Below are 72,089 nucleotides of genomic sequence, written 5' to 3' on the forward strand. Positions count from 1 at the left end.
AAATCATTCATTATTTTGTGTAACCCTAAAAGGTTCTTTGTAAAACCCTAACCAAAGGGTATGTCAATGTTCATGTGAAAAACCCTAGTCTACTTAGGGTTACTGATGAAATACTATTCTTTTAATGTTTGGATGGTAATGTCATGTTTGGACTTTTAGTATTGCAATGGAAACCCTAGTCCTTTAGGGTTGGATGATAATCTCTGTGTTGAAATCCTAGACCTTTAGAATTTTTGGAAAATTAGGGTTTGATGTGTTATGTATTGAAACCCTATATATTTAGATATATTTAGGGTAGGGATATAAGCAAGACCCTTATTTTAGCTAAGATGATGTCCTAGGAATGAAACCCTAGTTGTATGTTTCTCTGTTGATTGAAACCCTAGCCTAATTGGAATTATTATGTCTAACTTTAATGTTTTGATATTTGTGTCTTGGGTTCATGATATGCTTGTGCATGACTATGAAATCCTAGATGTGTATATGTGCTAACCTAATTGTTGATGCTCATTGTTCTAGGGTTTGTAACTAAAGCCTAGTAGAAGTCTGATATTCTTGGATATGATTATGATGATAAAATCTAGGGTTTGCATTGATAGAAGTCTAACATATGAATTCTAAAGTTGTTAGATGCATTGTAGAACTATATTTGTTTGAATTGCTTCTACGGTTTGCAATATGTCTTAGAAGAGTTTGTCATATTTCTGAAAGTAATATTGAGATCCTAGATATAATGACTAATATCTTTATTGAGTTACTGATGTGATCTAGAGTTTGTAACCAAAACCCGAGCAAGAAATTGAAATATAGAAGTATAGTTTATCGTTGATTATGAACCTAACTAAGTTTAGGTATTTGATGTCTAAAGTCTAACGCTTCCATTATTGTATGATTTTGATACAATTAACTTCATGCTTTTGTATATGTATTTGGTTATACTTGTTGTTTAAGTTGTGCAAGTACATAATCTTCAAATTGTTGAAGATATTCGTAAGTAAAGTTAATTTGATTGATAAGCATGATAAAGGAAGTTATATGAATAATGATGATCAAGATGACTTTGATGAAAGAGAATGCAGCCCTAAAAGATTCTTCGATGGTATGGAAAAGAAGTTAATCTCCCTAAAGTTAAGAAGGAGCCCAGATAGAAGAAATCTCCCCAAGTTGAGAGGAAGGGTATACTATAGTTATGATGAAGAAGAAATTGGAGAATGCATTTTGAGGTATTGCATTAATCTCCCTAAAGTTAAGAAGGAGCCAAGATAGAAGAAATCTCCCCAAGTTGAGAGGAAGGGTATACTATAGTTATGATGAAGAAGAAATTGGAGAATGCATTTTGAGGTATTGTCGAAAGAAAGAAAGCAAGATCCAGTTGTATAATATGTTGTTGCATGTGAAGTAGGAAAGGAAGTTGTATGGTTCGTTTTGGTAGCCTCTAAGTCCTACTGAGATAAATTGAGAAGCAACATCAAGATGTCTGAAGACCCCGAAGGTGTGTGTTTACTTATGAGTATTTGAAAGATTGTTACTGATTAGGGTTGGGTTTGTACAGGAAAATCTCTCGAAGTTTTGAAAGCATGCTTAAGGTTACTGATCTGTTTGATCAGGAGAGATTTGTTACCGATTTGAATAATCGATGTGTTGAGGTATTGTGTAATGTCTAGGAGGACATATGGTCGACATGTGTGTTGATGTCTGGCTCCCGAAGTAGGGAGGGTGGTGTTGGTCATAGAGCTTTGACCTTGCATTACACACCTAGTTCCCTGGGTTGATGGTTAGTAAGTAAGCCTGATGGTACCTAGAGAGGCTGAAAGCTTTAGTCCATCATAGTTCCACCTGGATAGATTGCCCTAGTCAGGAATATAGTTTGTGGCACTAAGAGTGCCTAAACTCTTCATGGGTCATGTGTTTTGAGATCTTCCATGTACTTGTATATGTATGAATACCTCCCTAGTTAAGAGGGAGTGTTGAAGAATGTAACTAGGTTCGGTCTTCATAATTGTATTTGAGTCATAATGAAATGTATTTATCAAAAGAAAGAAAAAGAAATAATTATTATTATTATTATGACTTGTTAAAGCATGGGTTTCATGCTTGGGTCATCATGTTAGGTCAAAGTCCCTGTCTTCTAGGATTTACACCAGGTCATTAGAGTCTTTGTCCATTTAAAGAGACCCTTCTTGAGCTTTTAAATCATGTAAAAAGAATTATTATTGAGTGAAATAAGTTATTTGTCACCTCCACAACAAGTCGGCCCTCACCTGATCAAGTCGGCCTATAAAAGGGTAATTAGAAATAATTTACATTTAAAATTTTCGTTTTCTTTTTTGTTTACAATAGGTCCAAAATAGGACTTTGACTCTTTTACTCAAAACCTAGAAGCATGAAAAATAATAATATTTTTCTTTTTCTTTTCTTTTGCCTTATTACATAAAAATACATAATCATACAAATTATGAAGACTGAAACAAGTTACATTCTCCAACACTCCCTCTTAACTAGGGAGGTATTCATAATTGTACACCTAACACAAGGATATTCTCAAACTGAAATATTCATAAGAAGAGGCGAATTGATAAGCCATATGTAAGCATCAACATTATGACCAGCACTGTCATTGAGGCCTAACTTGACAAGCTCAACTTCATTCGAGAGCATTATGTTGGGAGGCTTTACGTGAGATACCACACTACCTCTAAGACACATACCCCATTTGGATGTTGACCAAGCATGTATTTTTTAGGTCTATTATTATCTTGGATTTTTAACCCTCAATCCTCAAAGAATATCGATCCTCTTCGAGCACTCTTATCTTGTATACCTATCCTATCCTCAAAGGATTGTTTATCCTCAAGGAAACCACAAATGCTTCATCCAATCCTCCACCATTCTCTTTCCATGGCCTTCACTTAGACTTACAACTGTTAGTCCTGGTCAAGTGCATGAAGAAGAGAATACAAATGTGATGTCCATCATCACTCCCTCTAAACTAGAGAGGACATCACTATTCCCTCTTGATTAGGGAATAGATCTTTGTTTCTATTCAATGAGACTCCTTTACTCCCTCTTAAATCTAGAGGAGATTCCTGACTTCTTTTTCAATTTGAGAAGTCATAACCACAATCTCTCTAGCTTGTTCCCATAAGAGTATCAGCTATCAATTCTTCATGGAGATAGCTGCATGGTTCCTTCTTTCCTTGGTATCTCTTCCTTCAATCTAGTGATAGGGTTCGGGCCATCGACCTTGCATATCACTTTCCTTTCTTTATCATCAATGAAGGCATTATATTGAGCCTTATCAAACCTCAAGCCAATCATAGCTCCCTCTAAAAGTGATCTTCATTGTACGAACTTGAACTTCAAGTTATCTCTTCACACTACTACCTTTCAATCCCAAGATGATGATGCAAACATCTTGACTACATGATTGCCAAAACCATATATTCAATCCATATAGTTGAACTTGCCTCAATTGTCATCATGTATTCCTGCAATATCCTTCCAAGTAGAAAAACAATATGTTAACCAAATAACCAATAACAAAAATATTAACATCAGACTTACCTTATCATGATGGCCTTCTCATCAAAGCATCAGTTTACTTGAGTTCTTCAAGATCAACATCCTTTCGTATGATCCATCTCTACATGAATCTTTCTTCATGCATTAATTTTAATCAAAGTGCCCATGGATCGAACTTGATTACCAAGCTATAATATCTTCCTTGGAGTTGTCATTGTTAACTCCCTTTCTTTCTTTCGGAGACTATACTTGATGTTGATCAACATTGTTATATTTATGCCATGCAATCTTGTGAGAGAGTCTTGATCTCTTTCCATACCAAAGCATGTCACATTTCTTCTTTTGGACATCATGCATCCATAGGGAAAGCTTACCGAGCACATTTTATATTCAACTCTTTCTGCAAGATTCTTATAGATATGAACCTTTTCCTGAAGAGTTACTTACAATATGCATACCTTTGCTTTTCATACAATCATCTAGCCATCCCTTCTGAATGAGCTTGCTTCTTGTACCTGGAACTTTGACCATCTGCATTCCTTCATCCTTCAAGAGTATTGTTTCCATACTATATGGAATATATACCAGTCATAATGCTACTACCAAGAATCTTCCAAAATGATTATTCTTATAGGATCTTTATGATCCCTCTTTGCAAAATGACTCCTAACATGATGTTAGAAAATGCTTGGATGAACAATAATATGCAATATGGTTCCAATTTTCTCATTCTCTTTAAACTAGATGATCTTTCCCAAAGCAAATCAAATAAGTAGATTCTAATTTTTCTACTATCATGTGCTTCTATCTATGATGCCATGCTTCATAACAACAAAGACTCTTTTAGAAAATGTAATGATGCATGCTTACTCTTTTAATCATCAATGAACTTGTTAGCATCAATTCCTTCAGGGTCCTTACAGTTCCCTCCTTCCATCATGCTTATCATTTTCAAGTAATCAACAAGCACAAGTGTTGCTTTGATTTGTTCTTTCATCCTTCTTATCTTGCTTCCTTTATGTACCTGCAATTTTCACCAACAAATACAACCAAGCAAAATATACAAAGACAAAAGCATGATGTCAATTTTGTCAATCTAGGGTTTCCATGGTGTCCTAGAGGGTGGACTTCTAGGGTTTTAGTTACAAACTCTATTTCTTAATCTAACCCTTATTAGGGTTTCATAAACATCACCCCTAGGGTTTTGACCTAGGTTTCATTTTTACTTCAACCCTTGTGAGGGTTTTACCACAAACCCTAGATTCTTCCTGCAAACTCTAGATATCAATATCTAGGGCTTCTATGAGGGACCAGACAATTAGGGTTTTCATGCTTAGGGTTAGTCCAATCTAGGGTTCAAAAACCCTAAATACCAAGGGGCTTCAAAACTTCACAAATTTACAAGCCCTAGCAATTTCATAGTCATCAAGACCTATTATAAAGGAATTGCAAAACCATAGAGACCCTCTAGCAAAGCCTTACAAATGACCATACAATACATAGATACCATACATACCTTTATGCAGCCTTACCTTATCCTCTCTTGCAAAGGTTTGGCCTCCAATTGACTTCATTTAAAAGAGACTGCATCCCAAGGATAAAGTTTTGATCTCGTAATTGTAGTTGTACTTCTATATTTAAGTTATTTCCATTTGTGGTCACTATAGATGCCACTGTTTAATACAAGCTCAGAGAACCACTATACAGAGCTTGTTGTATTTATCATTGCCTTTTCTACAATGAGGTTAACGTCACTGACTTCAATTCATTGTCATCTTTGGTTATGTGAATCTTTATCATTCCTTCAAAGCCAAAGTAAATAAGTGCAAGATATATGGGCGTGCCATACAACGATCCAAAAAGGTAGTATAACAAGCCTTCTGGAATGTCAATATGAGCTATAGTTGATAAAGCCATTCTTTATTATTTTGACAAATTATTTTGGTAGGACGACTTCCTTGATATACCTATTTCGGCGCCATATTCAATGACAGCTTGACCGACGTGGACATAGTCAAGTCAAATGACTTTTCGATAGGAATCAATCCACACTTTGATGATAGCGCAATATATAAATATATTGGTTGATGTATTACTGAACCATGTGTAGCTTGAAAATGTTATGCCTGCTTCCATTCATATTGGTTGATGTATCACTGAACCATGTGTAGCTTGAAAATGTCATGCCTGCTTCCATTCATAATCAAAGGTTCAATTTCTCTCCATCAAATGTAGTCGGATCTTTGGGCATCGGGGCTTAAAACCAGGATCCCTATGATCGCATAGCAATGTTCCTTGTTAGATCATCCTGCTCGGAGGAACTAAGCTTTCCACGGAGATTTGTGGGATATATTAACCAAATTTCGTAACAACGAAACCATTCAAACCGTGCATTACTCGTCGTCTCCTAAATGAGACTTCCACAAAATTTTGGAACGTAACCTTTTATGCTACATGCAATCGCTTGCCTTCGTGCCACTATTGTAGATAGCAAAAACATTGATCGAACCCCTGTATTCTGGTTATTATTTATTGGAATGTGATGCCATATCTCACATAATGCGATCATTAGATCCACGAGCAGTGAAATGTGGTTACACATAGTGGTGCGGGCCACAATACAAATCACAGACATGTAGTTAGCGAGTCCCTTTATAGATTTGACCCACCGAAATCATTATAGGACTAGATTGATTTTTTTCAAGCGAACAGTATCACAAAGAGCGAGTTACATAAAAAGAAAACGATCCTCGGAAGTTCTACGTGAGCCATGGCAATTATAACAAATCATTATAGCATGTGTTCAATCCACAGATATAAATGAACCACTCAGAAATAGAAAACTTCCTCAAAAGCGAATTTCTCAGTAATGCATGCTTTTGTAATTAAGTGCGAACTACCGAGCTTATAGTTTTGACCTTCAATATCAACACAGATCTTTTGATTGAGGTTTCCGCATAATTCTTTTTAAGAATGCTAACAAGAATGTGATCTTCAGGTCTGCTTCTTCAAACGAAAGCTCTGATACCATGTTGAAAACCAAGAGATTTTTCGAATTCATTCCTTTGATGTCATGATGTAATGTAGTGCATGTAATGAAATCAAATCCTAAACTAATTGCAGAAAATGAAATGCTCGAAATGAAAACCGTAACCTATTACAAGAAAGAAAATATAAGGAAAGAAACCTATTCTAATTGCATAAAATAAAGATCATGAACTAAATGTCAACTATTATATTTCAAAGAGTTTAAATCCATTAACAGATTTCATTGGATATGGCAATCATCATTGTACTATCTATTTCATAAATCTGTCCATTAGCCCAAATCGTTGAAATGTTTTGCATGGGTAAAGAGGCAAGTCCTAAGTGGTCTTTAGTCTTCCATAATAATTGATTTAGAGCCTAGGGGTCTTGATTCAACCCTAAGGGACAATAACCAAGCTTCTTGAGCGAATATGGGCAAGTATATACATGTTGGAAGGCTGCTATAGGGTTTCCTGTAGTTTACTACAGGAAACAACAAATTTGCTATAGGGAGTTATAATTCACCAAATGACCAACCAAATCAAATCCAAATTGGATGGGACAAATTTTGTTATTGACTAGGATGTCTTAGGTCTCCATTCCAAGTGGAATCACTCAAAAAGACCTCTGTTAACCCAAGTTAAAAAATAATAGAAAATTACTAGTCTACAATCTAAAAATTCGAGAACTAGTGAGCTAGTAAATCTATCAACTGTCTAACTTAATCAAGTGCAAGTGCAATGGGGGAATTTTTGTTATTAACTAGAATGTTTTTGTAATATAATGGAAGTGGAATCAACTCGATTGAAGCTCGTTAACATGCTCTAAAAAATAGCAAAAATTCGTTGTTATTTGCCACAAGGGACTTCCAGAAATCTCAATTTGGGAATAAGCAAGCTAATCCAAGTAGTGCAATGATTACTATGACCTTCCAAAGTTGTTCCAATGATGAAATGATGTTTGTGATCCTGTAAAATAACTTATTTCAGCCATTTAACCAATCCTACAACAATAAATCATTAATCCTAAATGCAGGAAACATTAAAAAAAAAAAAAAAAGATGCATGTGAATAAGAAGTGAAAGGAAGAAAAGTAAATGATACAAAGACTCTGAGGCTCCTCGGATGGCCAAGCCCAAGGAAACTCAGAGTCCTATGAAGGAGACCAAGATCTAGAAGCTGAACATGTCACCAATATTCATTATTTTCATCAATACAATTACATCCCTACAAAAAATGACAATGGAGCTGCAAAAATATGAGTTCTCTCCACAATAAAACTAATAAAAATCAACCCCTAAAGGCAAATTCGACTTGGTACTTATACAAAATGATTAGGAATCATTCCCCATGAAAAGAGGAAGTTTTCCCCACCAAAATCCCTTGATTAGTGGATCTGGCTCCCAATACTAGGAATCCGCATTAAATGACAGGGAACACATTCCTAGATTTTCTCAATCACTGGAGCTCCACGTTTGTGCCATAATTCCATAATATCTTGTTGATTTATTATTTAATTTTTGATCCTCCTGTAGTAGGGAGTAGGTCCCTATATTATCTCCTCTTCCAAATCTTCATAATCTGTCCAATATTTTCACAATATTCCACAAAAATAAATAATATTAGGCACAAATATGCAATTATCTATAAACCTTCCTAATGAACATATTAAAGTTAAAAATACATTATCTAATGCAAAAATAGAGGTTTAATGTGTTGAAGGATGGTCAGATGGGCCTTAATTTATGTCTAATTTAAAGGCCCATCATACCTCATCCTCTGAGCAACTTAGTGACCTCATTGTGCCTCATTCATGGCCCTGGTGGCCTCTCTCTTATGCAGTCCTCAGTCCTTCCTCTTAAGAATCTTGGTTGTAAGTTTTGCAAGGATAAGCACAAAAATGTTTTTGTTCTTTTCATGATTGTTTAACAGTCTTTCAAGCAAAAAAACATAACTTTCCTCTTTGCAAGTGAACTCTATTGGCTTGTAGATCCATTTCATTCATATCCTCTCCCTTGAAACCTTCATTCCATTTTCACCCATTTTTCCAAAACTGTTTATGCATAGAAAAATCACAGTGTTTATTGAGATGGGTTCTTAAATATTTTTCAGTTTGGCTAGGTCTTCTACATCCTTTTCCAACCTCCTGCTACCTTTTTCCACCATTTGGACACCTTTGAAACCTTCAAACCACCTTTAGATGAGAACTAGGACATTTTGTAGTAAATTTGTGTTTAAGCTACAGGAAACCCTGTAGCAGTTCCTATAGTACTACAGGAAACCCTGTAGCAGTTCCTGTAATACTATAGGAAACCATATTTAAACCTGTTTTGAGCAGAAATGATAATTTAGGCCTAGGGTAGGCCCTCAACTTAACTTCCATGCCTTTCTCCCATTTCTATAAAATCTTTTAGGTCTTGGACAAAAGCTAGAAAGAGATTAGAGACCTCTTGGAAAGCCTCTCTTCATCACCGCAGTTTGAGTTCTATTTTAATAGTGAATGCCTTCTTGCCTTTTGTTGCCTTCTTCTCTTTTGTGGCCTAGATGATTGTCTAATGGCCTTGGAGTTCTTTGTTTTGATTAGGTCTCTCTTAGGCACTGTCATTTTGGATTTTAGCACAATTTGTTCATTTCGTCCTTCTTGTAGCAGTGTCATGTCTTCATGTAGCAACCTTTCCTTCTCTTTCAGGGTCTTCTAACTATATGGGAGTGATGAGAAATGATGTAGAGGGTTTGGAGGATGATACTAGGGCTCAGAGGAAGTAGTGTAGGCTTGTGAAAATGGAGAGGATGTGTTGCATGTTTTAACTTTTTTTCAAGAAATTTTCAGGGTGAAATAGAGTGTAGGGTTTGTTCTTGAAAAATATTAATTTTACTTATGAAATGGTATGGATGAATGATGGATAGATAGTGGATATGAAGTGGATGGAGGGCTTGGAGTGCTTTATTGACTTGGCCTTTGCACAAATTTCCTTTTTTAACTGTTGTCCCCATTCCTCAAAATCATCACCCTTCATAATTTGGCTTTTCCACATTGCATGAGTGAAGGAGTGAGTTGCAATTAACTAGTTGAAGGTGGCCAAGACTATTGATCCATCCTTAACTTATAAAACCTCATCTCTCATGCATTGACAACAAATTTCTAACTATAATATGCTCAAGAGAAGAGGTCAAGAATATTGCATACCTATACCTACCTGATGGTTGTTGGAGAGACATGCATGTTGCTGTTGAGTTGATGATCGATCCATGGTCCTATGGAGGTGATAATTTCCTTTGTTTGCTTCTGCACAGGTCTTCATAGCTTGGTGATTCTAAACCTTTGTCTTCCAATTACCATGAGCAAGTTATCTTAGTCAAATCCGGCCTTCTTGGAGTGTTGGGCTTGGCCATGGGTGATGTTCACCTTCCCTATACCTTATTCCACCATTAGGCACATTTCCCACACTTTATTTCACCTTTTGTACCTTCCTATAGCTTTCAGCCTGTTCCCCGTAGTAAGCTAGGACTTTTGTAATAATACAAGAAACCCTAAAGCAACCTTGTTTTGTCCATATCTCCCAAACGGTAGAATGAATTGATCTGAAATTTTCTGAGCACATTTCCATCATCCTTATGCACCTCCCCGAAAAAAAATAAAAAATAAATAAATAAAAATAAAATAAAATAAATAAATAAATAATAAAAAAATAAAAATAAAAATAAAAAAATTGGTCAATGTATGCACAAATCTCGAGTAAAAATAAAAATGGTTGAAGTTGATGGAAGTCGATTTCTTGGAAATCATGCACTGGAATTTGCTGAAATTTCTTGGGCATGTTACCATCATCCAGATGCATCTCCCCATGAAACAGCTTTGCAAATGGATGCACGAATATCGAGAAAATTCAAAAATGGTTGTAGGTGATGGAGGTCGATTTCTCGAAAATTGTGCACTAGAATTTGCTGAAATTGCTTGAGCATGTTACTATCATCCATATGCATCTCCACCTGAAACAACTTGGCAAATGGATGCATGGTTTTCAAGATATGACAAAAATAATTTTATGCTATGTATTTATGTTTCCTATAGTAAAACAGAGCATTCCTGTAGTATTTTAGGACAACAAGGAAAATGAATGGGAAAAGCTTGGGAATGATGGGTGGATGGTGGAAATAGATGAGGGTGATGGATTGGCATGGCCTTGGCCCTTCTGGAGCATCTGAGCAAAGGAGGAGAAAGTCCAAGTTTGACTTCCTTTGACTAGAATTTTGACCATTTTTTTCGTTTCTTTAGTGCCAACTTGTTTTTGTTGCTTGCAGATGTTGGAGAGCACCTACATTCATTAGAGAGATACATGGAGCAAAGAATTTTTATTTTTTTCTTTTTTTACTAGGCCTACTTGCCGCCTCAATGAGGTTTTCAACTAATAGGGCTGCCTAGGCGCCTCAAAAGAGGTTTTCACCAAAGATCTTTTTTTTTCCTCTTTTTTTTCTCAACCCATTGACCGCCTCATGGAGGTTTTCAATGAATGAGCCAATCTCCTCAAAGGAGGTTTTCACTTGAGATTTTTTTTCTCTTATTTTTCATTTTTTATTTCTTTTCCTGTCCTACTCTACTTGAAAAAACAAAATCATTTTCAAGTGTAGGAATACTTCCAATGAAGCTAAGTGCACATCGAGATGACAGATAAACTGATGTGTAGGCTTGAAATGTATTCTTTGACATGTACCTGGATGTAGGAGACCAAATGCTTTGACTTTGATGATATCAATCACAGTCGAAGAAAAGAGTATTACTGCAACTTAGTGACTGTCTGGAACCATATTTCAAAATAGTTGTGATGCCCCTGGTCCACTTGCTGATTTGAATCATCTTGGATGCCTTCTTCCATGAAATTCAAATCCTCTTCTTTTTGTTGATTATTCTCTTGAACACATAGAGGATCTAATGGTAAACATGAGGGCACTTTCCCAATCTCAAATTCTGATGTCTGCTCTTCGTCAAGTGCAGCCCATGATTCTTTGGTCTTCTCATTTGAATCTTCTTCTTCTGGATGTGGTCGTTCAATGATATCAAGTGAATCTCTTTTTTGCAATACCCTTCCTGAGCTAAGATGTATACCATTTAAATCAAGAGGAGATGTTTGGAAATGTTGTACCTCAGCATTGTAAATGGGTTGAGCTACTTCATTGTGTGGATTTGGAAATGGTGATACAGGTAGTTGAGTAGGAGTAGATATTTGAATGGATGTGGTTGGGGTTGTGGTTGTGGTGGAGGTGAATGATAGGGATAACATGGAGTTGGGTATGGAGGATATTGAGAAAAATATTCAGGATATTGTGGATGACTCCCATAATTTCCTTGCCAACCTTGTTGCCAAGATTGGAGATGGCCAATGTTGTCAACGAAAGGGTGTGTTCCAATTACTTTAAGATGGGTCGGCATAAGCTTGAAATTGGGAATTAAGCTCTTGCATCATATCAGGTTGAATAGGCTACCATGATCCTCTTGGAACTACATAACATAGTTGCTTTGGGAATTGACTTGCTCCATTGTCCTCTTGGTAAACTTCCTTCAACCTTGGTAATGAGGGGGAGTATTTAATTGCATGTGATTCTGCATGAACAACACAAATATCAACATCTTCTTTTTCTTCATCTTGCATTCTTAACATTTCTACTTGTTTGAACTTTGGTTAGATTGCTAAGAATTTATGTTTTAAAGTGTTAAAGTTGACAACTAGGGTCAAACTCCATGTTGGTCATCTTATTTATGGCAATTGATATTTTTCTTGGACTCCTCTCATCGAGGGGTGTAGGATTGATCTAAAGATCATCCGTTTCCGATAAGTATTCATGGAGATATGAATTTATTTGTGTTATGGGACAATTCGTCAACGTCGGCCAACAACCAAATTGCCCCCACTTGTGCTCCACGTTTTAGTATAAATACAAGTGCCTTGCAAGTCATTTGGACACACAACTCTCTTGAGATTTCTTCTTCTCCACTTGTTTTGGGTTTTAGTGGAAAGAAGAATCTCTAAGGGAAAAACGCAGTCCTAGAGGATGATGCCCTAAACGCAGTCCTAGAGGATGATGCCCTAACTGCAGAGGGTGGTCTAGCCGCAGTCCAAGAGAGGAGATCTGGCCGCAGTAAAGAGGTTCCTTCACAGCCTAAACCTGCTCCTATACGCTGCCCTAACCTACCCTAATACGCTGCCTAAAGGATGCCCTAATCCGCTGTCATGAGGAGGCCTTAAATGTGCCCTAGCCGCAGATCTAAGGAAGGGTTACAGCTGATGCAAAATGTGCCCTAGCCGCAGGTATCATCACAGCTAGCTGTTAGGCCGAGCTTGAGGGCTAAACACATGATGATTGTGACATGTTTTAAGGACTGAATGTTGTTGTGCTAGGCCACAAGCCATAGCACCACAGCTAGGGAGGGGTTCTATTAAGGTATGTCGCAGTCCTTCAAAGGTTGTTTGGAAGTCTGTTGGAGAATCGAAGGCTACAGCCATATGCCCTAATCTGACAGCCACTAACAGTGATAGGCAAACAAAGTTTGAGCAGCAAGTTTGATGTTGCTATGTGAGGATAGGTAGGACTGTCTTAACATGAAGGTTGCCCACCTAGTATTAGAATGACTTCCAGTGCAGCATATAGAGAATCCTCTTAACAGTGAACTATGCAGCAAATGATAAGATATGACAGTGTTGGAGCAACATGATGTGGAACGCTGCTACAGCATGATAGGCATCATAAAGAAGTGTAGTGCAACATGTTGTGTGCTTGGTAACAAAGTGCAGCACTATGATAGGTGGCAGCATGATGAAGGCAACATGGTGCAGTATGGAGCAGCAATAGTACAGCGTGGTGATGATGGGCATATAGCAGCAGCAAGAATGTATTGCAGCAGTAGGATGATGAGGTATTGCAACATGCATTTGGATGCAGCATAGTGCAATGAAGAGCTCAGCATAGTGCAGCGTGAGGAGATGCAGTACAGTGATGGGTACAGTCATGATTAGTGAAGCATGATGAGATACAACATAGTGATGATGGGTGCAGCATGGTGCAGCACAATGATAGGTGCAACATGATGATGGAGTCACCTTGGAGAATCAGTTGAAGCAGCATGTCTTCAACTGAGTTCAGTTACCTCAAGTATCATCTTCTTAGAGATGATCTATGTTCTTATTTAGATAAGTCAAAGTGTTGATTTCTGTTGTATATGTACTATCTCTCTCTCTCTCTCTGTGCTGAACTATTGAAGAACATATAAGAAGAATTGATCAACGGTTTCCCCACATTGGGGTTTGTCCCTGGCTAGCGCCACATCTTGTGTCCTCTTGTCTTGACTTGTCTTCTGTGATTTATGTTTATGTTCTATCTGCAATTTACTATTATGTTGATGTGATTGCTAATCTGAAAAAGATATTGAGCTAACTGTGAAAATTGAAATAAATTTCTCTAAGCATAGAATGTACAGAAAATTAACATAAATTCATCAAACAAATTTCCAAGATTAGCTTGACTTACCAATCTTGATGCTGATTTACTTACTCTTGCCCTTCCTCTTGATATGTGTTTGCATGTTTCACAAATTTCTTCAAATGATAATTGGTACACATCACCTCTACTCATGAGATCAAGGAGATCAATCCACTCATCCCTAATTGTTCTAAGTAAGAGGGATTTTAATGTTTGTGAGAGATTTTTCGGCGAAAATCACATGGAATACCATTTGTCGACGCGTTTCGAACCAACTAGTGTGGTTCATCGTCAGGACAAGTTGAAGAAACAGATCCAGCTTAGCAAGTTAAATAGTCTGAGCAGAGCCTCCAATGGCTAGCTTGACCAACGGCTAGTTTGACTCTAGGACCGGGGTCAAAATTATTTTATTAATTTAATTAGTAATATTTAGGAGCAATCCCTTAAAAATATATATAAAAATATATAAAATATTTTTAATGGGTATTTAGCTCAAAAACTATTATTAAAAATTATAAGTTAAATAGTATTTAAAAGGAAATTTAGTTAAATAAAGGACCTTATAATATATGAATAAATTAAATGCCTAAATACAAATATATAAAGTAAAAAAGCATTATCAAAGATATAGGATTTTAATGTGTCGGATCCTAAATGATGTAGTTTTGTTCTCTTAAATGATGTAGTTTTGTTCTCTTAACATTATACATGAACCTTTCTATTAGATCCTCAAGGCTCTCATCTTCTTTTTTATTCATTCCAAAGATTTCTTTCTAAAATCATGATCTTTATATTTTTCTAGAAATATATTTTTCATATGATTCCATGATCTTATTGAATTAGTCCCTAAACTCATGAACCATTTACGAGCTTTATCCTTCAATGTCGTTGGAAATAATCTCAAATTTTAAGTGTTTAGTAAGTAATCATAAGATCTACAAAGGATTTCAAATTCAAAGAGAAATGTTTCCGGATCCTCTGACCTTAGACCATGAAATTTTGGAAAAAATATGGAGGGATGTTCTTCATGTGCACACTAACATTAGTATCTTGAATTGGAAATCCAAGAGGATCTTCCTCATTGTCATCATATCAATCCATTTCTTCTACCTTCTTTGCCATTTCTTCTTCTTCTACCTAAAAAAGTGGATGGTGATGTGGCTCTTACAGCACCACGTGATCAAATAGGGGGGTGGGTTGGTGTTGGAGACAATTTTTTTGTTTTTATTATTGAATGAGAACACTAATGCAATGAACTCTTCTGTTTTTGAAATGAAATATGCCTAATGCAAATCTTTTTGTTTTTGCATAAAATAAAAAGAAATGAGTCAACTAGGAAAGAAAACAATGCATACTTTGACACTTCTCCGGCAACGGCGCCAAAAAGTGATGAGCCTCGATATTGGAACAAGGATGTTGCAACTCCCAAGGCTACCAACTTTAATTATCAACCTGGGGTTCGTACAAACTTAAGAAGTATCAACACTATATATGCAGCATACAATGTGTCCTTCCTTTGATGTCATGATGTAATGAAGTGCATGTAATGAAATCAAATCTTAAACTAATTGCAAAAAATGAAATGCTCGAAATGGAAACCTTAACCTATTGCAAGAAAGAAAATACAAGGAAATAAACCTATTCTAATTGCATAAAATAAAGATTATGAACTAAATGTCAACCATTACATTTCAAAGAGTTTAGATCCATTAACAGAGTTCATTGGATGTGGCAATCATCATTGTATTATCTATTTCATAAATCTATCCATTAGCCCAAATCGCTAAAATGTTTTGCATGGGTAAAGAGGCAAGTCCTAAGTGGTCTTTAGTATTCCATAATAATTGATTTAAAGCCTAGGGGTCTTGATTCAACCCTAAGGGACAATAACCAAGCTTCTTGAGCGAATATGGGCAAGTATATACATGTTGGAAGGCTGCTACAGGGTTTCATGTAGTTTACTACAGGAAACAACAAATTTGCTATAGGGAGTTATAATTCACCGAATGACTAACCAAATCAAATCCAAATTGGATGGGACAAATTTTGTTAATGACTCGGATGTCTTAGGGCTCCATTCCAAGTGGAATCACTCACAAAAACGTCTATTAACCCATGCTAAAAAATAGCAGAAAATTACTAGTCTACAATCTAAAAATTCGAGAACTAGTGAGCTAGTAAATCTATCAAATGCCTAACCTAATCAAGTGCAAATGCAATGGGGTAATTTTTGTTATTAACTAGAATGTTTTTGTGATCTAATAGAGATGGAATCAACTAGATTGAAGCTCGTTAGCATGCTCTAAAATATAGCATAAATTTATTGTTATTTGCCACAAGGGACTTCCAGAAATCTCGAATTGGGAATAAGCAAGCTAATCCAAGTAGTGCAATGATTACTATGACCTTCCAAAGTTGTTCCAATGATGAAATAATGTTTGTGATCCTATAAAATAACTTATTTCAACCATTTAACCAATCCTACAACAAGAAATCATTAATACTAAATGCAGAAATTAATGTACAATAAAAAAACAAGATATGCATGTGAATAAGAAGTGAAAGGAAGAAAAGTAAATGATACAAAAGGGCTTTGAGGCTCATGTGATGGCCAAACCCAAGGAAACTCAAAATCCTATGAAGGGGACCAAGATCTAGATGCTGAACATATCACCAATCTTCATTATTTCCATCAATACAATTACATCCCTGCAAGAAATGACAATGGAGCTGCAAAAATACGAATTCTCTCCACAAGAAGACTAATAAAAATCAACCCCTAGAGGCAAATTCGATTTGGTACTTATACAAAATAAATAGAAATCATTCCCCATGAAAGGAGGAATCTTTCCCCACCAAAATCCCTTAATTAGTGGATCTGGCTCCCAATACTAGGAATCTGCATTAAATGGCAGGGAACACATTCCTAGATTTTCTCAATCATTGGAGCTTCACAATCTGTGCCATAATTCCATAATATCTTGTTGATTTATTATTTAATATTGATCCTCCACTAGTAGGGAACAAGTCCCTAGATTATCTCCTCCTCCAAATCTCCATAATCTGCCCAATATTCCACAAAAATAAATAATATTAGGCACAAATATGCAATTATCCATAAACCTTCCTAATGAACATATTAAAGTTAAAATTATATTATCTAATACAAAAAGAGAGGTTTAATGTGTTGAAAGATGGTCAGATGGGCGTTAATTTATGTCTAATTTAGAGGCATGGACCTTAATTTATGTCTAATTTAGAGGCCCGTCACCAGGGCAAAATTCCTCCAAAGCGAAAACCCAGAAAAATCTCTTCTTATAGAATCAGATCAAATGAGATATCCAAGACCCATAACCACAGAAATTTCCACCTCTAGATGCCAAGTCAAATCATTCTTCCTTCCAGCAGATTCACTAGCAAGAAACCAGCAACAAGAGATGTACCAAGGCAGATCTTCCAAACTTCGGCCTTTTTCATCTTCTCCATCTTCTCTGCGATATTTCAAACCAAACCATCCAAGTGTGTGTGTCCAAATGAGCTCCATCTACCCTCTATTTATATAGATTAGAGGGGGTGCGAATAGACACGTCCATTGGGGCAGAGCCGACTTGACATGTAGGCCGACTTGGCATCTAGAGGGGTTTCTGTCCCAAAATTTACATTTAAAAAATTCTTTTTCTTTTTCTTTTACAATAGGTCCAAAATAGGACTTTGACTCTTTGACTCAAAAACCTAGAACATGCTTATCTAGAAAAATAATAATAATTTTCTTTTTCTTTTCTTTTGCCTTTTTACATAAAAATACATAATGGTACAAATTATGAAGACCGAAACTAGTTACATTTTTCAAAAAGCTTTACCTTTGCAATAAGAGCAACATTCTAGTCATCTTCCCCAACATGCTGCACACCACTCTTGGCATTATTCCTTATCTCCTCTTGATGGAAATCATCCCACATTCTTCCCCAATCTGGAAGATGCTCATGAGACACTATCCCATCAATGAAGGCATTCCACTCCTTGGAAAAACCACTCATGGTTGATCTAACCAGTTGCTCATCAGAGATGGTTTCTCCCACGACTGCCAACTCATCTCTCACTTGAGTGATCTTGGTGAGGTATGAGGAAACTATCATCTTTGGTCATCTTAGTTTGCCTTATTTTTTCCTGCAACACCATCTTTCTATTCTCATTAGTACTCTAGAAAAGCTTGATCAAGGTTGCCCACATCTCAAAGGCATAAGTCTTCCCTGAAACATGGGGAATAAGGTGGTCTTTAATAGCATCAAGAAGGAGCCTCTTGGCCTTAACATTCCTCTTGTTAAAATCAACCAGTTGTACTAGATCAGTGGGTACTATCACTGTCTCTCGATAATGTCCCACAACTCAAACTCCTGAAGCACCAGTACAAATCTCTCCTTCCATGGGCTAAAGTTTTCAGCCCCACTCAACCTATCTTCCACCCTCAACCCTATTGCCATTGACATGTTTACCAAACTGACCAACAATAACTTTTCCCTTCTCTTTTTCCTAACACAACCCCTTGCAATGCCCACAATAACACTGTGTCAAAATTTGCGACAGGGTAAACACCTGCACCCTCTGAACTCTTGGAAAATCTGGAGACTTGCATATTATAACTTATTTTCCTTAGCTTGATATTAACTTGTGATGTTAGATGTTATTTTATTACTTCTTTAATTTTGTTCATCAAGCAATTACCAGAAACAAGATCATAAAGAGGCAGAGTACACAAGATATATGCTCCAAGATAGGGCAAAACCCCTCCAAGGGGAAAACCCAAAAAATGCTTCTCTTCTTCTTTAGGATCTGCTTACAAAAGAGACATCCAAGATCCAAAGACCCAAGTCAACAAACCCTCTAAGACCCAAGTCAGCCCCCAACAAGATCTTCCTTGAGACAACTTCCAGTACTTCGATATTGCTACACTACTACTGCAACTTCAACCCCAGCTACAAAATTTCGGCCCTGCAACTTCGGCCCCCTGCAACTACTTCAAAATTTCGGCTTCTTGTAGTTGGCAGCTTCACAAACCCTAGCAAGACAAAGAGAGAAAGATAACCCTTGACAAACTTCGACTTCTGCTCCTCTTCTTCGTCCTCCAGCTACTCTTCTTCACCTTCGCTATTGCAAATCAAACTAGCTTGAGATGAGTGTCCAAATGAGGTCGATCTCCCTTCTATTTATAACCTTTCTTGAGGGTCGAATAGCCCTCCCTTAGGCTGACTTGTCCTTGCTCTTGGGACTATTAGTTTTTGTAGCATCAGATGTGTTCTAGCCTTGAAATTTTGTGGAGAGGCTAGAATACATGAGATCTCCAAAACCCAGAAATCATTTCTGGAAATTCCAGATAGAAATGACTTAATTATATTATTAACCAGTTTTTATATATGTCCTAAGTCTACCTCTTATGAGCCGCTCCAGAAATCCACTATCCCGATACTTAGAGATTGACTTGTTTTTGGTACAATTGTTCAATTTGAACCTCGAATGAATAATCTATCATATCGAACCCAAAGTGGCAATAGAGCGTAAGAAAAAGGCAATCAATATTAATTAAGTCAAAGTGAGAATAATCTAGTAATTCACACGAATCGATTCAGAGATGATCCTAGCCATTGATTAAGTTTTAATCTTGGTCGTTGGTGCTCCAACAAAGGATTATAAGAGGAGGTCGATGTGGTGATGGAGAGGACACTTCAGAGGTTCGACTTCATGAGCAGATCGATTTGCAAAGTAACAGCAATTAGTTGTCGAAGAGAGAACCAGAGATCGAAGCAATAAGAGAGGGACAAAAACAGTGAAGCTGAAGGAAGATTTCCAGATACAATGACTACATTTGCAGAAAGGCAAAAGAGCCACAGAGAGGCTGATGTTGGGGCAGCATAGTAGCATCTAGAGGCAGTTTCGATTCTGCTAGGGACAGCCGAGTTTTAGTGCCAAAAGTTGGACAGAGGTTTTGGGGGCCAAGAGAGACATTTTCCCAAACAAGCGCAAACTAGACAGCTTGAGGAGACACTGATTTAGACTGAGCGCAGAAGGGATTGCACTAGGGTGACGCAGAGCCTGCACAAAGGTAGTTTGGACGGCTCACTTGGAGCTACAATCAGAGCCCGGATTTCCCTGTGGGGTGAAGAAAATTCCTCACTAGATTTTTGCCAGTATTTTCTCTGTAGGATTGTCAATTTCAAGCATCCAGATTGTACTCAGATTATTTCACTGCTACATAACAATAAAACCCTCATCTGCTACATCAGTTTTCCCAAGTTGGGTTTTTCTGAGGACTTTTGTCCAAAAACAATTGTGTTATTTTATGTGTGTGTGTGTGTGCTAGCATTTCTTCTAGCGTTCTTGCGCAGTTTTATTTGTGTAGATTGCAGTGTCATTTATTCAGTATTTGTGATAGCAAACAACAAATCAATTGTTAACTTAAATTAACAATTAGGAGAATAATTTCCAATTGCTACAATAAGATTCCAGTTTGGAATTTTCACATGATATCAGAGCATAGTTGATCAGTCAGAGAGCTCAGACGCGAGGAGAGAAGGAATTTCACTACTCATTGTGGTCAGTAGGTCGAAATTCCCAAGGGCAGCGCAGTCATTCTGTCAGGAGGCCAAATTACTTGTGGAGGCTCGATTTTTCTGAGTGAGGGGCAAAAAAAATCGATCTTTCTAGATCGAGTGATTCCAAAGGCAGAGGGAGCAGCTCATATTTTTTCATTGAGCATATCTCTAGCTGGCTGCAGCAGTACGCTAGAGCAGAGCCAGCGTCGGGTGGAAGGAAGAAGAGCACACACAAAGAGAAAATTTTCCTCAGGGAACTTCTAGTCTCAAGAAGTTCGATTTTCCTTGTAGATCAGCAGTCGTTATGAGCAGATCCTCTCACTCTGGAAGGGAGTGCGAATAGCAGCGCAACAGTTGAGAAAAAGGAAAGAGAAGATTTTTGACATTTTCTTGAGATGGCCACTGTTGGGCTTCGTGATCAAGACAAGTTGCATGGGGCTTCCAACTATGTCATCTGGAAGGCAAGGATGTCCTTCCTTCTAGATGTGTTTGGCCTGAAAGCATATATTAATGCAGTGGTAGTAGTTCCCCAAGATGCAAATCAGCTAAAGGAGTACAGAAAGGAGATGGCACAGGCGAAACTATTGATCCTAGATTGATCCAAAATGGATCCAGTTTTGCCTCTAGATCAAAGTCTTCAAATGCAGTTGAAAGTAGAATCAAGTCAAAGTGCTCATCGATACAATTCCAACGGTGCGAACGGCGCGTAAATCTGAGTCCGGATGAAGAAGTTAGGGCCAGTCAAAGTTTTTGGGAAAATTAGGGCAAAAGTCAAAAAAGTCAAAGGTCAACGATCAATGGTCAATCAATGTCAACAGTCAACCAAGTCAACACTTACGTCAGCAAGGAAATTTGTCAACCCGGGAATGGGCCACGGGTCCTGGATGATGTTAGCAGACGAGGTGACATGACAGATTCTGATTGGTTGATATGGGCCAATCCGGTGCTGACACGTGGCAGCCTGGATTTTTCCCAATATCACCTATTTTCCAAAATTTTGGGGATCAGGGAGGATCGAACCCCTGACCTCCCGGAAGACTGAGTTTTCGCCGGAGGGGCCGCATCGGATGGGCTACAATGGTTCTTGTTAAGATTGCGGATGACTTTGTATTTATGGTTGCGGGATTGGAGGTGCCGGAAAAAAGGGCCGACGGCCGAGGTCAACCCCACGATCGCCGAACCCCTTAGTTTGTTTTGGAATTATCCCACATCCACCGCAACAGAGAACCACATATGGTATATATAACCATATATCCCATGTATAAGCCAACGAAGCGCAGAGATATATGCCATCAAAGTTTCATGTGAATATATGTTACTATGTATGAATATTAATCCATATCAAAACGCCGGAGTGTCGGGCGAGGGTTTCGACCCGCCAACCTCCAAGATTATATACCAACACCTTCACACCTTCGGGCTAACCACAATGCCAAGGGCGGATCTTGGTAAACCAAGCCACCAAAACTTTGTTTAAGGTTTATGCAGGTGTCGAACCAGTGAAACCACCAACGCGCAGACCGAGGTGGTATTGTGCAGGCAGAAGTGGTTTTGCAGAGGGCAGAGTCGGTTTTGGATTTCTCCAGGGGGTCTGGAGGTCACAGAGGCCAAATATGGGCAAGTTTATACTCGTTTGACTCGAAATTTTGAGTTGAACGCAATGGTGAGATCTTTTTTCTCATTTGAGTCTCTGTTTTTGAGCTCATGTCTATAAAAGCATTTTGAAGACTAATAAAGCGGTCACACTGGAAGCTAAGGACCCGGAGAGGTAGCCAGGAAGTCTGGTGAACTCCATTATCAAATTGTTATTGTGTTGATATGTTTGATTATGTTTCAATTTGCTTATGTGTTTATGTTATTTGCAATCTTTTCGATCCATTTCACTAAGTAACATAAGCAAACTTCACATAAAGTCTATAATACCTTTTTCATTAACGGATCAAGTGGTATCAGAGCAGCAAGGTTTTTAAGGTCTGACAAGATTGTGTGAAGATTTGAATGCTTACTAGGTTAAGGCTCGAACGAGGTGAAGGTGAACTTGTTGAGGCGAATCCAAAGATTGGAAGGGTCTTTTCACAAAGAAGGATGACGGATGAAACCCCACTTGGGTCAGAATCTCAATTTCTGGATAGTTTCATGACAATACGCGCAATGGTGGAAGAGATGTATCGTGAGTTTAAGAAGAACAAAGAAGAAGGCACTTCATCACCTAAAGATCAAGAAGATAAGGGAAAGGGAGAAATGCTTCCTCCACCATCTCCTCCATCATCACCATCATCGTCATCATCATCATCATCTTCTCATAAATCTAGTCCTTCTAAGAAGAAAAAGAAGAAATCCTCTTTGATCAAATTAGATGTAAAATTTGATTTGTCGATTTATGATGGAGAACTTAACGCTAAAAAGCTTGATAATTGGATAAGACAAATTGAAGTGTATTGCAAGGTGCAGAAAGTTGTTTCAGAAAGGAAGAAGATCCAGCTTGCTAGCCTTCGACTTGGAGGAACCGCACTTGTATGGTGGGAAGGCAAGACACAAGCAGATCTCAAAAAGCATGGTAAAATCATTTCAACTTGGAATGAATTTGTTTCTGCTATTAAAAAGCAATTTTATCCTTTGGCTTATATGCAACAAGCAATGATGAGTTGGCAAACACTACGTCAATTAAAAGGTCAAAGTGTTCAAAGTTATACTCAAGAATTCCGTAAGAGAGCTTTAACATTAGGCATATCATTGGACTCACCAGAGACATTGTTGAAATACATAGGTGGCCTACATAGTTATTTGAGGCATACTATACTTATGTTTAATCCAACTAGCTTAGATGATGTATCGGTCCAAGCAACTCATCTAGAAGCTAGAGGCAAAAATGTAACCCATGATGTTGGAAAATCCTCCAAACCTATTGAAAGCAAGAATAAAGACAAGAAGAAACTTAAATGGAAGGAAAAGAAAACGAACACTGTGAATAAAGATAAACCTTCATGCACTCATTGTAAGAAGGAAGGCCACGATGAGGCACACTACTAGTCATTGCATCCGAAATTGAAGCCTACGAAGTTTGGGAGTAAGGAGCAGAAGAATGTTGCTGCTATTCAAAAGGACTTGGGATCAGATTCAGGTGACGAGACAACAGTTACAGCTGCAGGTATAAAAGGTAAAGATTCTAAAGCATCTACAAGTACTTCGCATTCTGTTGATAATGGTAATGATGAGAGGAAAAGAAGTGAGTTATTTCACATTAGAGTCATTTCCAAGCATACTAAAATTGATACTTTATTTGATAGTGGTTCACAAGTTAATTTGATTTCTGAAGCCATTGTAAAGTTGGGTCTAGAAAAACCTTATAAAAAGCCATATCCATTAGGTTGGGTGTGTGATAAAACTAAGCTACAAGTTACAAAACAATGTAAACTTCGTTTTGCTATTGGGTCAAAGTTTGTAGATGAGGTTGAGTTAGACATAGTCCCATTGGACATATGTGGAATTGTATTAGGAAGTCCATACTCGTACGATAAAAATGCTATCTTCTTCAAACTAAAAATAAATATCAACTCACGAAGGAGAAATTGAATATATTGTAAAAGCTCATAAACTCAAAGATAACTTCTCTCTCATAAATTCAAGACAGGTGAAAAGAATTGTAAATTCAAGTAAACAATTTTTACTTATGATTGTAAAGCAAAGGATATTGATAAATCCGATGCTTTCCAAGGTTGAAATCCTAAACAGAAAGCAAATCTATTTAAAGTTGTTTCTGATTATGATATTATGTTTCAAGAGCCTAAAGGGCTTCCACCCAAGCGAGAGATAGAACATGAGATTTATTTGCAGCAAGATGCTCCACTACCTAACATTGGAATGTACAGGTTATCAGCTCTAGAGAATGCAGAGATAAAGAAGCAGGTACAGGAGTTGCTCGATCAAGGGTTTATTCGACCAAGCACATCACCATGTAGATCACCTATTGTGTTAGTGCGAAAGAAAGACGGTTCGTGGAGAATGTGCATTGATTTTAGAGCATTAAATAAAATCACAATAAAGAATCATTATCCTCTTCCTCATATTGATGATTTGTTAGATCAGTTAAAAGATGCAGTTTACTTCTCTAAATTGGACTTGCGAAGCGGCTACCATCAGATCAGAGTTGCAGAACAGGATGTATGGAAGACTGCTTTCAAAACAAAGCAAGGACTCTATGAATGGATGGTTATGCCTTTTGGCTTAACTAACGCTCCAACTACATTCATGCGAGTCATGAATGATGTATTTAGACCATTCATTGATGATTTTGTAATAGTCTATTTAGATGATATTCTTGTTTTCAGTAGAACATGGGATGAACATGTAAAGCATGTAAAGCAGGTTTTAGATGTTTTGAAAAGAGAAAATCTCTATGTAAAACTGTCAAAATGTGAATTTGGCAGAACATCTTTGAATTATTTGGGTTATATTGTAGGGGGTGGTGAATTGAAGATAGATCCCTCTAAGGTCGAAGTCATTGTAAATTGGCCTAAGCCCAATACTACTACAGAAGTTAGAAGTTTCTTAGGGGCAGCACAATATTGGAGAAAGTTTATTGCTAACTTTTCTTTGATTGCAGCTCCTTTACATGCTTTGACAAGTGTGAAACATGTGTTTCAGTGGGGAGGCAAACAGCAGAAAGCCTTCGACACATTGAAAGAAAGGATCAGTACAACGCCAGTACTAGCACTGCCAGATCTTCAGCATCCATTTGAGATCGAGACAGATGCAAGTGAATATGCCATGGGGGCAGTGTTGATGCAGCACAGAAAGCCTATATGCTTTCATTTTGAGACATTCACATCAGCAATAGTTAACTATCCTACATATGATAAAGAATTGTATGCATTAGTTCAGAGTGTTAAAAAGTGGAAACATTACATAATGGGTAAAGAAACAATCATACACACAGATCATCAACCACTTCAATATTTACACTCACAAACTAAATTGCAACAATCAAGACACTATTGATGGATGGGTTTTCTACAGCAATTTCATCTTGTTATCAGATATAAGAAGGGCATACATAATAAGGTTGCAGACATGTTATCAAGACCAATTATAAATGCATCCACAATACTTAAGCATAATTTAGTAGTTCATGAAAGTTACATTGAACAATATGCTCAAGATACAGATTTTAAGGATGTATGTGCAACTTTAAGTCACGGCAAGCAGGTAGAAGAATTGGATTATTTCATAAAGGACAAACTCTTATGTCATTTGGGAAAGTTATGCATTCCACAAACTGAAAGAGTTAATATAATTCGAGAAGCACATACTTCTCTCATATCAAGTCATTTTGGTGTAAGTAAAACAGTGGCACAATTACAAAGATTCTGCTATTGGCCACAAATGAATGAGACAGTTTCTAGATATATTAAAGGATGTACTATGTGTGCTACAAGCAAGCCAAGTAATAGAAAATTAGGCTTGTATACTCCACTTCCAATTCCTTCTCGTCCTTGGGAAAGCGTTTCCATGGATTTTGTTGGGGGATTGCCAAAGTCTAGAAAGGGTCATGATTATTTGTTTGTAGTTGTGGATAGGTTCAGTAAGATGTGTATTTTGACACCATGTAATAAACAGGTCACAGCTAAACAAACTGCAAAGTTGTTCTTTCAAAATGTATGGGTTCATTTGGGGTTACCCACTTCTATTGTATCCGATCGAGATTCTCAATTTGTCGGTAAATTTTGGTCAAGTCTATGGGAGTTAATGGACACAAAGTTAAAGAAGAGCACGACATTTCATCCGCAAACAGATGGTCAGACATAAGTGGTCAACAGGACAATGATACAGTTGCTTCGAGGATATTGCAAAAAGCATCCCAAACTTTGGGATGAGCATTTGTGTTAAGTGCAGCATGCTTACCACCATGTAAAACATTCTTCTACTCAGAAATCTCCTTTTGAGACTTGTTTTGGTTTATACCTATTACCAAAGTCTCCCTTGGACTTTGTTTTTGGTAAAGACATAGCAGTTGATGGACATAGTGATGTGGACAAAGCAACAAAGTTCATTGAACAAATCCAGGAAATTCACCAGGCAGTACAGGAACAGCTGGAAAGAAGCCAAGCAAAGTATAAGGCGCGGCATGACAAGCATCGAGTTGAGCATAGTTTTCAAGTTGGTGATCAAGTCTGGTTGTACATCAGCAAAGAAAGACTGCAAGGGGAAGGTAAGAAGTTGAAACCAATTAGATATGGTCCTTTCAAAATACTTGACAAAATTGGTGAAAATGCTTTCCGCCTAGATCTACCAGCTTATATGCAAATCTATTCCATCGTAAATGTTGAAAACTTGCGATTGTATGAGCCTTCATTGATTGAAGATCCCGAAGAGCAAGGTCAATTACCTTCCATTGAAGATTTTTTGCCCGAGTATCTCAATGAGCTACAGGAGGATAAGGACTTCGCGACGAGGAAGTGTTGAGTATCTTCGAGTGGGACTCAAAGGTACAAATCCAAGTAAAGCACGATGGATAGAGATTGGAAAAGTGAGGGAAGCATATCCTCACTTGTTCAACAACTAAAACCAACTTTTGGTGGTCCAAAAGCTTCCAGTGGGGAGGAGTGATCCAAAATGGATCCAGTTTTGCCTCCATATCAAAGTCTTCAAATGCAGTTGAAAGTAGAATCAAGTCGAAGTGCTCATCGATACGATTCCAACGGTGCGAATGACGTGTAAATCCAAGTCCGGATGAAGAAGTTAGGGCCAGTCAAAGTTTTGGGAAAATTAGGGCAAAAGTAAAAAAGTTAAAGGTCAACCAAGGCAACGCTTACGTCAGCAAGGACACGTGTCAACTCGGGAATGAGCCACGAGTCTTGGATGATGTCAACAAAGGAGGTGATGTGGCAAATTCTGATTGGTTGATATGGGCCAATCCGGTGCTGACACATGGCAGCCCGAATTTTGCCCAATATCACCTATTTTCCAAAATTTTGGGGATCAGGGAGGATCGAACCCCTAACCTCCCGGAAGACTGAGTTTTCGTCTAAGGGGCCGCACCGGACGGGCTACGATGGTTCTTGTTAAGATTGCGGATGACTTTGTATTTATGGTTGCGGGATTGGAGGCGCCGGAAAAAAGGGCCGACGGCCGGGGTCAACCCCACGGCCACTGGACCCCTTAGTTTGTTTTGGAATTATCCCACATCCACCGCAACAGACAACCACATATGGTATATATAACCATATATCCCATGTATAAGCCAATGGAGCGCAGAGATATATGCCACCAAAGTTTCATGCGAATATATGTTGCTATGTATGAATATTAATCCATATCAAAACGTCGAAGTGTCGGGTGAGGGTTTCAACCTGCCGACCTCCAACATTATATACCAACGCCTTCACACCTTCAGGCTAACCACAATGCCAAGGGAGGAGCTTGGTAAACCAAGCCACCAAAACTTTGTTTAAGGTTTATGTAGGTGTCGAACTAGTCAAACCACCAGCGCGCAGACCGAGGTGGTATTGTGTAGACAGAAGTGGTTTTGCAGAGGGCAGAGGTGGTTTTAGATTTCTCGGAGGGGTCTGGAGGTCACAGAGGCCAAATATGGGCAAGTTTATACTTGTTTGACTCCAAATTTTGAGTTGAACGCAATGGTGAGATCCTTTTTCCCATTTGAGTCTTTGTTTTTGAGCTCATGTATGTAAAAGCATTTTGAAGACTAATAAAGCAGTCACACTGGAAGCTAAGGACCCAGAGAGGTAGCCAGGAAGTCTGGTGAACTTCATTATCAAATTATTGTTGTGCTGATATGTTTGATTATGTTTCAATTTGCTTATGTGTTTATGTTATTTGCAATCTTTTCGATCCATTGCACTAAGTAACATAAGCAAACTTCACATAAAGTCTATAATACCTTTTTCATTAACGGATCATAGATGGAGTCTGGGATCATATTGTTTCACATATAGCTAGCAAAGATATTGCTAAGCAGATGTGAGATGCTCTCACCACGTTGTATTAGGGTACTTCCGAGCAACGGAATATGTACCTCGAGGAGAAGCTGAGGCTCATCCAGTGCAGAAGGGGGAAGGCATGCCGCACCTCACCAGGATTCAGGAGGTCTGGGGCTAGTTGTTAGTTGTTGGGGTAGCACCTCAACCCATAGAGCTTGTGAGATTGGCACTCAACAGTGTCTCCGAGGAATGGCTAGTCTTTGTCCAAAGCATATTGGGCAAAGACAAGCTACCAGATTGGGACAGGAAGTGGACTAACTTGCAGCGGGAGGAATTGAGGCAAGCTCTTCTAAAGAGTTCCATCGGTGGTAGCAGTAGCTGAGAGAAGCAGGTGAAGGAGGAGGAGAATGTGGCCCTCGCATCTAAGGGTCTCAGTCAGGGACAGGGGGAGCAGAGAAAGAAGAAGGACCTGTCGAAGGTCAAGTGCTTCAGGTGTGATGAACTCGGTCACTACAGTACCCAATGTCCTCTCAAGAAGAACGACAAGGAGGGGAAGCAGGACCAGTAAGCAGCTTCAGCAAAAATCGGTAGGCTCTCCTCTAGGCTGGAGGAAGACTTCGCTATGTTTGTTGATATACCTCTAGGAGTGAGGTGGGGAGATTTGGTGTTGTAGCCCCAAAGTGCTACAGATGAGCAAGATCCTTAAGGAGTCCACCTCATGGATCAATACCTTGCTACGGGGGCCCACAGTATTCAGTAGTAGGATGGATCAGTGACAGTTGGTGCAGCCAGATGCCAGTGTGATAGTTGCAGAGGCTAGTAGCAGTCAGATGCTGGGGAGCGCAGCGCAGAGTTGGCAACAGTGTAGCTGGCACAGTGCAGAGTTAGCAGCAATGCAGATTCTTCAGTGACAGTGCAAATACTAGCAACAGTCAGATACTCAAGTGATAGATGCATTATACTGATCATAGTTGATTCAGTATTTTGGATGCTTTTCAGTTGCAGACGTTGCAGTTGCAGCAACAACAGATGAGAGAGAGTTGCAGTGTTGGCAACAGTACAGCAAGATCAGCAGTAGCACAGATGCAACGTATATCAGAGTTGCGGAGTGGTTGGTGGGCAATATGGCTAGACATCAGCAAATTGGCAAAATATGACGCAGAGATGGGTGCTGCTATAGGGTGTGCAGTGGCACTGGAACACATTCCTCGCTAAGAGGGAGTGTTAGTTTTTGTAGCATCGCCATCGGATGTGTTCTAGTCTTGAAATTTTTTGGAGAGGCTAGAATACATGAGATCTCTAAAACCCGGAAATCATTTCTGGAAATTCCGCCTAGAAATGACTTTATTAGATTATTAACCAGATTTAAAATATTTCATAAGTCTAAACTTAGGGAATATGGTTAATTAATCAGTATTAATTAAGTCAAGGTGAGAATCATCTAGAGACCCACACGGATCGATCCAGAGATGATCCTAGCCATTGATTAAGTTTTAATTTTGGTCATTGGTGCTCCAACAGAGGATTATAAGAGGAGGTTGATGTGGTGATGAGAGAGGACACTTGAGAGGTTCGATTTCATGAGCATATCGATTTCCAAAGTTGCAGCAGTGAATGGCCGGAGAGAAAGCCAGAGATCGAAACAGTAAGAGAGGGGCAGAGACAGTGAAGTCGGAGGAAGATTTCCAGATCAGGTGAGTGTATTTGCAGAGAGGCAGAAGAGCCACAAAGAGGTTGACATTGGGGTACCGCAGTAGCCTCTAGAGGCAGTTTCGATTCTGTTGGGGAAAGTCGGGTTTCAGTGCCAAAAGCTGGACAGAGGTTTTGGGGGCCAGGAGAGACATTTTCCCAGACAACAGCAGACTTCGGCTTGAGGAGAGGTTGATTCAGACTGAGCGCAGAAGGGACTGCGCCATGGTGATGCAAAGCCTGCGTAGAGGCAATGTGGACAACTCACTTGGCGCTGCAGTGAAAGCCTGGATTTGCTTGTGGGGTGAAGAAAATTCCTTACTAGATTTTTGCCAGTATTTTCTCTATAGGATTGCCAGTTTCAGGCATCTAGACTATACTCAGATTATTTCAATGTTGCATAATAATAAAACCCTCATTTGTTGCACCGGTTTGGGTTTTTCCGGGGACTTTTGTCCAAAAACAATTGTGTTATTTTATGTGTACTAACATTTCTTCCAACATTTATTCTTCTGCAATTTTATTTGTGTAGATTGCAGTGTGATTTATTCAGTATTTGTCGTAGCAAACAACAAATAAATTGTTAAATTAAATTAACAATTATGAGAATAATTTCGAGTTGCTGTAGGATTTCAGTTTGGAATTTTCACAGGGCCGACTTGGTCTTGGGCTTATCCAGTGCTTTTACATGATAAATAAATATTTTTCTTCATTACAATGAGTCCAAATGGGACTATAACACACGACCAATATTATTCTTTATCCTAGAAAGACCTAGAAGACCTAAAAGCACGAATAACATGCTTTGGACTCAAACTTGAGTATGAAACCCATACTCCAAAATAAAATATAATTTCTCTTTCTTTCATTTTTCTCACTATAAAGAATATAAAATTTCATGATTACAATTACATCATAATGAAGACCGAACCTAGTTACAATTTTCAACACTCCCTCTTAACTAGGGAGGTATTCATGGTACAAGGAATCTCAATCTTGAAGCATTCTCATAAGAAGAGTCAAATTGATAAGCCATCTTTTGTCAAGCATCTTTATATCATAACCAACATTGTCCCTGAAGGCCTTAAATGGACAAACTCATCTTTAATTATGAGCATTATGTTGGGAGGCTTTACGTGAGTTGCCACACTACCTCTCAAGGTACATACCCCATCTGGATGTCCACAAGGTATGTCCTTTTAGGACTATTCTTATCTTGGATTCCCAAACCTGGATCCTCAAAGAATATCAGTCCTCTTTGACTACTCTTATCTTGGATGCCCTACCTCATCCTCAAAGAGTATCGGTCACCAACTTCTTTCCCTGGATTCTCCAATCCATAAGAAGTTTCAATCTAGATGCTTATCCAATCCTCCGGACTCCATTCTTTCTTTATGGCCTTCACCAAGACTTACAGCTGTTAGTCCTAGTCTAGTGCCTAACCCATAAAGACAAGAACTATTTGATATCACTCCCTCTCAACCAGGGAAGAGATATCCACCAAACCAAGCTTGCCTCTCAGGTACTCAAGCTTCTTGTTTGGTAACGCTTTAGTCAATATGTCAGCTACCTATTCATCTATAGGTAGATAGTGCAGCTCTATGACCCCATCTCGTACCAAGCTTCTGATGTAGTGGTACTTGTTGTTTATATGTTTCGTCTTTGCATGAAACACCGAGTCTTCCATCAATCTTATGCAACTCTGATTATCACAATGTATCCATGTAGGGCTAAGTGGTCCTTCAAACAAGTCTGATAGTAACTTCCTGAGCCAAACTGCTTCCCGACAAACCTCGCTTGCAACAACATATTCAGCTTCAACACTACTCAAAGCAACTGTATCCTACTTTTTGCTCATCCATGAAACCATGGAAGATCCAAGGCTGAAACATCCTCCTGTTGTGCTTCTTCCGTCTGTCTCACTGCCACCCCAATCTGAATCTGTATATCCTGTAAGTTGGATTTCATTCCCAGTATACCTGAGGCAGTGATGTATAGTCCCACGCAAGTACCTTAGGATATGCTTAGCTGCAATCCAATGATCATGTTTTGGCTCCATCTGAAACTGACTGAGGACATTTACTGCAAAACAAATGTTTGGCCTAGTATTCACCAAGTACATCAAGGACCCAATCAATTGTCTGTAGCAAGTCGGATCTACTGGACTAGATTCTAAACTCCTCAACCTTTTCAAATTTGAAATCATAGGAGTCATCATGGGCTTGCAATCCATCATGCCATATTTCTGAAGCATCTTGATCACATACTTACCTTGACCAAGATATATCTCTCCTAGCTTTTTCCATACTTCTAGTCCCAAATAATAGTGCATAATCCCAAGATCCTTCATATCAAATTTTGTTGCTAATTGCTTCTTGCATTCCTGAATTTGATGCTCTACACCTATAACTAGTAGATCATCCACATACAAGAGTATTATAACTGGTTCATCCTGGACCACCCTAATATATAGGTTAGGATCTACAGTACTCTTGGTAAAACCAAGTCTCAAGAGGTATGCATCCATTCTTGCATACCATGCTCTCAGTGCTTGCTTTAAGCCATATAGAGCCTTCTTCAACTTGCAGACATGAGTTTCCCTCTAATTTATTTCAAATCCTTGAGGCTGCTCAATGTAGACCTCCTCATCAATGGTCCCATTCAGGAAAGTTGTCTTGACATCCATTTGATGAATGTTCCAACCCATAGAAGCAGCGAACGAAACAAGCAATCTTATTGTTGTATACCTAGTTGTGGGAGCAAAGGTTTCCTCATAGTCAATCCCTTCTTTTTGTGAGAAGCCCCTTGCTACAAACCTTGCTTTGTATTTATCTATGCTCTCATCTGTAGCGTTCTTTATCTTATAAATCCATTTTGAAGTGACTATCGATTTGTCACTAGGCCTAGGGACAATCTCCCATACATCGTTCTTCATTATGGACTGGTATTATTCCTACATTGCATTCCTCCATTCTTTATGCTTAGTTGCATCCTCATAGGAGGAAAGTTTTGCCTCAATCAGCCTTGTCATGTATGCAACATATCCATAATACCTCTTCGGTCTATTACTTTCCTAGACGTCCCTGATGTTGTATGTCCTTCTGCCTCTTGAAGAGTAGTTTTCAACCAAACAAGCCTCTTTTGATTTTCTGGAACAATTACTTGTTGTATAGGCTCACAAGGACCTTCAACATCTTCTTGAGTAGGTCTCAGTTCTTGACCATCATTGTCCCTAGAGATATCCTCAAAGATAGGAACTTCTTCTTCATCAAAGTCAACTAGAACATCCTTCGATTTCTTGTAAGCTATGTTTTCATCAAAGATGACATCTCTGCTTACCTCAATTCGACGATCCTCCTTAATATAGATTTTGTATGCTTTAGATGAAGCACTATACCCAACAAAGATGCCCCTTAGACTGGTAGGATCTAACTTCTTCCTTTTATCCTTGGGTACATGAATATAAACAGGACACCCAAATATACGAAGATGATCCACACTTGGCTTATTTCCTGTAAATGCTTCTTCCGAAGTCATGTTGTTGAGGATAGGACTTCGGTTCTGCAAGTAAACAGTTGTCATACATGCCTCACCCCATAGGAATTGAGGAATATCCTGATCGTGCAACATAGCTTTGACACATTCTTCAATAGTACGATTCTTCCTTTCTACCACACCATTTTGTTCAGGATTATAGGGAACAATGAGCTCCCTCTTGATTCCTACTTCATTGCAGAAAGCTATTAATTCTTTGGAGGTGTATTCTCCACCATTATCTGACCTTAGAATTTTGATCTTTCTCTTGGTTAGATTTTCCACTTCATTCTTGAACTCTTGAAACTTATCGAATACCTCATCCTTGTTCTTGAGAAGGTATAGCCAAGTCTTTCTTGAGTAATCATCAATGAAGGTTACATAATACTGATGCCCACCAAGAGACTTAACTGCCATAGGTCCACATACATCTGAGTGTATGAGATCCAAAATTTCTTTAGATCTGGTTTCACTACTTGCAAATGGTTTCTTCACATTCTTGCCTAGAGCACATCCCTTACAGGTTCCTTCATGATCATCCTTTATTTTGGGGATGCCATTGACCATTTGACTCATAGATGGCAAAATCTTATAATGAAGGTGCCCATACCTTCTATGCCATAGTTCGGAAGGACTCACTTCTAAGTGAACTAGGGCTTGAGCTAGAGGTGTATAGAGTCTATACAATGTTCCCTCATGAACCCCAATCACCCTTGCTTCATTAATACTAGAGCCCTTATCCCAAACCAAAACCTTGCCATCAACAAAAGCAACTCTATTACCCTTATCCTCTAGACAAGAAATAGAAAGTAGATTTTTCTTCAAACCTGGAACATATAAGATGTTGTTGAGGTGAATGTTTCCACCTAACTCAAGCTCCAGCGATGTAGACCCAATGCCTTTCACTGGATAGCACTTGTTGTCTCCAAGTTCGATAGAGTGAGATGAGATTCCCTTAGATAGGGTTTGGAGTTGACTGCATTCTCCTGTCATATGTCTGGAGGCACCACTGTCAATAACCCATACATTCCTGTCCTTGAATATGTCGGTTAAAGCGGAGAACATGCTTCCATCTACTATGTCCTTTGTAAGTTTGGAGATGATCTTCAATATGTTATTCTTAATAGATATAATGAGATTTTCAAGAATCTTGAAACCCTTCCTTATAACCATTGTCATAATACCATCAAAGATGTGATCTTCAATCTCCTTCTTGCACCTTAGTTCTAATACCATGTTGGAAAATCTGGAGACTTGCATATTATAACTTATTTTCCTTAGCTTGATAATTACTTGTGATGTTAGATGTTCTTTTATTACTTCTTTAATTTTTTTCATCAAGCAATTACCAAAAACAAGAAGATCACAAAGAGATAGAGTACACAAGATATAGGCTCCAAGCCAAGGCAAAACCCCTCCAAGGGGAAAACCCAGAAAATGCTTCTCTTCTTCTTTAGAATCTGCTTACAAAAGAGACTTCCAAGACCCAAAGACCCAAGCCAACAAACCCTCCAAGACCCAAGTCAGCCCCCAGCAAGATCTTCCTTGAGACAGCTTCTAGTACTTCGATATTGCTACATTGCTATTACAACTTCGACCTCAACTATAAAATTTCAGCCCTGCAACTTTGGCCCCCTGCAACTGCTTCAAAATTTCAGCTTCTTGTAGCTGGCAGCTTCACAAACCCTAGTGAGACAAAGAGAGAAAGATAACCTTGACAAACTTCGACTTTTGCTCCTCTTCTTCGTCCTCTAGCTACTCTTCTTCACCTTCGCTATTGCAAATCGAACTAGCTTGAGATGAGTGTCCAAATGAGGTTGAGCTCCCTTCTATTTATAGCCTTTCTTGAGGGTCGAATAGCCCTCCCTTAGGCTAACTTGTCCTTGCTCTTGGGCCGACTTGGTTTTAGGCTTATCCATGGCTTTTACATGATAGAATAATTATGTTTCTTCATTACAATGAGTCTAAATGGGGCTATGACACATGACCAATATTATTCTTTATCCTAGAAAGACCTAAAAAGACCTAGAAGACCTAAAATCACGAAGAACATGCTTTTGGCTCAAACTTGAGTATGAAACCCATACTCCAAAATAAAATATAATTTCTCTTTCTTTCATTTTTCTTTCTTTATAAAGAATATACAATGTCATGATTACAATTACATCATAATGAAGACCGAACCTAGTTACAATTTTCAACATCAACCACCAAATCTTTGGGTATATAGGTTGGTTATGCTTGTTGTTCAACACTTATTCGCTGATAAGCTCACTGTAGCTCTGATACCATGTAGAAAAACAACCTACAAGCTAAAAACCCCTTCTAGGCATTTCCTCAAATACTTAGCTAAACTTTGATTTCTGACTCCAATAAATATTCAACAGTAATGTACTAAATTCCAACACATAAGTCTATCAATTATTTGCAGCGGAAATTAACAGCAAACAGCGACACCATTTGACACAAAATAGAAAACCAATCACAAGAGGGAAATCTTCTATGTTGCATGAAACTTCAAGGAACCTGACGTTTCGGGCCGTACCCGTACCCGAAACTTGGCCGAAACTCTACCATCATGTAATCATCTATTAGAGTTAATATAGACATGTCTTTCCTTCTAAATTGTCATCTATGGGTCTTATTCCATTTTTTCTTGCAAGATAATGTGGTATTCACTTATTTATTTATATATGTATTTCTTATATATACATATATGGCGTTTCGGCTGACGTTTCCATTTTTGGGAAGTGACGTTTCTAAACATACCCATTTCAGAAACTCCAAAACATTTCTACTTTTCGTGCAACTTAGGAAATCTTATTAATGAGCTCAAAGAAAATTACATTGAATTTTACAGCAGAAATTTCCAACAATAAATTCCCTACACTTATCTCACAAATCTGCCTTGAAATTTGTGCGCTTTTCCATCCTCAAAAGATGTGCCAAACAATTGTATTGCATGCAGCCCCTTTTCTTGAATTCTGTGCAGATTTATAAGTACCAACTATACAATATTGTACAACCTTCACACAGCAAAAACCAGTACCTCGAAATCTATGCCTCACGGCTCAATTTTTGTGTCCATCAAATATTGTATGAACCTGCAATAAATCTGTACGGATCTGTACTGTACAGCCTTCTGTACTGTTGTACTACCTCCTCAAAATGCATGCCCAGTCCCTTGGAATTCAAGACCTCTTACAACTGCAATAACTGTTGGTAAGGTGCCTTGTGTAGATTTTAACTCTGTACATAAATTACCTACAAACGAATTCTTAAAAATAGAAAATATGCAATGGTGAGAACATAAAAATATACACAGAGATTTTCTCCTGGAACCCAAAACCGGGAAAACCAAATTGACTTTCCATTATGTTTCTTTCAACGTTACAATACATTATATACATGTTGAAGCATTCATAAACACTCAATCCATTGACGCTAGATTAGAACATAATCATAGTTCCCTTAACTGGATCTACAAAATACCATGGGCAAAACCATCATGCATAAAACTATGCGCAAAACGGCCCAAAAATTTCTCTCGGGGCAGCCCCCCATCAAACCCCCCTATGTTCGTGGTGCATAAAAGTTGTGCAAAGAATATAACACACACCCAACACCTTGGGATCTATGCCCTTTCACCCTGCCTCTCCTTCACAATTTTCTTCAGCTCTCCTCTTCCCTCTTTCTTCGTTAATGTGTCAATATGTGCCTCTTCACTTCCCCCTTCTCCTTTTATAAACTCATTAATTACTAAAACCACTAACCCTTGATCTCAATGGCCAAAATTAAATCTTGCCATTTCAAGATCAATGGTTGTGACTTAATCTCTCATTGAGATGACTAAAGTCACTTTTAGTCATTAAAAATAAAAAGCCACTTTTAGTCATTAAATATAAAAAGCCACTTTCTAACTGCTAGTTTTTGTAGCATCGGATGTGTTCTAGCCACGAAATTTGGTGGAGAGGCTAGAATACATGTATTCTCCAAAACCCGGAAACTGTTTCTGGAAATTCCACCTAGAGACAACTTAATAAAAATAATTAATCGTTTTTAATGTTTCCTAAATCTAAACTTAGGAAATTTGATTAATTAAAGGGTATTAATCAAGTCATTGTGAGAATCTTCTAGAAAAAGACATGGATCGAGTTCTAGTTAATCTTAGTCGTCGATTACGTTTTAATCATGGCCGTTGATGTCTCAACGAGAGATTATAAGAAGAAACTCGATGGGGGTTGGAGAACACACTTGAGACACCAGCAGTTCGATTTCACTAGCAAATCAAACTCCAGAGTAGCAACGCTAAGTTGCCAGAGAGAGAGCTAGTGAGCTCGAAGCAGTGAGAGAGCGGCAGGGAAAGTAAGGTCGGAGGAAGATTTTCCTATTCTGATGAGTGCATTGCAGAGACGCAGTGAGTGCCATAGAGAGGCAGTGCAGAGCCACGCAGAGGCAGCACAGTGCTTCAGAGGGGATTTCGTATTCTACTGAGGAGAAGTAGTGATTCAGTGCCAGAAGTCGGAGAGAGAGTCCGGAGGCTAGAAGGGTCCATGTTCCAGATAGTAGCTGATCAGATAGCAAGAGGGAAGCAGTTTCGAGTTGTGGGATGCAGTACTGCGTACGCTAACGTAGGGACTGCGCAAAGGCAGCAGAGAGCAACTCATCTTGAGCTAAGGTCAAAGTGGGACCGCCTGTGGGAGTGAGATTTTTCTCACTAGACTTGTTGTCAATCATTTCTCTATATGGATTGCTAGATTTGAGCATCCATAGTTTTGTACTCATATTTACTACTGCATTATATTAAAACCCTCAGCGGATGCACCGGTTTTCCCGAGTTGGGTTTTTCCGAGGACTTAGTCCAAAAATAATTGTGTATTTGTATGTGTGTGCATCTATTCTTCCAGCGTTATTTTTTTCCGCAATATTTATTTTGTGAAGATTGAGTGTATTAGTTTCGATATTTACCGTAAAACGCAGTGAATAATTTGTTCAATTTATTTAGCAAATAAAAGAAACGAAATCAATTGCTGCAATAGGATTCCGGGTTTCGGAATTTTCACATGGTATCAGAGCCCAGCCTATAAGCTAGAGAGCTCAGTAACGGAAGGGAAGAGGAATTTTGAAACTCTGCGTAGGCAGCAGTTCGAAACCCTCAGAGGCAGCGCAATTCCTTTGACCAGCAGGGTCAATTTTTGAGGAAAATTTTATTTCTCTGAGAGAGTCGACAAAGAATAAAATTTCCAGATCAAATATTACCAGAGGCAGAGGGAGCAACAACATTTTCCTTGCAGAGCAGATCTTCAACTGGGACGCAGTTATTTTGCAGCAGTTTGCTAGTGCAAAATAGCGTTAAGAGGAAGAAAGAGCACACACTGAGGGAATTCTTTTCTCAAGGAACTTCTAGTCCAAAAGTTCGATTTTTCCCAGCAGAGCAACAGTAGTTGTGAGCAGATTTTCCCACTCCAGCAGGGAGTGCGTAGAGCCAGTTAGTAGCTGCGCAGAGGAGAAGAGGACGAATTCGACTTTTTGCAGAGATGGCATCAACAGGGCTGAGAGATCAGGATCGGTTGGACGGAGCCTCCAACTATGTGATCTGGAAAGCAAGAATTTCATATCTTCTAGATGAATACGATCTCAAAGCCTACATCGATAACGTGGTAATTGTACCCGCAAATGCAAATCCGTTGAAGACCTACAAGAAGGAGATGGCGAAAGCAAAGAGGTTGATTCTCAATGGGGTTTGAGATCACGTGGTGTCTCACATAGCTGGCAAAGACACTGCCCGGCAGATGGGGAATCTCTTGCTATGCTATACGAGGGATCTTCCGAGCAGCGGAAGATGTATCTTGAGGAGAAGTTGATATGTACAAGGATGTAGAAAGGGGAGCACATAGACTCCTTCCTCACTAGGATTCAGGATGTATGAGACCAGTTGTTTGCAGTAGGGTCAACGCCCCAACCTACAGAATTGGTGCGGTTAGCTCTCAACAGTGTTTCCAAAGACTGGCAGGTCTTCGTCCAGAGTATTCTGGGCAGAGACAAGTTGCCAGAGTGGGATCGAATGTGGGTTGATCTGCAGCAGGAGGAGATGAGGCGAGATTTGGTGAATAGCATCATCAGTGGTAGCAGCAGCAGTGGGACGAAGCAAGTGAAGGAAGAGGAAAATGTGGCCCTTGCATCAAAGGGGCAGCAGGAGCAGCGCAGGAGGAAGAAGGACCTTTCCAAGGTCAAATGCTTCAAATGTGGTGAGATTGGCCACTACAACACTCAATGTCCTCTCAAAAAGAAGGACAAAGAGGAGAAGCAGGATCAGTAAGCTGCATCCGCAGAGATTGACAAGTTGTCCTCTAGATTAGAGGAAGAGTTTGCCATGATCACCAATATACCTCCAGGAGTGAGGTGGGGTGATTTGGTTTTGTAGCCCCAAAGAGCTACAAAATGGGCAGGATTCTTAAGGAGGTCCACCTCATGAATCAATACCTTGCTACGGGAGCCCATAGTATGCAATAGCAGGATGGATCAGTGGCATATGGTGCAGTCAGATGCCAGAGTGATAGATGCAGTGGCTAGTAGCGGTCAGATACTGGGCAGCGCAATGCAGAGTTGGTAGTAGTGCAGTTGGCACAGAGTAGAGTCAGTAGTAGTGCAGAGGCTTCAGTGACAACGCGGAGTCTAGCAGTGGTCAAGACTGGGGTGACAGATGCATCATACTGATCACAGTTGATTCAGTGTTTTGGATGCTTTCAGTTGCAGTAGCAGCAGATGGAGAGGGAGTTGCAATGCAGATGTAGTGTTGGCGACACTTCAGCAGGGCCAGCAGCAACACAGATGCAGCGTTTTTCAAAGTTGCGCAGTAGTTGGTGGGTAGCAACAGCCAGACATTAGCAGCATGACAGGAGATGGTACAAAGACCGGGTGTTGCTTCAGAGGGTTGCAGCGCTAGAACACTTTCATCGCTAAGAGGGAGTGTTAGTTTTTGTAGCATCGGATGTGTTCTAGCCACGAAATTTGGTGGAGAGGCTAGAATACATTTATTCTCCAAAACCCAAAAATCGTTTCTAGAAATTCCACTAGAGACGACTTAATTAAAATAATTAATCGTTTTTTAATCTTTCCTAAGTCTAAACTTAGGAAATTTGATTAATTAAAGGGTATTGATTAAGTCATGGTGAGAATCTTCTAGAAAACAACATGGATCGAGTCTAGTTAATCTTAGCCATCAGTTAAGTTTTAATCATGGTCGTTGATGTCTCAACGAGAGATTATAAGAAGAAACTCGATGGGGGTTGGGGAACACACTTGAGACACCAGTAGTTCAATTTCACGGGCAAATCGAACTGCAAAGTAGCAATGCTGAGTTGTCGGAGAGAGAGCTAGTGAGCTCAAAGCAGTGACAGAGGGGCAAGGATAGTAAGGCCGGAGGAAGATTTTCCTATTCCGGTGAGTGCATTGCAGAGAGGTAGTGAGTGCCACAGAGAGGCAGCGCAGTGCTTCAGAGGGGATTTCGTATTCTGCTGGGGAGAAGCAATGATTCAATGCCAAAAGCCGGAGAGGGAGTCCGAAGGCCAGAGGGGTTCATCTTCCAGGCAGAAGTTGATCAAATAGCAAACGGGAAGCAATTCCGAGTTGTGGGACGCAATACTGCGTAGGCTGACACAGGGACTGCGTAGAGGCAGCAGAGAGCAACTCATCTTGAGCCAAGGTCAGTGTCGGATCGCCTATGGGAGTGAGATTTTTCTCACTAGACTTATTGTCAGTCATTTCTCTGTATGGATTGCTAGATTTGAGCATCCATAGTTTTGTACTCAGATTTACTACTGCATAATATTAAAACCCCCAACGGCTGCACCAGTTTTCCCGAGTTGGGTTTTTTTGGGGACTTTAGTCCAAAAATAATTGTGTATTTATGTGTGTGTGCATCTATTCTTCTAGTGTTATTTTTTTCCGTAGTATTTATTTTGTGAAGGTCGCAGTGTATTAGTTTCAATATTTACCGTAGAACACATATATAATTTGTTCAATTTAGTTAACAAATAGAAGAAACTAAATCAGTTGCTACAGTAGGATTCTGGGTTTTGGAATTTTCACACTAACCTTATAAAATTACTTTCTAAATAAAGCGTCTAGGAAGTGACATTTGCTTTATCACTTCTGCAAGGTGGGCACCACCACTACAGAAGTACCCCCAAGCTAAAATTTCTAACATGGAACGGGGGGGCAAATACTGCAACTAGTGCCATCAGTAAAACTTGAGCCTGCAGATAAACCAGTGATGTTGGCCCACATGGGACCTGCCATACAACTAAAGCTATTGTTACAACTGGAGTCCTTGGTTGGATTGAAACGGATTGTGTTAAATTTCCATGAAACTCTGCAACCTTAGATGAATAACTGAAAATTGAAACTAGTTAACTTTCACCAAGATACAAAGCTTATTAACAACTTATAAGCAGCAAAATAAAAACACATGCACAAATTGACACACTTATTTTTCTTAGGAAACCCAACAGGGAAAACCTGCTTGCTTGATGTAGCTATTTTATTGATTGTTCTTGAGCACTAGGATCTATTACAAAGCAATTTGTCTCTCTTGAGAAAGCGTTCTGCTTCTCACACACATACCTTAACTAAACAATTTATCTTGGCTTTCCTTGATCACTTCTTGATTTTGGTTCCTACACACAATTCTTCCTTTGTTGCCTCTTTGACTTGCTCTGCAAAACCTGCTCCCTTCTACACACTTGAAGCCTCCTAAATCCTTGCGCTCTTGAGCCCCCTTATTCCTTGCACTTATGGCCCTATTTCTTAGCGCACTTCAGCTCCTATTTTTTAGGACCCCAACTCCACACAACCTGCGCACAACCAATTCTCCTAAATTCTAGTGCACTTGTGCTCCTATTCTTTAGGACACAATTCTTGCGCTCCACAATCAAGGCTCTCTCACACTAACTCGTGAGCTTTGTCTTGTCACAATCTTTCGTGCACAAAACAATTGTGAGATCCTGGTGCCTTCATCCTTCCTTTATAGATTCTATTCATGCTAAATTAGGCTAGTTCAAATTTAGACCTCAAGTTGTTGATTGACTAGTTAACTGAGAGTTAACTCTTCTCTCTCCAATCAACACTAGAGTCACAACTCGTCCTTCCTTCAATCAATAACTGAAGTCCCAACTCGTTCTAACTTGAACTCGGACCGCCACCCATTCCTGTAGTTAAACTGAAGAAGGCTCCACGTAACTGGAGCTCCAACACTACACATGAACTCTACATGATTATTCCCATAAACTGAAAATTAACTCACCACAACTAAAATCTAACACATGAGGACAATTCGAGGTCTTCACTGGCTAAGGCACAAGCCAGAAGACCCTGCTCGCTACATTTTCAACAGATTGTGCAAGTGGAGTCTATGGTGTGACTAAAATAGCTGGCACAAATAACAGCGATGCTGGAAGAGGTTGTGAAATTGAGGCTGACAGTTTCACTAGAGCTGGTTGGGCTCCTTGATTTGTCAATGCCAATGAGGTACCGTGGCTTGTAGAATTAACAGATGTATGTTCTGCTTTAGCCAATGAACTCGATAAAATGGGTGCAATTGATGGCCTTGCTTGCTCAATAAGAACAAAATGCCAGGAAAGTGCTAAAACAAAGCCATTAGATGGTATTGATGCAACTACGGATTAGGGGAACATCTTGAACAGCAAACCATTTGAGATTTTTTACTGCAAATTTTCATCAAACAGAACAAAAGTATACTTACATTGGAAAGAGAATACAAAATATATAACATGCAATATGGTCACCCTTCCTCTTCCCTAAAAATCCAATCAAGAATCAAGTTTAAAGTATTGATATCTGTGTTGAAGGATCTGACAATACTGACAATACAGTGTGATATAACCCATAATAGGCTACCACTTATTGAGACGGTTTCCAAAGTGTTTTATGCCATGGCTTAAGCTTTACTTTGCTGTATTGCAGTCAATATCACATGTGAACAGCTTAAGTTGGCTATTTGATTTTATAATTCTCTTGCAGATCTTTGCCAAATGTTCAAGGAAAACAACATCTATTAGTCAAACATCCAAAAGGACCTTGCCAAAGCCAGGTTACAAACTATAGCCTCGTATTTCAGAAGAATCCAAATAGCATTTTAAAGGGTCTCAGAGAATTCAGCCCAACTTCATCCTGAATTTCTATTTTATATAATGTCATTCCATATGATTGGTTTCTCACATACTTTGAATGATTATGGTGACTCGGTTATGCCCTTAACTGTCAAAAAATACAAAAAATCACACAGAATTTCTAAAATGCAATAACAAAATATGCAGGATAGTATCAAAGACACAAACACACCTTCTTCACAGTTTCCAGTGCTCTTTCTGCCGTTGATTTTTTTGGACCTGCAGTTTCCAGTGCTCTATCATACTTTGAACAGCATCCTTTGAAACTAAATCCTTGGGGGCCAGCTTTGCAGCCAAGTATCCAAGTTGTTGGCGTGCCTCAGTCAGAAGTCCTCTCTCAAAATCTGTCAGAGATCTACCTGCCCTCATCCGTCCCATCCCTGCTAAGACAATTAGAATCTCTGATGTCTGCTTGATTGCATCATCAAGTGGTTTTCTTCTCTCAATTTTAGCGTCCTTCCCAGTTTTAGTTTCTTAGCACCATGTTCAATGTGGTCTTCTTCTTCATCCTTTTCGTCGGAGCATAAAGAACTAACCATTTTATAATTTCCCCCTGTAAGAATATCTTGATGCGTATCAATCTTTTTTTCAGAGAAACTCCCATGTAACCTAACATCTGGGTTGCTATTTAATATTTATGGCCGTGTGAGGATGCTTTAAAGAAATCAAATTCACATCAAGGGTGATATTTCCATCACATCTTTATCTGACACACTTGTCTTGACGGGTGAAATTTGCATAAGATCACCTTTATTGGACACACTTGTCTTGATGGGTGAAATTTGCATAACATCTTCTTTATCTGATACAACTGTCTTGAGGGGTGATAATTGCATAACACCATCTTTAACTGTCACACTTGCCTTGATGGGTGAAATTTGCATAGCATCTTCTGTACTGACACACTTGTCTTGATGGGTGAAAATTGCATACTTTCAACATTAAGCTCTGTTGAAGAATGAGCGATGTCACCTTCCTGAGGTAATGCCGAAACCACTGTGAGGCCATTTCGCAAAGCACCTTCTTTAGGAAATGTCGGAACTACTGTGATGCCATCTGGGAAATCACCTTCCTCAGCTAAATCTCGTGAAATCACCTTCCTTGAAACCACTGTGAGGCCATCTCGTGTCTCTGGCGGCTCCAGGAGGATTGAACCATTGGGTTCAGTGGCCATCAGTATGAACCAAAGTTATCTCAGTTTCTATAAAGAGATTTTACTAATATCATAAGTGAACGCTCCGTACTACCTTGGGGTTTTTGAAGTTTTAATATAAATATTTACTCTGTGTAGTGCGAAAATCTTTAAGTAAAAGACCCACCTATCATGGCCAGAAGCTCCCATCAAAAGAAGATGGTTAAAGCTGCAGATGAAAGCCAAGAATTATGACCAATATGCAACTCGAAAGCCCTCTAATGGATTCATCTGACAGTTTGCCCTTTGCCAAAATATCTAGCCCTGGAAACTTGACTAGAAAAGATCACACAGAGGCCCCAATACAAATCATAGAAAACAGCAATGCAGAATGATTTTAAATCGTTTAAAAAACACAGAATCCATGTCAGATTTGCATCCCAGAGGCAAAGCGACCGAGGACCACGCTTACCAGAATTCGCCTAAAAATCCCAGTTCTCCAGGTAATCTAAAAAAATTAAATATCAGAATGTAACCAATCAGAGAGCCCAATTAAGAAACAGCAATAGGCAGAAACACTTCACTAATGTGGAAAATGTTGACGTTGATATATACTAGTACTAATATTATTCAGATAGTGGCTGGCCCAATACAAGCCCATCCTCCCCGTTTGATTTTGAGGCATGTTCCTCTTTAGTACAAGATGAGATAGAGACAGTTGGTAAGCACCCAATCCGTTTCATTTTTAATAATTGACTACATTAAATGTGTGAATATAGATTGTGTCAACAGAATCCAAGCCAATTACAAAGGCATTAGAACTGGATACATTGTGGAGTTAATGTGTAAGTATATATTGTGTCGACAGAACCCAAGCCAAATACAAAGGCATTAGAACTGGACATATTGTGGAGTTTTGCCAAGGGTTGCTGGAAGACAGAAAAGGAATTTTACCGGTCAAATTGGGGACATGGAATGCAATGCCTAATAACTGTACCTAGCATAAATTAATGTTGTGCACTACAAGTGAACACGAAGAGAGAACCTGCTCAGTCAAGTTGTGAAATACCTAATTCCCATTAATCCTTGAACTTGCAGGGGCAAAGAAAAGGGTACCACACAGATGGAAGATAACGGGCACCCAAACGCTACAGAAGCAGAAGCATCGAGAGAAAGAGCAACAAAGACCATAAACCCACTTCTGATCTTGCGACCAGGAGGTATCGGGGTCGCGTCTGTGAAGAGCAAGAAGAGATGGATTAAGTTTTGAATTGTCTGGACCTTCCGGAGAAAAACTGTTAGATGTTTACCTTGTCGTTTTGGGTGAACACTCCACCTCATTATCACGGAAAACTGTCTAAATGTGCACTCTTAAGTTTTGAATTGTTTTGAGAGCCATACATTCGTTCATTCCTCCCACTGCAATGAAGCGCTCTTCTTTTGTTCTATAGTCCCGCGGAATTCCATAAAACTCGTCATATAATTGAGGATTTACGGCTTTGAATTGGCTTAAGCCGGTATGAGGTTTCAAATCACATTGATGATAATGCACAGCAAAGGGTTTTCAAGTTTGTTGGGGAGAATAATTAGGGGTTCTCCATTGAGAAGCGTGTGTGTGATTAAGGGTGGGAAAAGATTGGCTATCTAAGAGTGGTAAAAGAATGGGGAGTGACAAACGAGGGTGGTTTCAAATGCAATGCAAGTTATGTTGTTGATTTGACTATACCATTTGCCACCGATCATAATTTATAAAAAACCACAAATTTGTGTGGAGAAGATGTAATATATATATTAAAAAATTATTATAATTTAGTTGTCAAATAAATGAGATAGATGAAAGCAAGTTAATTCATTATTATTATTCAAGAAAAACAATGTTATTTGGAATTATTGGTTGGTGGTCACTAAGGAGTTAAGTTTTCGCTCATACCAAATGCTTCTAGGTCTCTAACTACTAACATGTTTCCTTAGGTTTGAAGAAGACAAGCTCTTAACCAAGCAAAAATAGTATTAAGACATACTCCATATCTATCATCAACCCAAAGTAGATGGTAAAGTAATTTTATTCATAACTCAGTGGTCAAAGCACCTCGAAAAACAAAAAAAAACAAACAAACAAACAAAAACAAAAACAAAAAAAAAATAAAAAACAAAACAAAACAAACTAAGTTGTCAAACCAAAAATGAGAACAGTGATTTCTAGTTGTTATCTGTGAATGCAAGCTAACTCATTACTGTTATGCAAGGAAAACCATGTTATTTAGAATGACCCAATGGTAATCCATAAAGGGGCAAGCTTTCACTCCTGCCATATGCCTTTAGGTCTTAGGTCGTTAACCTGTTTCCTTTTGTCCAAAGAAGACGAACTCTTGGCCAAACAGGATCAGTTTTAGGACAAAAATTATGGTAATTGTTATCATTGTATTAAAAAAAATTGCAATTATTAACATTTTTTTAATTTTAATGGATGTTAATTATTATCATGCTTGATCAATTTTAAAATTAAAATATATTATAGTATATTAAATAATAAATTTTGTTTTGTATTTAAATATTCAGTTTTATATAATTTATTATTATTAGTTTTTATATACTATTCTTTTTATGGGATGTGAGGATATATCAATGATAAATCATTAATTGTGATATAGTAAAAAGATTAGATGTATAGAGCTAAATCTATAAAGTTAGTATTTTTTTAAACATATAGTCTAATTAATAGATGAAATGACCTTTTTCTCGACATTTTTCTGGTCAATTTTGTTCAAAATGTGATACATATTTTTTTAAATCATAAGTTTAAGTTGCTTAGTTTGCAAAGATTGAGTGTCTTAGGGGATTTTCAAGGTGTTGAATCCATTTATGAATTCAAAATTGTATTTTAAACAACAAAAAATCACAATCTCACTAGAAACTATATTGTTGGATTCCAACTAAAAAGTCATTTCGTTTATTAGTTAGACTACGCCATATTTTTTAAAATATGCAAATATGTGTTACTCGTGAGGTGTAGACCAGTTGGTTTGCCTAGGGTTTAGTCTTTGTCAGGCCATAGGTTCAAACCTCATGAGGAGGAGTTGAGGAGAGAAGTTACTTTGGGGGAATTAACTTCCCAAGGGGCATCCAAGCTCAACTGAACCTTACCCAATCCTCATGATAAGCATCCTTTTTATTAGTTTTTTTTATGAGTATATAAGGGAACACTAATGATAAATCATTAATGGAATGGAATGATTAGATATATAGAGCTAAATCTATGAAGCTAGTATTTTTTTAGATATGCATAGGTGTTATAAGATGTATTTGGTTGGTATTTAAAGTGTCGTAACTTTTTTGTTTTAAGGAAAAAACATACTTTTGATCTTTCTACAAAAGAAATCAAAAAGTACCATCTCTTAGTTGCATAGCAACTCACTTGATTTCTTAACAGAGATTTTATCTTAGCATCCAAAATTTGTTTTAATCCTATCTAAAGAAGAAAACTAACTTTTCACTCGAAAAGAACGATTAAAGATTAAAGGAAAAGACATGAAATCAAATATTACAGTATCATAATTATTAGATAGATTACATTATTAAGTTGATAGAACTTATATAAGTAATTGACATGATATCATACTTATTAGATATATTCTTCTATCAAGTTGATATAACTTACTTATATAAGTAGTTGACACGGTATCACATTTATTAGATAAATTATTCTATTGACTTTTTTCATGTTCACATGGCACCATGAGGTTCAAAAAGTCATATGTCATTAATGAGCAATAGGCTTGTATTTCGAATGTGGGTGGTGTTTCTAATATTGTTTGGTTCTAAGATTGATCTATCTTAGTTATTTTTTCTTTTTTTTACCATAGTGAATCAATAACTTGTTGGAGCAATTTGGGTGAGGCCCAAGATCGAACCTAGCGGCTATCACTATAACACCAAAGGTATATTTAATAGCCCGTAAGCCAGATGTGCCAGGAATTTGTGACTTGGAAAGAGTTGAGACTTGATGAGGGTGGGGGAGCCTACTCCTTGAGCCTTATCACAAGAGGCCAAAGATGTCCCCCCGTGGGATTTGAAACCGGGTGGAGGGTATAACATCTCGTTGTGCAAACCACTTGGTCGTCGCATGAGGAGACTATGAGACCTTTTACTTAAAAGAAAATAAAAATTTACCATGAAAGGGTAAGAGATTAATGGTTGAATAATATTTTTAAGGGGTGAGGCAGTATATATGTATGTGGGAGAGGTTTATTATTTCATAGATAAAGGGATTTTACATATTAATTTGGTACAGTTTAGTATGGAAAAAAAATTTACAAATTTATTTTTTCCTTTTTAAAAAAATCGGAATTTGGTAATTTATTAGAGGCACACTAAAGTGGACCTCTATCCTAGGGGGTATCTACCCTTCCAGACTTATCATAATAGGCCAATATGTCAATTGTGGGAATTGAACTTGTGCGGGGAGGAAAACAAATAGTTCACCCAACCACCTAAGATATGAACCTTGGACAAGATATTCCATTAAGTTATGACTTAACAAGCTTACTTATGGGAATTGAACTTGTGTGGGGAGTAGAACAAATAGTTTACCCAACTACCCAAGCTATGAACCATGGATGAGATATACCATTAATTAATGACTTAGAAAGCACTGAGATGTTAAAATACAACCCATGCGGGGGATCCCACTCTTGGGGGCATCTATCTTATATCCTTATCACAATGGGCCAAATATTTCATCGAGGATTTCAACATGGGTGGGGAGAGTGAAGTCCTACCTCCCAACCCTTTGACTATTGTCCTCAACAAATAAATGTATTGTATTCTTAATACCAATGACCAAGAGCCCTAAAGGTTAGTTTAATCAATCCTTCCTACGGATTTATGTGCACTAAGTCTATGCTCCTCGCTTTACACTTGGTATCATCCTCAAAATTGGAAAAGTCCCCAAATATTTCTTGAAGACTTATTTCCAAAGAAAAAACATAAATAACCCCCAAAAATTGATTTTTTATGTATGATTCATTATTAAATATATTTTCATAAGAATGACATGGCTATAAATTATGTAGGACAAAATATTATTAATAATAGCAGAATAATAGATATTAAGGGAGACAGGAGCAGGAGGGGTTCGTTGTCGCCCCGACAAAGAAATCTAGAGCCAATATCTTGGGGATTGAGAATCGCCACAAATAACCAAGCAGAATTCTTAGCCTTGTGGCAAGGGCTAGAAATGGAAATATCAAAGCATATTCAACATCTAATGGTATTTGGGGATTCATTGATAGTCATACAACAAGTGCTAAAACTAGGAGAAACCTTCAGCGATGATCAAACTCCTATTCAACAAAGGATTCACATACAAATTGGAAAGTTTGAATCCATCAAGTTCTTCCATGTCAAGCAACATCTTAACACCAAATTAGATACCTTAGTGAACAAAGGAGCCTCTTTGAATCAAGGGATGATTCTCCAAGATAATGAAGGATGTGTATATAAGCACTTACCATGATTAGAGTAATTAAAAATAAAATTCATAAAGGAATGGGAAAACTAAGCGCAAGGGGAAGAGGAATGGGAATTAAGGAGCCTCATAGTTTCATTGACAGAGGTATGGCGAGCCAATCGAAGCTTGTTGTAGTTGTTTGGTGACTCTATCTAATGAAGGGTATAGGACATTCATTCCCCATGTGGGCGAAACATCATGATAATCCCAAGGAAGAGGACAATGGGTGGTCTGAAAGAGCCACTTGTTATTGCATGGAGGAAATGTGGACGGTGGTTTTAACTCCAAAATTGAGTTCGACGCACTTTATTAGCACCATAGTAATGTAGGTTGTGTCGATCCCCAACTGCAAATGTGCAGGTCAAATATAGATGGACAAGGACATTAATGAGGGGGGTAAATTGTTTAAGGACTATGCACATAAGAAGAGTGAGCTAAAAGGGGTTCTTACAGGAAACATGCTGGGTCGTGTTATATTCTTTCCACGACTAGCCCACATAGTTAACCAGGGGGTTAGAGGGGGCCCTTTCATTGTGTCGATTGTGTAGTGGGGGGGGGGGGGTCATAGGGGGTTTGAGGTGTACCCGTAACCCCACTTTATGGGGTCCGGGGCAGCGCCCTGGAAAATTTTGGTTTTGGACCCGATGTTAGGTTGGGCGGACCCAGCTATGGTTTTGTGCATGATTTTGGCACATGTTTTTGGACGCGATGGTTTTCGGTCCATGGTATTGGATGTGATGATTTTCGGTCCATGGTATTGGATGCTTCGACATGTATAAATATGTATTATAACATTGAAAGGAACATAATGAAAAATCAATCTAGTAGTCCTGGTTTTGCGATCCAGGGGAAAATCTCTGTGTATATGTGTTTTATGTGTTATGCTCTTGCATTGTTTATTTTCTATGTTTTAGAATTCATATGCAAGTAATTTTTGTACGGGGTTAAAACCTACAAAGCATAGTTGTATGTCTTGTTCTTTTCCCTGGGGTGGTGGTTCATGTATGGTTTAGTAGTTTCCCTAAAGCACCCTCCTATCAACATATGACAGATATCATGGACGGTGCAGCTCAAAGTACAATGGTTCAGGAGAATGCAGACATGGCAGCGCAGTTGAATTATATGACAACCACCATGGAGCATATTCTAATTCTATTGAACAGACAAGGGGAATTGTTATCAAATGGAAATGAGACTCAACCCCTTCTTGACAATCAAAAAATTGGCCTCCTTCAGGTCAATTTAGACAGGATGCAGGTAAAGGCGAAATTATAGGACCTTTGTTCAAGAAAAAATGAAGTTGTTGCTTAAATTGGGTCAAAGGAGGTGAGAGTGGAGATGGAACATAGCGAAAATATGGACTCTTCTCAACACAATGTTAATGTTCACCAAGAGGGTGAGGAAGTGAAAACAATAGGAGAAGATGGGCCGACCTAAGAGAGTAAGTTAATTACCATCTCTTTTTCTTTGAATATGTATTGGTCTAGGTGTTTTTTGGAAAATTTACAAGTGTAATCAGTTCATAAATAGAATAGGCAAAAGGTGTAGTATAATCATGGTCTTTTTTGGTTTGGACAAATGTTGGAATCTGAAGAATCGGTTGAATATGTAAAAGGATATGGCCTTGAAACCAACTTCTATTAATATAAATCGTAATCATTTTGTTGAAGAAAAAAAAGTTAAATAAAGATTACAAATGCATGAATTTTCTTTTTTCTTTTTATTTTCTTCTTCTTTTTGTAGTTGTCACTATAACACCAAGAATATATCCCACAACCCATAAGATGTAAGCCATATATTCCATAAATTTATAACTTAGCAAGGGTGGGGAACACTACTCCTTCAGCCGGGCCAAAGATGTCCCCCCATGGGATTTGAAAGTGGGTGGAGGGGATAACATCCCATTGTGTCAACCACTCAATCATCACACACATACATATTCACACATTTTGTTTGGCGAACGAATCGCTCTTGTGAACAAGAGTGATCTCTCTAGGTTTTGAAAGTAAACTCTAGCAAAAAACAATCGAATACATAAAAACATTCCCCATCTTACCATTAAATAATAGATATAGAATTGGGTGAAAGGTTCATACCTTTTTCAAAATTCTTGTCCTTATTGTTGTTTTCTATAGATTTCGATCTCTTCCTTGATGCCCCAAGAAAAGATCTGCAAAGACACAAACATACAAATTATCAAAACATATGATACATAAATGATTTAACATAATCTATACAAGTGATCAAGGAATCTCATAACAATCATCATAACAATGAATGTGGGAAAGAAATATGCATTTGTATTAAGTGGAGAAAATGAGAATAGTTACAACCAAGCCTTGATGTTGATGGATTCCTCCCAATATCCCTTAATTCCAACCATGCAATCAAAAGCTTCAGCGAACACGTCAGCAGAATGGAAGTATAGTTTCAAGAGTCAAAAGCTAACCCTTTTTCCTTAAAGTGCATTGTACTTATAGGCCAAGGATGGAAGTTTGAGATCCACTTAGGTAAGGGTGAGATCCACAATTGAGGGTATGAGATCCATTATGGTAGGAATGAGATCCACTTAGGTAAGGGTGAGATCCACAATTGAGGGGATGAGATCCATTATGGTAGGAATGAGATCCAATATAGGAGGAATGTGATCCAAATCCCTGTCGATTGGAGTAGATACCATTACGAGGCTTCTAGAATGGAAGATTCATAACCTTTTTTATTTTTTACCCATGCTAACATATCGTCGCACTTTTAACGAAGACAAGTTGCACTGACATCGCAACACATTTATTATGCAACATGTGACACCGCAAGTTGTAATACTAGCACCTGCAATGATCTCCAAAGATAGGTTTTTTTAGGTATGTAATCCAGGATTATTATACTTCATGGACATGTAATTCTTCCATATTTCTTAGGGATTAGCGACAATATTTCTTCGGATGGCAAATGATCCATATTTGACACCATTTGCATGGATGTGACAAATTCGATGTGTAACAAATTTCCCCCTAAAGTACAAAGTCAAAAAAGGTATAATTATTGAAGTGTTTTATCATGTGAAGGTTCAAATCAAGGAATAAATGGTTGGAAACCTACAAGTCAATAATCAAGATATTACAATACAATATCATCAAATGATCATCTTTGAGGTAGGCATTCCCATACTCATAATATACGCAAATCTAGGTAAATATGGAAATGTGCAAAGATCCATATCAATAATATGAAGTCATGGCCACTAAACATGCATTGTGGATCCATGCTGTGAAGACTCGTATGAACATAGCCACCATACATACATTGTGGATCTATGTCATACTCATGAATACTCAAAACTCCATGTAACCTAGATGTATCAAACAAATTTAGGGTCTTCATCTCTATCTATCATGGTACAAATCTAACCATGTGAACGAATGTCTTGAAGTTGAACATGGTAGAAACCATCTGATTACTAGTCAATGATAAGAATTGTTAGCAGATGCAAGAGGAACCACCAATGATAACAATGACCCTGAAGGTACTCTAGTACAATCTATGGGGTGTGAATATGTGATCTAAAGTCAAACACCCATAGAATCCTTTAATCAAAGGTCAATGTTGTAAAGTTTTCATCGAAAGTGAGGAGACCTACTACTAAAGCACACAAGTTCCAAGGTACCAAAATGGTTTCTAGATCAAATTCCTAGATAATGTGTTGAAGTCGATAGGAATTGATCTGTCGTAGGAGGGTATACGACACGAAACAAGTATCAATATTTGGAGTACAAAATAGGAGTAATTCAGGATTGACTCAAGGATGGCCGATGGAATAGAGGGCTTTATGGATTGCAAAATAATTTAATTGAGGTTGAAATTCTCTTGAACATATTGACGACGTTGTAATAACTTGGAAGCGCTTGAATCAAAATAGGATCAGATGAAGACTTCAATGAGGCATGATTGATTAGCGAGACAAGTGGATACCCTAACCTAGACACAAAAGGTGATAATGTCATGTTCAAAAGCGACTTTTTGCCTTTTCGAATACATAATTTACACCTCTCTTTCCTAATCCCCCCCACCATTTCCAACAAGCACCTCTTTAATTTGACACAAACTTGGGAGGATAACATATGCTTGAAGTATAAGCTCATTCTTGATATGAGTCCTTTGGAGTATTTTTAAGGAACCCTAGGAAGGAGTCATTCGGTCTCATCATGATGAATGAGTCCTACATTGTTTATATTTTACGAGTCCAATGAAGGGACGACTCAACTTCTTTTTCACATTTAGAGAGTTTGAAAATTAAATAAAAAGGAAACTCTGTAATGTTTTTTTTCATAAATTTAGTCTCCCGAGGCTGAAAAAGGATAAAACAATACAAGGGAGAACTCTTTTAGTCATGGTTGACTAATGTATGCCCTTTTTGTAATTAGTTTACTCAATCCGGAAAAGGGTTAAACTTATTCTAAGTAGACTTTCTTTCAAATACTTTTTCAAGTGTGAAAGAAACAAGGTCACTCGGTTATCTTTTCATGTTTAGAGAGTCTGAAAAGGGCTTAAAGAGAACTCCAAGCGGTTCCTTTTTTCATATAGTTTTAATGAGCCTAAAAAAGCAATAAAAATATACTCATGTCGAACTACCATATTTCAAAACTTTAACCTTCTTTTAGCACATACAAGTAAAAATCATCATATTTACCCAAAAAATTATATAAAAAGGATTGATTATTGACAATTAGGAAAAAAGGGAAAAAAATAATGATAATAAAATAACTTTTATTCCTATAAAGGGATAAAAAGTGAATTCATTTTTACCATTTGAGTTTTCATCAATTGCAAAGCCAAAAATCCATGTTTACCCTTGACCTTTAGGAGTTGATTTCGGGCAATCTAGTGGATGATTTCATACGTCATTTCGTTCAGGTAAGAGTAGTCTCCCTTGTCTTCATTTCTACAATCATATTTTTCATTTTTAGCAATGAAATTTTGAGTTTTTAGCTTCTTCAAGGTAGGAGATTTCACCTTTGGCCCATCACAATCATGCCATTTGGAATCTACGATGATCCTAGATCATTGCATATCCTCAAGGAAATGCTACGATGACATTACATTGTTTCTAAAAATAGTTGCGAAGGGCACAAAAGGTTTGGAAATTTTTAAGATTTTGAGGAAAATTACCCAAAAAAAATGCATGCTTGTAATCTAACATGTTTCCCCCTTGCTATTGACATATTTTTTGACTGCCAAGATCGCCAAAATGTTGGAATGGATAGAAAGAGAGCATGAAGCTCAATATCTTATCGTGGAAAATGATGCCAACACCATGTTGGCACTTTGATAATGTGGGTTAGCAAAATATTTCATGATTCCATGAATGAGAGATTGGCCATAACTTTTAGAGTATTTGGTTCATGCATGGAATGTCAATGACCAAAATTTTCAAATTGATAACCACACTCTTACCATTGAGGTGGAAGATATTTATTTCCTGACTAGGCTATCACGAAGAGGAACTAGGGTTTCACTATTCGGCCATAGGGGTGGTGGTGTTCCCACTGACTACTATGCCAATGAACATTGTGTACGAGGATCACAAAAGACCAATAGTGGGAAGATTGAAATTAAAGACATAAGTTATTTTCCACTAAAGACCATTTTGTTCACTATCACCTGTGTTGTTGGGAGCGTTGCTCCACACTTGGCCATTAAGGCCCAGATGCGGTATGCTTTTGATTGCATGGAGCCAACTGTATTCAATTGGTGTGAAGGGCTATTAATAAATATGAAAGGCCAACTTAAGAGGTGCAAGACAGGTCATTTGAAACAGTTTCTCTGTGGTTCAATCTTGGTATATTTTTTCCTAGAGAGAGTATCTCTACTTCATTCTCAGAGGGTGGGAGTGGACGTTTCTAAATTGAGAGAGCCTCGTATGAAGAGATGGGTTGATTTGATGGCATTCAATGTTGGCAGCCAAATGATGTCCTTCAATGCTACCTCCTTCATATGGTTACGACAACAGATCATTATGATTAAGGATTACCCATATGCAGAGGTTAACTTTAGGGGAAATCCAAACTTAGTACTCCTTGAAGGAATGCAATGGGACCAATCAGGTAAAAAGATCTCTATATTTTTTGTTTTTCAACATATTTGATTTTTATGGATTTGTGTTTCATGTCAAGACTAACATAAAACTATCATACAAATGTTGGACCAGTATGACCAGCTAGGATGCCCCCCTACTCAAAGGTGGGGCCAACAATAGGTTGAGATTGGTGAACATAACCATGAGGTAGTCGAGGCACTCAAGGAGATTGAGAGAAATCTAGAGGGGCTCATTCAGGGCATTCCCGATTTACAGGTTGATGATGTACCACTTTATTATTAGAGACATACAGTGAGAGTGCCTGCTCGAATAGGTCGTTTGCTTTGGAATGTAGTCAAGGTTGTAGTGTGTTACCATGAGCATCATCCTAGGGTTTAGGCATTTTTAGGTTAGATTTTTTTTCTTTATACTTATCGACATAATAAAGGTTGGAAGCCTTGTTTGCCTTGAACACTTTTTGTTATGTAAAAATCTTTTGCAAAATTATTTATGAAGCCTATTTCTATTTGAGCTATTTCTCTTTGTACAATGTATGCATGCTATGTTTTTTTTACAATTTGTGCAAATGTCTATATAATACATAGTTTCATAATGAATTTGTTAACGTATTTAGATTTCTTAGAATTTGTTGATATCTATGTAATCAAATTCTCTTTCCAAGAGACAAACCCTTAAAACATTCTTAAAATTGAAGGACTTCTAATAAAATAAACATTACTTGGTTGTAGTACTATGAGTTGAGAATATAATCTAACAACCAAACGACAATACCAAAAGCAATGGAATCAGTCAATAGTTCAATTATTGCACTATATTCCATAATGTTGTTTGTTGTATGACCCAAACATATCCCACGCAAACTCACTAACTCATCATTAGGTGTATAGACTGCCCATGTTGCAGAAGAAAGATTTAAAATACTATGGCTAACACCATCAAAAAATCTAACATAAGGTAAAGGAATTGTTGATATATACAAACCAAGTATGACATGAGATAAGAAGCAAAGACAGAAATTGCTCAGAAAAAAGAAAAATTGCAACACACCAAAAGTTATAGTACTACAATGTACAAAGTAACTACGTAGAGACCTAAGCATAGTATTTTTGAGATAAAGCCCATTTATGGGCTGAGATAAAGGGATTCCATCATAATACACCAGCTCATAGGTGTCTCTTTCAAGTGCATGTTTGACTATATCAGGGCCATGCCACATAGGCTCAAATTTACTAGCTCCCGGTAAGCCAAGATAAGTCTAATAGATTTAGCGTAACAGTGAATGGTAAGCACCTATTGAAATTAGGTTGAGGATAATGGTACACTTGTGGATAAAGTCCAATTGCCATAGGAGGATACTTAGGATATCCTAGAATAGGTTGTGCCATAGGAATTTGCATTCCATCAGGATAAGTTGAAGGAGAAAATTCACAGTAAACTGGAGCAGGTTGAGCTATAAGTGGAACTCCTTGGAAAGGTTGACTTGTTTGAATTTGAGATAACCTTGAAATGGAATTTGAGTTATACCTTGAATAGGTTAACAAGAAGGAATTTGAGGCCTGACCTAAATAGGTTGATTATAGGGAATCTTAGGTAAACTACCATAAGCAAGGTTCCAAGGAGTACCATTTATTCATGGGAATGGTGCACCAGTAAAAGGTTGAGTTCTTGTAGGTTGTGCTAAACTTACCTGAGGTGTTTGACTAGGAAGTGGACAAGATCCTACAACAGGTTGCCCCTCAAGTGGAGGATATGTTCGTAGAGGAGGTTTCCCCACTGTGGGAAAATAAGGACCATAAGAATATTGCCCCCAGCAGGATAAGAAACCTATTGGCAGTTGTTGTGGAAACCCTAGACCACCAGATAATAAATTAAGTTGTTGATCAAATTTTGTTTGTACCCCAGGTACGAAATTTTGTGAAGAAACTACAGTTTGGGCAGTGTGACCAATACTTTTTAAACATTAACTAGATAGAATTTCAGAGGGCCAAGTAGGAAATTGAAAAAAAGAAGGACAAGTTGAAACACCTGGAAAGGTTCCATTGAGTGGCTGATAACCAGCAGGTATTGAAGATCCACCATAAATAAAGGACTTAGGGGGTCTAGTAAACATGGAAGTCATACTTGACTCAGTAGGTCCACTAACAAGAGAAAATGAAGTTTGACTTTCAAGTGTAGACTCATTCATGGTTGGATTGGGTAAAAAAGATGAAGGAGTGTGTAACAAGGGAATTATCTTAGGTGGGTTAACCGAAATGGGTCTTGGAGAGCTTAGAAGAGCTCGATACCAATGGTTTTGTTATAAAGGAGATGATGGAAGTTGAATGAAAGTAGGTCTTGTAGCCTAGGTAATGGGAGGGTTAATAAGAACAAGTTCTATAGTAATTTCCTCAACAGACTAGGTGGAATATGGTCTACTTCGATAGTTAAAGACACAACTTCTTGAGATCTATGAGGTGAAAGGCTAGATACTAGACCTAATGAAGGAGAGACATAAGTTGATGAAGTTAATGGCCTAGTGATTTCTAATTCTTTAGGTAAAAGTACTTTTGGTTCCAAAATTTGAGGTTCAGTTACTTCAAGTTCAATTATTTCTAGTTCTAAAGTTTCAACCATTTCGGTTTCTACCATTTCAGTTTGCAATGTCTCATATTTTGTGATCTCAGGTTCCATAACAACAGGTGATGATGATTCAGATTCTGTAATTTCTAATGTTCCAGGTTCTGTAGGTTTTAGTTTTTATGGTTTTGTATTCTTCAATTTTCCAGGTGTAAATTCAAGGGGTAAACCTTGCATTTTACAAGAACGTCGAGGTAAACATGCCACGATGAATTTTATTAAGAATTTTAAAAATACCCAACAATTAAAAACTCACAATTCACACCTATCGTCTTGCTAAAAAGTAAAACAAACAAAGTAACACACAGTGAGAAATCTGAGTCAAGCCATGCAAACAATCTTTTCACAGTGAAGTCACTAATTGGTGATGGAATCCAACATCGTAAAGATCAATACGTGGATGAGATAGAGCGGGTGGAACCAATTATGCTGAAAACCTACTTAATGACACAACCTAGTGCAAGTAACTTCACATATAGCGAAGCACCCTCCAAGAAGGCCTAAGTGAGTCTAGCCAACTTATGTTCCAGGTACAACAAGGACTTCCCCCTCACCATCACCTTGTGTATTAGCCCTAGGAGTATGGTCACTAAAGTTACAACCTACAACAACCTAGCCTGGGAAGGTAGTCGCAAGTCAGATATACACTCAAGGGAAGAGTATCAAAGCTTGAAATCCTCTTGAAAGATCCCTCAAAGCGAGGTAGTCCTTTAAAGTGACCCCTAATTTCCTTTTCGACATTATTTTTAATGGTGTAGATGAACGCTGCCATAACCAATGAAGCAGGGTTGATTACTTAGTTGGGTTCGATATGACGCTGTGCTTCACTCTTGTGTAAGAGGAGCTTCCCAAATATAAGATGTGGTAAATGGATTTCTCTCCCTATCACAAGATACTAGTGTTTGTTTGCAGCTTTGGATGTTTTACTTTCACACCTAATCTAAAGCCCTACACTTAAACTAATGTAGGTGTAACTGTAACAACCTCGGGTTAAAAGTTCATGTAATAAAGGTTAATAAAGGCAAAAGAAGACCAAGGTCATTTAACACGTATTTCAAGCTAAATGTTGGGAAAAACACTATAATGGGCATCACTTTCGGTTTATTAATGGCTAAGGAATTTGGCAAAGGAAAAGAGGCAATAATTGGAATTTAATTATGAAAAAAAAATAGGAGAAAAGGAAGGTGAAGAGACATAAATTTGCATGAGAGGGAAATTAGAAGGAAAATTAAGGAAAATGAAGAAAATAGAGGCCTCAATGATAAAAAGGCTTATGAGGATAATTTCGCGACTTTTTGTCAGTTTGGATTCAGAATTAGTTTCAAAGAGAGAGAGAGAGAGAGAGAGAGAGAGAAGAGCACAAAGAGGAGAAAGTAAGCAAGCAGGCAAGGAGAAGCAAGGAAAGCAAGGAGAAGGTTGGATCAGCGGTTTCAATAGGAATATTTTGCAAGTAAGAGGTTGCATGTGTGATTTCCTAGCTGAGGTGTGAATGCATGGTACATGCATTTGTGTATTTGGTTCATTTGCTACCATTGACATGGGTTTTGCCTGGTTTGAAAGTGGTTTCAGCCTTGCCTTGCCATTTCTAGGATAGCCCTGGTGAGATGGGATTCATTTATGGTTGAGCTTTGGATTGTCGGAAGGTTTTGGATCCGAGTGAGGCGGTCTCAGGGTCAAACGCGAATGTCCTACCAAATTAGACTTGGGAGCGGATGGGAAGACCCGCGTTGTAGTGGTCTCCAATTCAGTTAAGGATAGAAAATCAACAAAGATCATCCCCATGGGATGGCTACAAGGAGTGACTGTAGATATTGAAGGCACGAGCGCATTGGCTAAATTTGAAGTAATATAAATTGTGGATGATAGCAATCCCTACCCTATGCTCCTTGGCATTGATTGGGCTATTGATATGAATAGGGTGAACAACCTAAAGAAGCAAAAGATGATATTTGAGAAGAAATCGCTCCGCATAATAGTACCCCTAGATCCTGTTGATTGATCGCGCTATATTGAACCAGTTTGTGATTATGAGAGCGATGACGATTTGGACTGCATATATAAGATAACATCATGAGATCAAGATTGGGTGAATTTGACAGTGGATGGACGAATTACATGGGATCACAAGAGTTCACGCACCTTAGACTCTGATGAAGAATTAGAGTGTTGGAAAAATCGATTACATGAAGTAACCACGCTGAGTTGTAACATGATGACCTGGCCGCTGCGCTGTGTGTCGTTAGAGGTAAGAAATTTGCCCACTTACGATGGCTTGAATGATGTAGATGTATTAATGGATGCATTTGAGAGGGAAGTACTAGAGAAGCAGTGCTTCCAGGCATTGGACTGGGCACTACACACTATGCCTACAAGATGGTGGGGTACACACAAAGGTAGCTTTGATGATTCGCGTCAGTGTAGGATGATGATGAGAACACGCTTTGGGAAGCTGAAGGTACTGATAACAGAAAAATATAATGGGAAGGATGATTTGCATGCACACTTGGCCAAATGGGCTAAGGCTTATGGAGTGAAGCCCCAACCTAAATGGGTGCACTTGTTCTGTCATACCCTGGATGTCATCCCAATGAACTGGAACTTGGAAACAGAGCTCCACCATGGTACAGGTGAATGGGATATTCTACGTGAAGGATTCATAATGACATTCATATTTGAAGATGGGTTTGACTGTATTGACGAAATGCTACAAAAAGTGAAAGCAACAATCTTTAGGATACCACAGGATCCTTTGGATCTGATTCAACCCAATTGGACTACTCAGCTGAGTCAAGCACTGGAATGTTATAACGTGATTGTTGAAGAAGAAGATGAGGATCCAGGAAATATTAGCATCCCTGAAACAAAGGGTCACCACGAGGTTGAGGGACCGCAAATTGAGAATCCTGATATAACCGCGCCGCTGAAAACAAAACAGGTAAATATTGGTACGGAGGTAGAGCCCAAATTCACGAAGATTGGAGATTATTGGATGACGCGATGGTGGATAAGGTTGTTGAATTGCTCTGTGAATACCAGGATTTGTTCCCTACCAAGTTTATGGAGCTAAAAGGGATAATAGGAGACCTGGGCATTATGAAGATCACGTTAAAGCCCGACGTGAAGCCGGTTAAGCAAAGACCTTACCATCTCAATTCGAAGTATAAGGAGAAGGTCTGCTTAGAGCTAGACAAGATGCTCACGGCAGGCATCATTGAGCCCGTAGAAGAATCTGATTGGGTAAGCCCAATGGTGGTATAGGAAAAGAATCGGAAGGATGAAATAAGGATATGTGTAGATCTCAAGAATTTGAATGACGCTTGCGTACATGATCCTTTCCCGACTCTGTTCACTGATGCCGTATTGGATAATGTAGGTGGCCAAGAAGCGTACTCCTTCACTGATGGGTTCTTTGGGTACCATCAGTTCAAAATCGCACTGGAGGGTAAAAGAAAGACGACCTTCACGACTAAGTGGGGATGTTTTCAGTACACTGGAATGCCTTTCAGATTGGAGAATGCGCCTGCGATTTTTTTTCGCGTAGTCATTGCTGTGTTTAAGGAATTTAATCATGAGTTTTTGGAGGTGTACTTTGATGACTGGATTGTGTTTGGGTTGGTAAAAGGCCATATGGAAATTTTGTGCCTGATGCTAGATACTTGTTGAAGGTACCAGATTGCGCTCAATCTGAAGAAATGCATGTTTTGTGTTCCTTTTGGGACTTTGTTGGGTCATGTGGTTTGTAAACAGGGACTGATGGTAGATCCCGCGAAGATCGTAGTGATACTTAACTTGGAGGCACTGAGGAGTGTGAAACAGCTGCACACAACCTTAGGACATACTGGGTATTACAAGAATTTTATCAAGGGCTATGCCCAGATCACCATGCCTATGGAGAAGTTGTTGAAAAAGGATCTCATGTTCTATTGGAATGAGGACTGTAAGAAAATCCTAGATGTATTGAAAGACAAAAATGGTCACCGCGCCGATTTTAGTCTTCCCGGATTGGAAGAAGGAGTTTCATGTACATGTAGACGCGTCATGTATAGCACTGGGAGCAGTAGTAACACAGGCTGGCAGCGGAGAATTGGACCATCCTATAACGTTCACAAGCAGGAGGTTATCCAAGGCCGAGAAGAACTATTCCACCACTGAGTGCGAAGGGTTAGCCATGGTATACGTGCTCCAGAAGTTTAGACACTATTTGTTGGGTGAAAATTTTAAGATGTATATGGATCATTCCACGTTGAAATACCTAGTCAATAAGCCTGTGTTGGGGGGGAGAATCTGTAGGTGGTTTTTATTGTTCCAGCAATATGATTTTGAGGTTATTCTGAAGCTTGGACGACTGAATGCAGGACCAGACCATATGTCATGAGTCAAAATAGGGGAAGAGCCCACTAATTTGGAGGAGGGATTGCCTGACGTACAGCTATTTGCAGTGTGTGTCGCTGATGATCACTTTGATGACACTAACGATAGGAACTACCCCAGAAGGTTACACTGTCTAACAGAAGAAGGAGTTAGTGGTGCACGCGGTAGACTTTTTTGTCATTGTCGGGCATCTGTACAAAATGGGGTCTGATGAAGTATTACGACGATATATACCAGAGTTTGAAAGGAGAAGTATCCTTGCGAACACTCATGGGGGCACCGTAGGAGGTCATTATGCAGGAAGAGTGACCACGCAGAAATTCTACATGCAGGGTTGTGGTGGCCAATCCTCCATCAGGATTCAAAAGCTTACTGCAAGGCATGTGATGTGTGTCAAAGGATGGGCAGGCCATCACGGAGGGATTAGCTACCTCTGAATCCGCAGATGACATTACAACCCTTTGAGAAATGGGTCATATATTTTGTGGGACCCATCAGCTCTAAGGGAAGAAGATATGGGCACGGTACATTATCACCGCGACTGAGTATTTGACTCGATGGGTGGAGGCACAACTTGTAAAGGATTGCACATGCACAACCACTGTGAAGTTCCTTTTTGAGTATGTATTGACACGATTCGGGTGTCCAAAGGTTCTGATGAGTGATCGCGGTACGCACTTTCTGAACGAGACAATCAGTGCGCTTACGGAGTAATTTAAGGTATATCACTAGAAAAGCACATCTTATCATCCACAGGCTAATGGGACGGTGGAAGAATGTAATAAGGTGTTGGAAAACGCGCTGACCAAGGTTTGCAACACTCAGCGAAGTGATTAGGACCTACACATACCCGCAGTACTATGGGCCTATCGGACGACATGTAAAACGTTGACTAGACAGACACCCTTTAGGTTTGTATATGGCGTTGAAGCAGTGATGCCCATGGAATACATTGTGCCTAGTATGCGCATAGTGACACTCACGGGTATGATGGATCGCAGAGCCTTGGAAGAGAGGCTCGCGCAGCTGGCTGAGCTTGAGGAAGAGAGATTTCTAGCTGGATTTCACCAACATGTCCAAAAGCAGTGCGAAAAAACATGGCATGATCAGCACATTAAGTTGTGCACCTTTAAGGTAAATGATCTGGTTTTGTTATATGATAGTAAGTTTGATAAATTTCCAGGGAAGTTCAGAATGCATTGGTTAGGGCCCTATGTAATTAAGGAGATTACCGACGGTGGAGCAGTTCAGTTGGATAAATTGAATGGGGATCCCTTCCCAGGAAAGGTGAATGGAATCCGATTGAAGCCATACACATCTGCCAAGGTGACTATATGAAGGTAGCACAGTCTTGGTGCTCCAAGCAGGTGAAAGGAAGCACGGGACTATAAACTACACTGCTCGGGTTGGGTAGTTGTGCGATTGGAGGATTGTGCGAAGCAAGGAAGTGTCACAGGGTTCATGACAGTGCGAAGGGAGTTGCGCTACTCAGGGAGAAATCACGTAGGTCAACCAGAAAGTGATCATTAAAGTCATTGTTCATGATTTAACGGCAGAAATGCAGCCAAATGGAGCAGACAAGCGGCATTTAAGATGAACTTTACGGGTAAGATCCTGTAAAATCTGTCGCCAATCCGACATTAATGAACCAAATGTTGGGGGAACGGTTGGATTTGAATTCAAAATGCCCTATAAATTATAGGTGGCTGCCCAGCGAAAAACACTTGGAATTTTGAGAATTGAGTTGTTGAGCTCTCAAGCGCACATGAACTAAGAATTCTTCGAAGCGTTGATAGCAAGTTTGGTGTTTGAGCAATTACCAAAGGCGACATGAGAATTGTTGAATAGCATCATGTCGACACTTAAAGAAGCTATGGACATCGAAGCAGTGACAACTGAGGAGTTTATGCGGAAGTTGTTAGGGAAGCAGAGGAAGCTGCTCCAGAGGTTCCTAAGGTATTAGCTGAAGTTCCCAAATAACCATGGATACTTAGACCGAAGCTGACCCCAACCAAGGAGAGTCCGAAGGACAAAAAGGAAAAGCAGCCTGCAATACCGGTGCACGTGTAGCTAAGAAGGAACCCACCGAAGGACAAGCCCACCGCACAGGAAAAGGGTAAAGCCATTAACCTAGAGCCAAAGGAGGAAGAAATTGAAGACATCCCGATGGATGATGAGGACTTGGGGATAGACGTGGAGGAAGTTGAAGTCCAAGGTGCTGACCCTATCAGTCGATTGCCTGAGTACATCCCTCCGCACAAGGGCAAGACCAAGGTGCCAAAGGAAATTGACAAGAGTAAGGTACCCTTGCAAACCCCTCTGCTGCTGGACAAGATTGTCTTTGAAGGACCGTGCTTGGGGTGGGTTCCTTTGTTAAAGCTGGAAGATTGGGACATAGTTGACCATGAGAAGTTCCCACACTTGGCGATCGAGTAGCTAATGTGTCACATTATTGACATAACCACCGAGATGACTGCATTGGTACTGCGGAAGTGGCTCAGGGGAGTAGAAAAGGTAGGTATACTCAACTTGTTATGGGTGTCACTCTACTATTGCACCCCAATTATAGTGTTGGTCATCAAGAAGCTACTATGCTTGGTGCATGATGGGTGTCTGTGGCTGGAGGAGCTAATACCCATCACTGAAAGATTGATCCATAAGATCATGCGGCTACCCTACACAAGAGAAAATTCGGCCATGATGTTTGGCAGAAAAGGAGGCGAGCAGGCCCTCGCAGAGGTCATGAAGGAGAAATTCAAGCTTGTGAAGAAACCGCGAGGCTATGCCATCTCAAGTATCAGTGTCCCTGCAGTCAAGGTGGCCACACAGATTTTGGCAGGAAAGATTATGAGGAAGTGTCACACAGTTGAAGTGTCGGCACCAGTCGTTGCTCTTGCAGCCCAATGCGCTGAAAGAGTCCAGTTCAATTGGGCGCACCATCTCTATGACAAGTTCCTTGCGAACTGCCGTGAGGCATATGAGCTCAACAATACTTTCCACTATGCGTGGATCTTTCTATCTATTGTGCTGGTAGCATGGGAGCTGTCGGAAGACAGTTAGTTCCCCTCGATCGTGTTGGACCTACCAGAAGCAGCGAAGTACACTTTGCTGTGGCTGATGAAGGATGTGCAATGCATCAAAGATAGTAAGATCTTCTGGATCTTGATGGAGATGAACATTTGCATGGCCATCAATCGCAAACTGCAACTGTCACCCACTGTGTTTGCCAACCTGCAGGGGTACGCAGAGTTCAAGGCAGATTTTCACCATGTGTCGATCAGGGCACGGAAGGACCCTGCACAGGCATGGTATGACTTGCCTTACTTGGCAACAGACGAAGTAATTGATGCAGTGCTTGATCTTTGGCTGGCAGAGTGGCACATTACATCAGACTTGGCGGTGGGGGCGATCAAGTCACCGTGCAATGCAAAAAGGAGGAGGCTAAGCTCAAATGGTGTAGCTGGCCGAAAAGAGGAAGAAGGAGATTGATGACAAGGCCTAGGTGGAGTGCGATGCCGCCCAGCAGACAGGTGGAATAGAGCAGGGCTATAAAAAGGGCGCGAGATCACTTTCACTCAACACAGAGGAAGAAACAAATGATAAAACAGAGCAGCACGGTGCGGACCCGCATGCGACATCCGCCCGCATCAAGCATCCAAGGGAACAAGAGAAGGAGGGTCAAGGAAGAAATCCAAGGCCACTAATGCATCATTGGACCCAATCACCCTCATAGAGGGCGATTTGCATGACATTGGAGAGATGGTGTGGGATGTCAACGCGGAGGCCCTACAGCAGCTTGAGCAGTGGCAACAGCTACTATTGGGGGCCATCTAGACAGGTCTATAGGAGTTGTAGACCCACACATCACAGGCTGGCACGGTGTCCACCAGCCTCACTATTGGCACTTCAGAAGCTGTCGAAATGCTGCGTGCGAAGGCCTCTAGTACGATAGTGCTACTAGATGGAGCACTGACCTCAGAGAATGAAGCTGACAGGCCCATTTCCAGTGCCCTTAGGGGAGTACGGTTGAACCTAGCATGCTCCCCCGTAAGGTGCTCCACCTATTACAGGATGGAGTGATCGTGGAGCTGAGGAACTGCGAACACTGCGCTTTACAGGTAATCAATGAGCAGAGGATTAATAATGAACAGATGGCCCTACAGCAAGACTCTTCCACCACCGTCATGACCGAGGTAACCGACCAAAACAAGCATATAATTTAGGTCATGGAGGAGGCATGCTGAATGGTCCCGGAGTTGGCCATTCCTGAGGAAGAACCAGTCGAGGTGCATGTCCGCAAGCTTGCTACAGGGGTGCACGACGCTCGCACAAAGATGGCTAGGATTCAGTTGGAGCTGAACCTACAGATTACAGAATTATAGTTGAAGGACCAGCCATCAACTCTGCCATAAGTAAAGGAGTAGCGTGCAATCGTTGTCACATAAGAGATAGCGGTGATCGATAGTGCAGTAGCAGACTGCACACAACTTTTCGAACAATCGTTCGAGGTCCTTACGAACCTGCAGGAGGACCCTAATGTACAGTGACTGGAGACAGAAGTGTGAGAATTGCAGCAGCACTACAACGAAGTAAAAGGTATATCATGAACTGTCACGCTCATGCAGAGACTAGCAAGGTTGCAGGAGGCCAAGCAGTTGAAAGAACAGGTAGATGCAACACAGCACAAGGAGGTAGTGCTAAAGGTGCGCTTGAAGCCCTGGTTGGATGAGGCTTATGTAGTCATTGCCTCTATTGAAGGAAATCTTGTGAATCTGTAAGAAACTCAACAAAAGCTTCAGGCCGATAGTTCAGGGTCAGTGACTGAGCAGTTGGTTAAAGAAGTGAAGCAGGCGGCCGCATAGTGTACTGTTGAGGTTGCGGTCATACAGGTTGAGCTGGTTGTATTGGGGGCCTATTGGGAACGGGATCCCCCAAGGATAGTTTTGGGGCTAAAGGCCCATGTTTTGGGTCAATTGTGTAATAAAGTTGTAAAGTCTCCACATTTTGTGTTACAGAGCGCGAAGGTGTCAAGAGTCATAAAGGGTTGTCTACTCTTATTTTGTAAAGTGTAAAGTCAGCTATAAAGATCCATCCATGGTCTGCGGACCATGGGATTGTATAAAAGGAGCTAAGTAAGTAAGCTCTAAGTAGTCTTAAGTTTTGTAGAAGAAGACAAGTCTTGGAGTCTTGGTAGAGAAGTCTAAGTATTTCGGGTCTTAGCATAGGTAGAGGCTCTGCAGCTGAATGCGCAGCCTAGGGTAGAAGTCCACAGCTAAGTGCGTGGACCCCTATAGCTGTGTGCGCAAGGTGGATAGAGTCTGTAATAATCTGAAGGTATCAATAAAGAGAAGTATTCTACAAATTCTGTGTATTTATTTCCTGTTACTGGATCTGGGTATATTGTGTTTCAGTGTTAATTTATAACGTTATGTGATGCGCGAACATATGTGACTATATTGGTTAATTGAACGCAAGTAAGAATATCAAATTACGTGGCACTAACTGTGATTGTTTACTAAGACAAGTAAAACACTTAAGATAATGTAGGAATCTATACAATACGTTGTCATAGTAACGCGAAAGTTCCTGGATTGCAGGTTAAGGTTGTGCAAAGGTCAATCGTACACCTTCACAAAGGTACTGAAGAGTGGAACAAAGGGCTAGACTGACAGGGCCCTAAGGTTTAAAGACATGTAGGAACAAAGGGTATAAACCGACATCAAAACCATCTCAAAATGCGGAAACTTGGTTCCAACATCCCCCCCTACTGCTTCAGGTGAGACTTCAGTCCACACTCCGTGGGCTGGTGCCGAAAGGGCCAGTAGTGTAGGGATATGTTTGGCTAACTAACGTTGAACCTGGGTTAGGCCCCACACAGCTAACAACACCTGAGGGAGGTCTATGAAGTGTTGGTTCGTCGGTTCCACTTAATTGTACTTATGGAGTTGAACCATATCATAGTAACTCTTCATCACATATTTACCCCAGTAGACCGGTAAGCTTGGGTAAGTGTGGGAGGAGGGTGTTACATTAACTTTGACCGACATGGATTTTACCATGCATTGTCCTTTTATTGTCTAGTAGAATGTTGAGCAGTGTAGCAAGAAACGCTCAATTTAACTTTGCCTTGGTTAATTTGAGAAAAATTGAATTTCCACATGAGCATAAAACTTGGAGGAAGTTAACTTGTGTGACATGGCTCTTGTCAGTCAGTTAGCTCAGTAAATTTGATTTAAAGGGCATGAAGTTCAGTTAAGCATGTGTGGTTGTTAACTTTTAGTAATCCAGTTTAATTATTTCCCGTTGTGTTCAGTTAAACTAGTTCTAACAATTAATGGAACTAATGAAAGGTTAGTTGTGTAGTGGGAATAGCTAGTGCATGAAAGGAATTCAAGTTCCTCAGCTGTGGTGGAGATTCCAAGGAAGTGTAACAAGAAGTTTTAAACTAGTTTAAGTGTACATGTGTTGTGCATAGTTAGAGGATCAATTCTTGGGAATTGCGAAATCAATTGGAAGAAAATTCCTAAAAGATATGGGCCTAATTCCTCAGGATTTTCACAAGGAAATAGGGGCTCAAGCAGAGGCAAAAATTGACCAAGTCTGGGTCAGAGCTTCTCATTGAGAAAAGAGAAAGGTTATTCATTTGTAGGTTGAGATCAGAACGAACAAGAAATTGTAATACATTCTCTATTCATTTAATTAATGCAAAGAGGCTTGAATGGATTTTCCTAGTTGGGTTCCCCCAGAAAAATATTGTGCATGTGTTTTTTCTTATTGCATGTTTGCAAATTTGTTCTAAATTGTGAATTAAATTCTACAAATCAGTACAGTAGAATTGTGTCTCTTGATTTTAGACTAAATATCTTGAGAAGTTGTAATTCTACTCACCATATTTTTGCGTGGTATTTGAAAAGGATTCACATTAGAACAAGAATTTCAAAATTGTTCCTCGGGAGGTTCGAATTTGTAGCTTCAGTGTAGCAAGATCTCTTCGGAGTTGGGAGAATTACCTTCAATGGACTAATATTATCGTATGCCCTGGAAGATAGATCAAATTTCATTGCATGGAAAGATCACGTGGAGGATGTGCTTGATGACAATGAATTGTTGGAATATGTCAAAACAGACATTCCAAAACTAGGATTAGTTGATGCACAAGGCTTAGCCCAATGGAAAAAAGATGTAGCAAAGGCGAGGATAATAATCTTGGAGGGAGTATGAGACCACATTGTCTCAAATATCTATAAGAAAGAAACTCCTTTTGTAATTTGGAAGACATTGACTAAGCTATTTGAGAATAACATTGACCTTATAAAATTGGCCCTTAAAACAAACTTCAAAACATCAAGATGCAGAAGAATGATACTATTTCGCAATATCTCACCAGATTTACACAAGTTTGGGATGAGGTTGGAGGGGTTGGTGTGAATGTTGCAGAAGGTGACCTAGTAAGCCTAGCTCTTCTAGGTCTTCCCAAAAGTTGGCATAACTACTAGGACTCTATGAACAGGAGGGAGAAATTACCGAATCGGGAATGAATATGGTCTTATTTGGTACAAGAAGAGCTCAAGAAGAATACAAGAGAAGGAACTTCATCTAAGGGAGAGGATGATGAAAAATTTGCATTGGTTGGAAAGGGAAAGAAGAGAAAAGGGAAGAAGTCTCAAACCAAACTAGAATCTAGCAAAGGGGGCAAGAAGAAAAACTTGTCCAAAATAAAATTCTTCAATTGTCATGAATTAAGGCACTATGCTACAAAATGTCCACATAAAAATTCCAACAAGAAGAACTCAAGAGTAGCAACAGGTGAAGCATTAGCTTCACAGTTCAATCTATAATTCACCCTTATTTCATGCATGGTCAGAACAGTGATGGGGAGTGTGTGGTACTTGGACTTAAGTGCCTCGTTCCAAATGACATGGTGTAGATAGTTTTTAATCGAGGTGGATATTGTTGGCCACCCAACTATTTCACCTAGACCTCTTGTCAGTTTCATCCATTTCCTTGAATATAGTAGCATTTAATATTTTTAGCACTTTTTCGAGCACTGAACTTTTGGAGCTGTTTTGACCCCCTAAAGGATGTTTTTTTGAGATCCACAATAGACTCATAGCCATAGGAAAGGGCCTATGAAAAATCTTATAGTAATCAGAGATATCTTTCCAACGAGGTATCGTACGCGCCAAATGGATATCATATGACCAAGTTACAACCTTAGGAAGTTGGTTGCCCAACTAATCCCAATAGGGTCCACAAACTATAGGCGTTCCATCTCCTGGGGTTAGGGTTTTGGTTGTTTAGGGTTTTCCTTTGTTGTTCAAGAATAAAAAGGCCCTTAAGCCTCATTGTAACATAGTTCAGAGGCATGTAGCCACAAAATTTCTTCTCAGAGATAAGCTACCATCACCC

Source organism: Pinus tabuliformis, chromosome 2_2 (assembly GCF_031772625.1).
Source record: "Pinus tabuliformis cultivar Carrire ecotype Pingquan chromosome 2_2, CPIR1, whole genome shotgun sequence".
NCBI lineage: Eukaryota > Viridiplantae > Streptophyta > Pinopsida > Pinales > Pinaceae > Pinus > Pinus tabuliformis.